Raw genomic sequence first — 72,089 nt, forward strand, 5'->3', positions numbered from 1 at the left:
TCTCTCAAAGTCTGTAAGAGAAGCCTGAATGAAGCCTGCTGAACAATGGGACTGACCACTGAATTTATAAGCGAGGCTCGAGACATCTGAGGCGCAATTTTCGGCTTTCAAAAAGTAACTTTTGACTTTTGAGGCATCTGTGACTGTTCATGAATAGTAAGTTACTGTTCTTGTCGTTTGTGCCGACGGTTACTGTAGATGAATAGTTCTTTGTAGGGAGCACTGTTGAAATTGTGATTCTTCCGACAATTACTGTAGAGATAGTGACCTTGAGCTATTACTGTAGCAATGTTGATTTTTTCTGAAAATCCCTAGTAAGGATCATCATAGGGATTTTTACTATCTTGGAATACTGAGTCATCATATAAATGAACTGGGTGACTAGACTCAGCTTTAGAAGATGCATCATCAGCTTCTTCCTCTTTTTGGGATAGCTCTTGAAGGCGATCAGTTAAGGAAGCAGCCATTTTCTTGAGCTCTTCAATCTCCGATTTGGGAGTTTTCTTGGATTTGGAGGTAGTTGTAGAAGAGGTCTGTTTGTGTTGAGTTACTTGTTGTGGTTGTGAAACCGTTGTGACTGGTGTTGGTAACTGCGGGGGAAATTCTCCCTCAATGTAACCAATGATTCTGTCAATTTGGAATGCGTCCCACCATTTAACATAGTGACGACGGATAACTAGTGTGCCTTGGATATCATATTGCCATTTGAAAATCCATGGGACTTTGTATTTGTAGGAGAACATCAGGAGAATAGGGAACTAAGAGTTGTGTTTCTTAACTTTGTAAACAGTGTGGAAATATTTGATTTGGTTGGCAAGAGTGAGAGGCAAGATTTCTAGAATGGAGCCATACTGAGACCACCATTTCATAAACCAGGTAGGAATTGGAGCTTTGTAATTGCATTGGTTATCAAAATTGAGAAACCAAGAATGTGTGAATGACTCATTTTGGTGAAGCAGGATGATAAACCAGGCATTCATGTAATCATGGTAATTAAACACATAATCATTATTAGGTAATGGTTTGCATAGAGCAGGATGACTACCCCATTCTTCTAAGGACATGATTTTTTGTATATAGAGAGAATGGTAAAGAACCTTTGTCATATCAGTTTTGTCAAAGATTTTGTTAATACGGATGGATTTGGTGGAATACAGAATACTTTTGTAATATTGAAGTGACTTGAAAGGGTGACTAGTGAAGATGAAATTAATATGGATGGATTTGGAAATATATATATATATAATTAAATAGTTGTTCTATCATAATAAATATTCTATCAAATGTTCACAACCGATATAAAGAAATTACATGTTGTCTCTCCAAAGATGCACTTACATCTTAAATTCTTTTAGTGTTAAATTTAAAATTATAATAACTGAATTCTTTTATGAAAGAATTTCAAATAAATAAAATTTCTATACTATAAGGACTAGCCTTCCACGAGCTGTCAACATTCTAGTGTTTGGAAGAGTCAGATATACACACTCTTATCTTTACATGCATCACATTCTTTTCCATTTTGAATCTGTGACCTTCAAATTACAATGGAATAACTTTACCAAGTGGAATCCGAACACAAAGTCCTGCAAAGCTTTTGTGTTCTAGCTAATTCTAGTCCATAGGTGTGCTTATCATTAATAGTTTAAGATGTCTCGGTGTTCCCGAACTAGCTTAACTAGATTTTGAAGAGTTGCGTTTGGCACAAATTCTCTTGTTGAATTTTCTGACCTTGTGTTCAAAGATATAAAACGAATAATCTCTCTTTATCCTTCCCCCGGTGAACCATCTAAGGCCTGTGTAATTCTTCTTTATTTGACAAAAAGGTGAAAAATAGAGGTAAAGTGAGCCGCAAATATATTTCTTTCAAAGAAACATCTAAAAAACAAAATTTTAGTAATATATATTTGTATTATTTTTCTTCCAAAGATTTCTCTATTTCTTTCAAAGAAACATCTAAAGAAAAACAAAATTTTAGTAACATATGCTGGTATTATTTTTCTTTCAAAGATTTCTATTTTTATTTTGATAATTACCTTTTACTGCTACAGTAGGTGGTAATGGTAAAATTAAAAAAAAAAAAAAAAAAAAGGTGTAAGAGTAGTTTTGTGTTAAAAGGAAATAAGTAGGTTTGAAAAATGACGTCCATGCAAAAAGTGTGGATTGATTTTTTAACCCTACGAAGAGCAAGATATTAGGACTATATATATATATTATATTTAGTAGTATTATAGTATACAATCGTATGACCCACAAATTAGAAGATTGAATGATACAGTGACTTGGTTGGACGGTTGTGACTGCGCGACTATTCTAAGACAGTGCAAGTGAGGGGCGTGAATCCCCTGAAGTTATCTCCCATGCGGTCCTTTGCTGTGTATAATTTACTTAGCCAATATTTTGACATGTAGTTATTTCTTTAAAAGGCCCCTAAGCTGCGTCGTTTTAGGCAGGAAAGTTCATTACTTAACCATAGTTAAACTCAACTGTATAATACAAATACCCAAGTTGAAGTATATACGCATTAAAATTCAAAACGTAGAATCTAAAAAAATCTCCCTCTTTCTGAAATCATCTATAATTCAAAATTATCAGACATAGGCTTTAACTTTTCTCTCACATGCGATTTGGGTTTTGAAGAGAACCAAATATTTGATTTAGGTTTTTCATATTCAACACTATTTTTCTCACTCACGATTTGGGTTTTGTACACAGGAGGAATTCGATAACCAAGATTTAATTTAGGGTTTTCATCTTTTACTATTGCACTCTCGCACACGATTCCACGCGAATCCCTTAATTATTAATTTATTATTAAAATATATAAAATTCATAAATATGAAATACCAATAATGCCCTCATATTTTTATTTTATTTTTTTATTCTTCAGTCTTCCTTCACCCTCTTCATTCTCTCTTTACCTCTTCTCCTTCACCCACGTCTCACTACCACCACCTCACCATAACCGCCAGCAACACCAATTATTGCACCGTTGTGATACCATGTCTTGAATCAAGTCATTGGGCGTGAGGGTAGTATCCAGAAGGTCTTTTTGGGTTTGAGGACATGTTAGCTTCCCCTCTGTTGCAAACCTTTCTTCAATGGATTTTCTATTATAAGTCTGCACAACCAAAACAAAGAGTTGACAAAAACAGAATAATCATAAAAATAACAAAGGTATTAAACAACCATCAACAACAAGCATGGCCAATAGCTCAAGTGCATTAACTCATTAAGATTCTACTGCTCTGCTCCTTTCTCACATTTTTGTTTGTCAGTGTTGTATGATGATAAAGGCCAAAATAATTGAGTCTAAGTGCTCATAATCTAATAAAATTCATGTGATTTGAGGTCTCATAACTAACTTAATTAACCATTTTTGGATCATTCAAAATAATGAGCGAACAAAAATAGAATAATCATAAAAACAACAAAGAATTGGGTTATACCAAACATATAAAATACTGTTTTTGTTTATATGGTGCAGTGGTGTTGCCGGCGGTTATGGTGGGGTGGTGGTGGTGAGACGTGGGTGAAGGACAAGAGGTAGAGAGAGAATGAAGAGGGCGAAGGAAGACTGAAGAACAAAAAAATAAAATAAAAATTTAAGGGCATTATTGGTATTTTACATTCATGAATTTTATATATTTTTTTATAATAAATTAAAAACTAAGGGAAAATTAGTATTTGTATCACTTTGCCGGTCGAAAAGTTGTCTCCGATGGCCTTAAAGGGGGCATTTTGCTTGCTTTTAATAATTGAGGGGGGCAACTTGCTCTGAAAAATAGTTCAGGGGGGCTTTATACAACAATTGTTTAGTTTAGGGGGGCTCTTTTGCCTATTAAGTATTACTGATAAATGTATTGGTAGATCTTGATAAATTTGATTATGTACGAATTACTAGTTATGTAATGTATTTAATTAATATATACATAATTCATGATTAAACCTTGCCCATTATGTAAAAAATAAAAAAAATAATTTTCAAATTTTATGTAGATGAAAAATATTTTGCAGGAAATTTTGAAATATTTAAACTTTATTCAAAAATCAAATTTTTTTTTTTTGTCTAGGGCATTAAATTATAGTAGTTAGTAACAAAATAATTTTGTTGGCAAATCTAACTGAATGAGATTTCTCACGAATCTATCCCATTTTTTCTAGGTTAACCAAAAAAGGTTAATTATATGAGTTTCAAGCTAAGTCTTTTTGCACTCGAGGGCCAATCTCCATTCGACTCGAGAAAATCTTTGCATGCCTCAATTACCTTTTGGGAGGCCTATGGCCTGTAAAAACTGTTTACCTTAGACTGTCCCTTGGTCCATAGGTCCTGCCACAAAGTTAAAATTCTCAATCTTGTAAGGTGGTATCTCAGTATATCTCTAAGCTGTGCAAAAAAGGGACTTATAGGGTAGGTCACCCACATCTTCCTTTTTCTGCTTCTTCAGGATAAACCCAAGGGGTTGTGGGTGTTTTTCTACCAATGGGCCCTCCTTTCACCATCCCACAGCATTTTGCAACAAACTAGTCTATTGTCACAAAAAAAAACTTAGACATTAGGCAACGAACTTACAAGTTTGTTGCAAACATTAGGCGACAAAAACTTAAAAATTTGCAACAAAGTATTTTGCCGCTAAAAATGAAATCATTTGCAACAAATATTTGTCCCTAAAGTATAACATTTTGCAACAAACCATATTTTTGTTGCTAAATACAATTTCACAGGGTCCCGGATTTTTCAAGAACATTTTGTAACAAATCATTTAGTGTCGCCTAAAATAATGCATTTTGCAACAAACTTTTATTTTGTTGCAGCAAATCACATAGTAGATTATTTGTTGTAGCAACACACTTTTTGTCCCTAATAGCACTATTTGTTGTAGCAACACACCTCATTTTACCTCAATTGATACTTTAATTTTTGACATTCTATTGGCATATAGCATACAACTTAGGCCAAGGACCCAATGAAAAAAGAAAATATTAATCATAGTAATTTAAAGGTTTACATAGTCAAATTTGTTTCAACATTTAAATACATGAAAATATGGGGCTTGTGAAAAACATGACAAATTTATTTGAAGTCTACTTGGAGCAAGTGTTTCCACTAAATTTATTTATTTTCATTCAGTATACATAAAATTTTGTAACTAGAAAGTTGTCAACAATTTTATTCTTTACTTTTCTTCAATTAAAAATTATTATTATTTTTTCACTCACTATGCATATAATTTTTTAAATTATAAAGTACTACACCATATTTATTGTCTTCATAATCATTAATATATCTTAGTTATGTTGTACATGTTGTATTTAACACACAATAAGACTAGATACATTCCTTGTATTGCACTCACCTATCTTCTTCCTTATATAAGCCTTACCTTTCACCTTCCTAACCTATAGAAAAGACCTTATATATTATTCAATTTAATATTCAATTCACATTGCTTCTAACACGATATTAGAGGCATAACCTATATAAAAGACCTTATATACTATTCAATTTAACATACAATTCCCATTACTTCTAACATGATATCAGAGCATGTCAATCATTGATAATAGTCTTCTCTGTCTATTGTCGTTGCCTTCACGTGCTTCTATGTGCCTCAACGTATCCAATCTAACAGATTTGCCGGCATGCTTCCATATGCCTTAGGGCCCGTTTACTAACGCTTTCACTTTCTTACTTTTACTTCCTTCAAAAATAAAATTATAATTTTACTTTTTTGAGATGAAATAGAAAGTAAAATGATATTTAATAAGAAAATTTTATTTTTACTATTTTGAAAGTGAAAAATACAAAGCAAATTTAATAATTTTGATTTTAATTTTACTTTCCTATTATATTTCTTTCTAAACAGCGGCTGAAATCTTAGCCGTGCCTTTGCAACCCTCGCGAAGAAGACGGCGCTGAACTAGCACGACGAGATGGATTGAAACGGCGATGACTTCTAACGAAATTGTGCTCGGCGACGGCGAGCACCACACATCCAACCACCACCATATCCAACCCCACCACCAAAAATTAACTTCAGCGAACCCATTTCACCCACAACCTTCACATCTTCACCCATTTTCTTTACTCTGGTTGATTCAGTGGGACTAGAGACCGTGAAACTGCTACCTCTGCATCAACTTTCGCACCCATTTCATCAAAGAGTTCCTTAAATCAAAACACTTTTGCCTAAACTTGAGTTTTTTCAGTTTATTGGGGTTTCAAGATCTGACCTCGCAAAACTTATTTGTGCAGCCCCAAACCTCTTGGCAATAAGCTTAGAGAATTAGATTGTACCCAAGTATAATTTCCTCAAGAGTGTGCTTCAATTAAGACTAAATCCAAGGAAATATGTGAACAAATGGAAGATAAAGAGAAATTGCTACTGGAGAGGAAAAACAAACAAAAGGAAAAAAAGAAAGGCCGCCTTAGCTTTTAAGATTGGCGCTTGCTCTTGTCCTGATTTGGATTGTTTTTAGCTTTTTTTCTTTGATTACCTCTTCTTCTTGGGTTATGACAAGTGGTTGAATACCAGTGAGCTTCACGAATTCGTTGGGAAAGGACGTGAAAAAACAGCTTGTCGCCGATGATGAAGAGTCAACTTCGCCTTCTTCGATTCATTTTTATGTGACTGGTTCAAGTTGATTTGGGTATATTATTGATGGGTATGAGAGAGGAGAGAGAAGGTTGTGGCAGTGGCTATGGAGGGGAGGAGGTGGGTGGAGGTGATGGTAGCGACGGTAGGCCGGTGGCCATGGTGGGGGAAGGCAGCGTGGAGGATTGGTGATAATAATTTTTGAGTTTTTATTATTTATTTATTTATTTATTTTTAATAAATAATGCTATAGTAGAGAAAGTATTTATTGTAAATAGTATAGAAAATAGAGAAAGTAACAAATCTTCACTTTCTCTTTCCTTCATTAAATTTGAAAGTACTTTCTAAAAGGTGAAAAGTAAAATTATATTACTAAACATAATTTTCACTTTTACTTCACAATTTTAGGAATTGACAGTAAAAATCAGAAAGTAAAAACGTAACTAAACAGGCCCTTAGTATGTTAGATCTTCATAGCTCCATCACCATAGGTCTCCAGTGGTAATCATGAGTTTTTGTACCTCAATGTGCTGGATCTTCATAGCTATACCATCGCGCTTCAATGTGCCTCAATCTACATCATGGGTGAAAATCCATCTATTGATTCGTTGGTGCGCTTCCACACACTCTCATCGTGCTTCAATGTGTCACATCAGCAATCCACGTTAGGCTGGCTTACCGTCACATCAACAATCTACGTCAACCAACAATTTGATATATTCACCAAATCTCTTCTACCAAACCATTTTTTATGATCTTGTCTCCAAATTTAAGTTGGTTTCATATAACCCACCTTGAGTTTGAGCTAGGTTGTCATTGTAGTTTGTATCATAGTCATATTATGCACATGTTACATGAAATTGAAGTCTTAAAATTAGAATTGGAGTTGGAGCCTTGAAATTAGACAAAATTTTGGTTTAATTTTATGAGTTGTTTTTTTTTTTTCCTTTCAATTTCACGGATTTCAATTCTAAACATACAGCCGAACACAGTCTAAGAGTTATAGAAAATAAAAATCTCCATTTTAATTCTCTTTCTCTCTGTCTCTCTCTCTCTCTCTCACACACACACACACACATATTTTCATGTTGTCCAAGTCTCTTTTGTTTACTCTCTTTGTAAAAAAGAATCAGGACCTGTAGGAATGTGCCAAAAAAATATAAAAAAAATTAATAATATAAATTTGTTTTGTTTTATATAATTTTATTATTATTATATGCACAATTTTTTTTTCCGGTAAATATTATAAGCACAATTTTTCTACTTTACTTAAAATTAAAACTTGTGGAAGACAACTGTAAGAATATATTAAAGAAAAATACTATTCCCTCCCTTCTAATTTAAGTGCCGTTTATGCAGAGTAGTAATTTTTAAGGAGACATGTGAGACATGCATTGTTAAGTTTGCATGTATTTTTAGGGAGAAAATTACTAGCTTGCCTTTCTAAGTTTTGAATATTCAAATTTGAAAATTTAAATTCAAATAATATATATAAAGATGTGAAATATATCGTTTGAAAAAGAAAAATAAATTATTATTTTAATATATAAATATACTAAAAGTTGGATAGAGAGAGACGGAGAAAAGTTGGATAGAGAGAGAGTCAAATTTGAACACGCCATGCACCAAATTCTATGTATCTTACGTCATGCACCAAATTCTATGTATCTTACGTCGCATTGTTGAATATATATAGTGATATATCTTTGGGGAAGAAAATGTCGAAGCTTACAAAGATTTTCTGACTTTCTTCAAACCACACAATTGACAAAAAAAAAAAACAAACAAAAAAGAAAGAGTCGTTTGTGGGCTCCACGTGGTATGACAATTAAACAGCCATTAATCATGTGAAACGTCACACAGGAAGGATTTCAATTTGGGAGGGCAAGGCAACTCGTTGCTGTAGTGTGATAAAATAATAATAAGTTTGAGAACTTAATAATTGATTAATGATACTCATTTCTCAAACTTATTATTATTTTATCACACTACAGCAACGAGTTAATCAATTAATCAATTATTAATCAATTATATATTGTGAGAAGAAATGAGTATCATTAATCAATTATTAAGTTCTCAAACTTATTATTATTTTATCACACTACAGCAACGAGTTGCCTTGCCCTCCCAAATTGAAATCCTTCCTGTGTGACGTTTCACATGATTAATGGCTGTTTAATTGTCATACCACGTGGAGCCCACAAACGACTCTTTCTTTTTTGTTTGTTTTTTTTTTTGTCAATTGTGTGGTTTGAAGAAAGTCAGAAAATCTTTGTAAGCTTCGACATTTTCTTCCCCAAAGATATACCACTATATATATTCAACAATGCGACGTAAGATACATAGAATTTGGTGCATGACGTAAGATACATAGAATTTGGTGCATGGCGTGTTCAAATTTGACTCTCTCTCTATCCAACTTTTCTCCGTCTCTCTCTACCCAAGCCGTTCTCCGTCTCTCTCTACCCAAGCCGTCCCTCACCTTTCTTTCTCTGCTTCCTCCCTACTCTTCTCCCATAGGAGTGGGGAGGTTCCAATCCCTGCTACATACTGATTAATAATATTAGCGTGTTATACATAGTCTGTTTAGTGGGTGATTTCATATTGTTTTTTTGTTGTTTTTCCTCGCTAACGTCAAGGTTTCACTGTAAGCAGTGTTTCTCACGGGTTCTTGTGAGTTTTTGTTCCCGATCTTCTGATCTGTGTCGTTTTCGACGGTAGATGATTGCTAGGTTGCAAGAGTTGAGTTTGTTTGTCTGCTCTTTTTTGGAGTTTTTTGGTGTTTTGCACTAGAAGTGGATCTGATGCATTTGCGTCATTTGCCGACGTTCGTCATTTTTGCTTACGCTGGTGTGTTTGGTTTTCTCACCGGTGGTTTTTGTTGGTAGGTTTTTTCTTTTATTGTGGTGATTTTCCTTATCTCGCTGGCACTTTTTCTTTGACTTGTCAAGACTTTTGATCTTGACTATAAGAGGTGTTAGTTAATTTATAATGGATTTTTTTTTTTATGTGTTTGATTTTGTTGTAGATGCCGTGTGGCGTATGACATGTTTTTTTGCCAGGATTAAAAAAAAAAAAAAAAAAATTTGGCGCATGACTATGTGGATCAACAGTTGCGATCCGTGGTTGTCTTTTGTTGACCTGGGCATGTAAGAGTCATACATTGGACTGGACTAACAGAGACTAATTTGTCTTGCAAACTTTTTGTGACTTTGTATTGTCATCCAACCGGAAAAAAGCACTACAATTTGTCTAAACTTTCACTATAAATACAGGACAAATTTCTCTATACATTCAGTGTTCCAATCTACACTGAAGAGGCAACTCATTACAATTATATCTCCAACACTGTAAGTCTCTCTCTCTCGCACGGAATTTTTATTTTATTTTATTATTATTATTTTTTAAAAAGTTAAGCAAAGAAAAAAAGGTAAAGATTATGTATATACTGTATATATTAACAGTAGAAAATTTACAGCCCCGAGAGAGGATTGCCCAAATAGAGGGCCAACCCATGATACAATAACCCAGCCCATTAAACCAAGGTTTACTACAAAAGAAATTCAGACCCAAACTAATAAGCCCAACCTAGGAACAATTCAAAAATCCATTGACCATATATATATATATATATATATATATATATATATTTGTATATTTTATTATTATCCGAAAAAAACACAGTACCATAAACTGGAGAAAGTTCCTCGGTCTGAGTTCCATTATTCTCTATATTTTCTTTCTTTTCATTTCTATTTCTAACCCGATATCTTGTAAGTTTGGACCAAGGTTGTTAAAATCGGGATTTTAAGCAGAATCGTTTTGGGCTCCGTAGAATCGGAATCGTAGAATCGGATCGTGAATCGTAAGATTCTACCAAATTGTGAAAAACAATTGAAACTAACTTCTTAAACAATAAGATCTGTAAAATATAACGAAAATGAGGTCAAAACACACAATATTACATATCCATGAGTTCACAAATCTCAAATCCTAACAATATTTCAAAGTCCGAATATAAATAAAAGAGAATTTAACTCAAAATAACATGAATTTACAAATCTCAAATCTTAACCCATCCATCTCCAAAGTTAGAAAATAAAATTACATATCAAAAGTAAACCTTTTTTTTTTTTTTTTAACTCTATGCAAATTTTTTTTTTTTCGAAAACTGAAGAAATAAAAAGACCTTTTTGTCTACCAATCCAAGTGTTACGGTGTATGTGACTTTATTAGTCACAAGTATGAAATTAATCAAGAGTTAGCACAACAAAATATGAACCACGCGTTAACTTGATCTCATTATATTATCAATTTAGACTACAAGATTATACATTGGCTGGCATATTCGGCAAATCTTTTAAGCTTTTAAATTACTTTTAATTTTTAATATATATGATAAGCCTTCAAAAAAAATTAGTCAAATGAAACCAAAATTTGCCTAAACCTGTTAGTCACGAGTATGCATCCTTGAGATATAATTGATCATTTTAATTTTTTATAATTAAACACAAAAATATATTATGAAACATCAACATGCATGGTAAAAATAATTGATATATATACATATATATATTTCTTTTTCTGCCACTAATGAAAAATAATTTATATTTTATAGAATAAATATTTAACTTTGTATACTACACTTAGGCCAGGCCTCTTTTATTTTGTAGCTCAGAAGAAACCAACCAAAAAATAAAAGAAAGCCCAAAAATAAAGGCCCAAACAACCAATTTCGTAGAATCGGTAGAATCGTGTAGAATCGTACGATTCTACCTCCGATTCTACGATTCTACCCCCGATTCTACCGATTCTACCCCGATTCTACTAATTGAACGATTCTGCTGCGATTTGACTCGATTTTGAGTTCTGAATCGTAGAATCGTGCGATTCTACGACTCAGAATCGCAATTCTAACAACCATGGTTTGGACTCAAATTTTAGTATGTATTTGATCCAGTAAATAATGGATTGTTTAGAGAAAAAAATTGAAGATCGAGAGAGAGAGAGAGAGAGAGAGAGTACTGGGGATTGACTCGCAAAGTGAGAGAAATTTGTTTTTGGACGGCTTCTTTGGTCATGACCAGCACTAGCAATGGTCATTTTCATTAAAAATTGTCCATTGCTTTCATTAAAGACATCCTATAATGTCAACTTCAATCTAACAATTATTTGAGGACCATACACCTCCAGCTAATTTTATCAATTATTGTTGGATGCATGTAAGATAGAAACCGCTTGCACGTGTTCGGTTACATTATATATAGTACACAAATAACAATAATTCATACATGCATACCTATATACCTATATATGTATATATACATATGTGTATATATATATATATATATATATATATGGGACAAGTGTAGAAAACATTCCTAAAGTATACTCCGCGTAATACTTTTATTCACTAGTTGAAAAAGTGTACAAAAAACATTTATGCTCTTTTCACAATATGCAAAAATACCCCATCTAATATAAATTAGTGCTGTAATATAAGTGTTTTGTCATTTTAATCTTTCAAAAATGCCCAAGTGAGTATATATACTATTAATCTCATATTATAGGGGTATTATGTGCACATTATCTTATATATATATTTTTTTTAAAAAAAACATTTTTCTCTATATATATCTAAACTTTTTTTAAAAAAAAAATTTTGAAAATTTGTAGAATAAGGATTTGAATTTTTTGAAATTTCAGTTTATTGTTTTATACTATTATTTTTTTCTTTATTTTTTATTTTTGTACCAACACTATTAATCAAAAAAAATAAAAATAAATCCCAATATCAATGTGCACTGGTTTTCGGAGTTTGGAATAGATTCGTTTTCTTTAATTTGCACTTTATTTTCGTTTTTTTATTTTCTATTGTTATCTTTACTTTTCTTTTATAGTTTTATTTTTATTTTTATTTTCTATTTTTATCTTTACTTGTCCATTGTCGAATTTGCCAACGGCCTCCAATAATGACATTTTCGATCATTTTACAAAATTATTTATTTTTATATATTTTATAAAATGGTTTAATAACGGTAATTTAGTCTAACTTAAAGTTTAAATTTGTCAGAGGGACCTATTTGCATCAAATTAAAACTTTAAGGGTGTTTTTTTGCATATGAGGGACGTACTCCAATAGTGTCATTTTCGGTCATTTTACAAAATTATTTATTTTTGTATATTTTATAAAATGGTTCAGTAAATGTAATTTAGTCAACTTAGGGTTTAAATTTGTGAGAGAGATCTATTTGTATCAAATTAAAACTTTAAGAGTGTTTTTTTGCATGTAAGGGGCGTCCTTCAATAATGTCAGTTTCGGTCATTTTATAAAATTATTTATTTTTATATATTTTATAAGACGGTTCAGTAAGGATAATTTAGTCAACGTAGGGTTTAAATTTGTCAGATGGATCTATTTGCACCAAATTAAAATTTTAGGGGTATTTTTTTACACGTGATGGGTGTGAAATGTACAGTAAACATACTTTAGGAGTGTTTTTTGCACTTGACGCTCCCCCCCTCTGTCTCTCTCTCTATATATATAGATACACACACACACACTGTATAATAACTTTGGTTGACAATTGAAATTTCAAATATTTCAAATTTTTATTCCAATTGAACAGTTTATGGAAACAAGAAACTTAGATTTTGGGATTTTGTTCGGAATGATATGCAAGCTTAATCCAGAGATAGAAAAATTAATTTCAAATAATTTAATTTCAAATCTATTAAGGCATCTAGTGCTATGTTATTGCAGTTGGTAGATTTTACATCTTAGATTTGATTTTGGTATCGGAGTGAATTGTTCAAAATCTTGATGAATAAGATGGACTTATACGTATTTTATTCATTTAATTTACAAAATCTATAGTAATTCAGGAATTTAGCAAGATCTTTCATGCAAAGGGCATTTGATTTTCCATGGAATCAAAATTAGTTCGTACTTCTTACATGTAATTAACAGACTATTCTCAAAATGCTCCACACATGTTTGATTTATTGTTTCTGAATATCTTCCTTGATTCATACCTAACATTTCACTTGTTTATATGTGCTAATTAGTGGCACCAACTCTAAGTAACTTTATTCATAAAGCAATGGATATAACAACAACCGCCTAACCCAAGTGGTTGGATCAAGTGTTAAGTCACCTTAGTCAGATATATGAAGTATCAAATGTAAGGTCCAACTTTTTTAAGTATAAATAATTTTTAGAAGTGACATCTACGGATGAAAACCTACTTCCCAAACAAAGGAACGTTGTATTCAAAATAATGTCTAAGAAAGTTTTTCTATTTCTTATATTGTAGAAGCAAGTGATACAGAGAGATGTAGGTGAAAAGCAATCATTCCACTGAGACAACTGAACTCTCAAATCTACAATTGATGATGGAGTTCCCATTCCTCTCCTTCCCATTTCTTTTCACATTCCTTCTCTTTCTGTTCATGGTATTCAAAACCAAGTTCAGTTCATCTCCAAAACTGCCTCCTGGACCATGGAAGCTACCTTTAATAGGGAACATTCACCAATTTGTTGGACCTCTACCCCATCACCGCCTAAGAGATTTGGCCACGAAACATGGACCTCTAATGCACCTGCAACTTGGACAACTTTCAATCGTTGTCATTTCTTCAGCGGAAATTGCAAAAGAGGTGATGAAAACACATGATATCATCTTTGCTAGCAGGCCTTTTAATCTTGCTGTAAGTATTATATCCGAGAAAGACATTGTCCTTGCACCTTATGGGGATTACTGGAGACAACTTCGAAAAATTTGCATACTGGAGCTTTTAAGTTTCAAACGTGTCCAATCATTCCGACCCATCAGGGAAGAAGAGACTTTGAATTTAATCAAATCTATTTCAACGCATACAGGATCTCTCATCAATCTCAGTGAAAAGATTTTCTCGTTGACATACAGTGTCATTGCAAAGGCAGCCATTGGTAAGAAATTCCATAGGCAAAAAGAATTCATATCTCTTATAAGGCAAGCCGCAGTTGTAGCAGGAGGTTTAAAGTTCACTGATCTCTTTCCTTCAATTAAAGTGCTTCCTTTGATAAATGGGATGAGGCATAGACTTGAGATGCTTCATCAAAACCTTGATAGGGCATTTACCAACATCATTGACGACCATAAAGTTAGCAAGGTGGCAACACAGACGGGTGATGGTGAAGCTGTTCATGAAGACCTGGTTGATGTTCTTTTAAAACTTCAGGAGAAGGGTAACCTTGAGATCCCATTAACTACGTCAATCATCAACTCAGTTCTCTTGGTTAGTACATTTACTTTCTCTTTCTACCAAAATCAATGAATTACTTTTTACCTCAACTGACACAAAGTCCAAAACACTTTTTACACAATAAAATTCATTTTCAAACATGTTCAATATATATATATATATGTGTGTGTGTGTGTGTGTGTGTGTGTGTGTGTGTGCATGCGTGTGTCATGCTACTAGTCCAAGTGGCTAATGCCAAAAATTGCATCTTTTCAAGCCAAGCTCTGAGATAGTATAATAGGACTCAATCAATATATAAGTCATGATATTTGTCTATATATATTCTCTATTCTTTCTACTCAATTTTAAAGCTTTTTTAGGACATGTTTGGTGGCGGGATTGAGACATCATCTACAACTTTAATCTGGGCAATGTCAGAAATGCTAAAGAACCCAAGAGTTATGGAAAAGGCACAAGATGAGGTGAGACATGTTTCATGTAAAAAAGGAAATATTCTTACCGAAGATGACATCAATGAATTGAGTTACTTAAAGTTAGTTATCAAAGAAACTCTTAGAGTACACCCTCCTATCCCTTTATTAATTCCAAGAGAGAGCAGAGAGAGATGTGAAATCAACGGATATGAAATACCTGTGAAAACTCAAGTCATTGTCAATGTTTGGGCAATTGGTAGGGATCCTGAAAAGTGGAGTGATCCAGAGAGATTTCATCCAGAGAGATTCCTTGACACTTCAATTGATTACAAAGGGACTCATTTCCAATTTACACCATTTGGTGCTGGAAGGAGAATATGTCCTGGCATATCGTTCGCGGTAACTAATATTGAGCTTGCACTTGCTAATTTATTGTATCATTTTGACTGGAAACTTCCTGACGGAGAGAAGCAAGAAGATATAGACATGACTGAGGCCTTTGGTGGTACAGTTAGCAAGAAAATAGATCTGTGTGTGACTCCTATTGCTTATCATCTTTCAGCTGGTGAATAAGATATTAAGAGACGAAAACATTATTGAATTTTCAATTTCAATGCAAGCTTGTAAGGTTAATTAAGTTTTACGTATACTAATAATGTAATGTATGTTAGAATATGTATAACCGTATTGTAAAAAGGTACAATAAGAACATATGCTATGTGGGCTTCCATAGAAAATTGAATAAAGAGTACACTTCACTTATTGGTGTTTTTACAGCAAAGTTTTAAAGTTTTTTGATCTCAATAGCTTAGCTCTTTGATTAAGTTTAATAGACGTCTAAAACAGTTTGAACACCACAATAGAGAGAGAGAGAGAAAAAAAAAAAAATGTATCCATCATACAAGATCCATAAGCTTTTCTTATTGATCATTGAATTTAAATGGATTTGCAGATTTGTTAATGTAGATTAATTGAAAATAATCTTATCCTATTCTTAATACAGAGAGTTATGACTTTTGTCAACTGATTGTTGAGTAGTTTATGGTCTTTCTATTTTAGTTTTAGTAAGAAAAATTATTATTATTTTATTGCAATTACAGTCTAAAAATATATATATAAAAAAATTGATTAGTAGTTCTATCATAATAAATATTCTATCAAATGTTCACAACTGATATCAAGAAATTACATGTTGTCTCACCAAAGATGCACTTACATCTTAAATTCTTTTAGTGTTAAATTTAAAATTATATTAACTGAATTCTTTTATGAAAGAATTTCAAATAAATAAAATTTCTATACTATAAGGACTAGCCTTCCGTGAAGCTGTCAACATTCTAGTGTTTGGAAGAGTCAGATATATACACTCTTATCTTTACATGCATCACATTATTTTCCATTTTGAATCTGTGACCTTCAAATTACAATGGAATAACTTTACCAAGTGGAATCTAAACACCAAATCCTGCAAAGCTTTTGTGTTCTAGCTCTGTTTCACTGGTTACATCTACTTTATTTTGAGAAAGAGAGATAGAGAGGGGAACAATCGTCATTTCTCCAACAAGTCGAGCTCTTCTCCTAAGTTTTGAGATAGCAAGGAAGCCAGATCGATCGCTGCAGCTTTGAGTCTTCCAAGTTCGGTCCATTGTGGCCTGTGCCTTCAGTTGGTTTTTCAAACCTTTGTTGGTGCTTTTGTCTTTGTTTGGGCTAGGATCTTTTGGTGGGCTTCTTGTGTGTCCTGTGTTTTGGGCTACGGGCCTAGGCCTTGCTCCTTGGGTTGCTACCCCTTATACAGTTTTTTCTTCTTTATCAATAAACCGACTTACCCCAAAATAAATAAATAAATAAATAAAATAAAATAAAAAAATACAGAAGTTGAGTTCATTAAATCTCTTGAGATTAAAAAGATTAATGCATTTTGTTAGATAAAAATTACATTAACACAATGATAGTAGTTTGTGTATTGGTGATCTTATCAGTTATGACAATATCTTTTTATGTATTCCACACTCTACCATATAGTGTATTTAAAATAAACTATCCCAACAATTGAGACATACCACCACTTCACCTCTAGAGATTAGTGTGTATGTTAAAGTTTTTTTTTGGATGGTAAAGCAAACACACACACACTTTTTTGCCCACGCCCGGGCTCAAACCCCTCTCATTTTCTTTGAAGATGAGGAGGTTATACCATTAGGCCAAAGGCCCTTTGGTGTGAATGTTAAAGTTTACATATAAAAATGTACAACTTTTTATCACCAGCTTAGACCAAGCCAAGTTATATAAAAATTGATTAATCTTCTGTAGATAAAAAAACTCATTTATACACGTAATTCATTTATAATGTAATTCAAATGACATATCTTTCCTTAAGAGAGAATCTGATGCTTTTCTATGCAACAACCGTATATCCCAACTTTGTACTAAAATGAGAAGAATTAGAGTGTGATGTTTCCAATTTCTGAAATTTTTTGATTTTTTTAAGGACATTTTCGTCTTTTCTCGTTTTACGTGCCGAACACTGTGGAGTGTGCCGAGTGTGTTCGAGAGTTGATTGGGGCATTTCATTGAGTTCGGGACTCTTTGAAATGCAAGGGTTGCCATTTTGGCTTTTCAGTTTTCCGGGCTGGACGGTTTCATGTGGCACTCGCTGCCGGAATTGTTGCATCCGGGGATCCTGGTTGAATTCATTTGCATTATAATTATTTTAGCTCATGTGTTTTAAGTGATTGTGGATTAAATATGTATATGTATGTGTGTGGTGTAAAAAAAATTAATAATAAAAAAATAATAATAATAATAATTAATTTTTGGTAGGACCCAGCACCAACTCTTTTAATGGTTGAGAGGCAATTTAGGCCTCTCATTTTCTCTCTTCTCCCGCATCATTCTCCCTCCCCTTCTTGTTCTTTTTTCTTTTTCTTTTCTTTTGGGTTTCAAATTTCAAATCTTGATCTCTCCCTCATTTCTTAGTATTTTTGAGTGCCGTTTGCGACAAATTGAAGCTCACGACGAGATCTACAAGTTGATTGGAACAATTTCTAGTTTGGTGCACTCTTTGATTTTTGAAATCTAGGGCAGAATTTGGGAATTTTGGCTTAGATTGAGGTAGGGGTCTCTAATCCATATAATCTTAAACCTTTGTGAGTTTATTTTACTTGATTGGTGTTTTAACATGCTAATTTGTATTGATTTTACACTAAAGTGATTTAATTGTGTATATGAAGTATATGGTTTTGTGTGTAGTTGATATTGTGCAAATTAACATGCTTAATTGGTAATATTCCTTGCCTATTGTATTTAGAATTTGTAAATTTTATATTGTGGAAGCATGATGTTCTCTTCGGATTCTTGTAAAATTATGCTATGTGAGATGAACTTGAACTTGGTGTATGATAATGGATAATGATATGACATGGAATCGCATGATGCATTCATGTATAACATTGGGTAAGGACAAATGAGAAAGTTGTTTTGAAATGGAAAGAAAGGGGTTTTTGGGAAAAAGATTTGACAAAAGGATTTTGTGAAAACCCGGACGCCAAGGGGTACCAAGGGTCCGTGGCATTAATGTAGCCTATAAGGAACTAGGGAGATCGCCTTAGCGTGGTTGAGCTATCTGAGCCCCAAATGACGCTGCGGGGGTACCAAGGGTCAGGGACAGTAGCGAATCCTTCTCCTGTCGCTAAGGGGTTACCGAAGGGGGTTACATTAACAATAGGAAAAGTGATGAATGGAAGTGAAAATGGGGAGCGACATAGCACGGCTTTGCATTTCATGGCACGACATTGTCTGTTTTGAGCCATGTAATTGTATTGTACTCTTCCTCTGTATGGTATGACCCCGTTTCCTTTATTTCTATTCATTATTTGGATTCACGGGGCTATAAGAGATGTGTCTTAGGCACCACCTACTGAGCAATATGCTCACCCCATTATATTTAACATTTTTTAGGGCACGACAATGTAATGGCGGACGATAATCCACCACCGGTGTAAACGGGTTGAAGGACTTGGACTCCTTAGTGCTTAATGCTTATTTTACTCCTTGTTGTTGTAAATGTATTAGGGACCATTTTGTATATATCACATGGTTAGAAATGGTCTTGAGATCATTCATTTGTATTTGGCAATCCCATTATGAATTTTAACATCCATGTAAGGCCTTAAGACCATATTTTTGATGTATGACGGATTTGTTTAATTTTAACAATGTATCGAACTCGTATATGGTCTTATTCGATTTCATTACCACTTAATTATATTAGTTTCATCATTATATGGGAGATTTGGGATAGGTTTGAGCTTTGAGTTAGGTCACAAAGGGACCAAGGTTGAGCCAAGGTGCAAAGGATTATAATTTTAGGCTGTTTGGGGCTATTTGGAGGTTCTGGACATCTTGAACCGGTTCAGCCCCATTGAACCGGTTCAAGAGGCGGTCTTTAGTTCGAGAATAGGCATATTATCCATCTTGAACCAGTTCAAGGTCCTTGAACCAGTTCAAGTCCCCCACTGCACTTTTCTGGCTTCTTCAATTGGCAGCTTGGAACATTTAATTTAGGACGGTCATAACTTCTTCGTTCGGAACCCAAATAGGGTCATTCTTGAGCCCATTTTCAAGGATTTTAAGTTAGCTTTCCAATGAGACCAACCGCATCCTCAAATTCCATTCATGCATAGAGTTGATAAATGCTTAAATGTTGTATATTTCAGCACCTAAGCTAGGGTATTTCAGTCTTTGCATCTATCTTAATTTCATGTTTTAGTCCTAATTTATGTTTGCGTGTATTTCAGGGCAATAAAGTTCAAAAGGGTTCAAATCGGTCCATTACCGTATTTTTAGAGACAAGCAGAAAGTTCCAAAACATTTCAGAAGAAATAAAAAAAAAAAAAAAATGCCAAGGATGCAGCAGAGCACCTTGCGTCCGGACGCGAACCTCCAGCACCTTACGTCCGGATTTCATTTCTTGCATCCGAATGCAAGGCTCCAGCATACTACGTTTGGACGCCAAAAGCTGCTTCTGGACGCTAAGCTCCTGGCAACAGACTAATTACAGGATTGACTTATTTAAAGGGTTACGAGATTAGCTCTTTTGGGCTTATTTTGTAACCTATTTGGCTTTAATGGGTTTATCACTTAAGGGCCCAGTCAACCATTAGTTTAGGGTTAGTTTTTCATTATTTTAATATTGAGTTTTTTTTTTTTTTTGAATTAAGTTTTATTTTGTAATCGATATATCGCTCTATGGAAAACACGCGAAAGAGGAGAAACAGAAGAACGAGCTAGGGTTTGAAAGAAGAAGCTCAGAGATGATGAAGCAGATGATGGAGATTGTTTCGTCTTCGAATCCGTCAATCATGAGTGGCTAATTCTTCTACTTAGTGTTGGATAAACCCTAAGCGTGTAACCTAATTTCTCTCTCTTTTTACTTTTTGGGGATTTATTTCTATAATTGATTTATAGTCTTGAATAATATAATTTAATTCTTTCATTTGATTATCTATGTTAATATCATGTTGTCTTATGTATGTTTGATTGGTAATCAAGTTCTACACTTGAATTCTTTGTTAATTGATTCTTGTGATGGCTATGCATGGTATTAATTAGTTGTAATTGTGTTTGATTTGATGGAATTTGCTTCTACAAGATGGATTGCACCACACAGTTAGTTTAATTAGGTTAAGTTCTTATTGAATTTAGTTAATTTAAGGCTTAATTAGTTTAATTGCACTTTCGTTCTTAGGTAAGTAGACAATCCATGCTTGTGTTTGATTTCCATGCTTGTCGCCACAATTTACATTATCTTCTAGATTAATGTGAGTTGAAATTGCAAATTGAATTGATGTACCATACTTTGAATTGGTGAATTGATTTACACTTAGTTAATTGTCATTAAGTAAACAATTCAAGCTTTAAATTGACGCTTCATACTTTTCATTGCAATTGTTAGCCATATTTAGATTACACATTTTATTTCCCCAATTAGTTGAAAGTGAGTAAGTTAGGGAATGTGCTTAGTGGTGAATCCTACACTCTAAGTCTCTTTCTAATCTTTTAAATTTCATTATTTTATTGCTATCATTTAGCTTAAAATTAGTTCTAATCACAAAACAAAACCCTTTTTAGCAATCATATAAGCGCTAAAGTAGAATTCAATTCCAAAAACCTATAATTGTTTAGATCTCTTGGTACGATCCCTTCTCACTTCATACTCTATAGTATAAGTGTTTAGTGGTTTTATAAATTGTAAAATGTGATGCCCACTTGACATTATTTCTAAACCTAACGTGTTGTGCATTATTTTGTGCACACGCTCGGTGGCATCATTGTTTTGGCGCTGTTGCCGGGGATCGAACGGTTTAAAGAATTGAATTAGACATTAGTTTTTTGTTTATTGTTTACTTTAAAGTCATTTTAATTTTTATTTTCTCACTTCATATTTGTCAATTAGGTACTTGAAGCAAAGTAGAGCAAACACTGGACCTTCAAGCAATTAATTTTTTTTTTTTAAGTTGCTTAAGGACTATTTGTAAGTTTTTCTTTGATTCTTATGCTTTAATTGTCTATTATCTTGTATGCTTTGGATAGCCCAAGTGGAGGCTTAAATTGAATTATTTTATTTTTATGTCCAAGAATACCTTCTTGTAGAAGGCATCGGCCCATGTGGAGGCAGTTATTTGTTTTAAGTGCATTAATATTATTGAGGAGTTTGGGAACATCGTATGTGGAGGTTGAAAAATTGAAGTGTTGGTGTGTTAACTTATTCTAGTGTTGTAGATCACTTGGTCATCCCCTTGCTCTTGTAAATCAAAATCTTAAAGTTTCGCTTCGGCGTTTAAGAGGTAATACTAGGGATAGTCATCCTAATTTTCCAAATTTTGTTTGTTCATCACCTTTAATGGAAGACCCAATAGATCTAATTGAAGATCTCATTGAAGATCTTGGTCATGTGGATCATAATGGTGTGCACCACCCACCACAAGTTCATATTGTGGATCCTCAATGACGACTAAAGCCGTTCTTACAAGCCAAAATTGATGTAGTGAATGTGCTGTTCAAGAAAAGCCTTTTGGGTCAAGTTTAAATTTATAAAAACCACTACCAACATTTATACTAAAGTAGCAAGAGTGAGTAGGGATCGTCCCAAGGGATTATGGGGATTGAGCAATGTCGTGGAATCACAATTAGGGCTAGTAGGTCGAGTGATCAAACAATTAGTTGGTTGGTTGATTAAAGAGTAACTAAATTGAACTAAGTAATAGCAAAAGAGTGCAATTAAGAGTAAGTAAGAGAGAGAGAGATCTTGGGGTTTAAAGATCACCACCAAGCAATGCATTTCTATATCATTGACAAGTGATTAATGAGGGCAAATAGTGGGTTGCAATATTGGTGTGTGTGTATTTAATTGATTCAACAAGTAAGGATGACTAGTTAAGCATGTATTGTCTAAACATCATGTGAAAGGCACAATATATCTAAGCAATAAAGCAAATATTGTCTAAACAATAAGTGAAAGGCACAATAAATCAAAACAAGTCATTAATCCTTTCATTAAGCTCACAATCCAAATACAACACAAGGATAGAGACATATGTTAATTGCATTCAAAAGTATGGAACATCAAACAACTAGCATGGATTGTCCTCCCATTTAACACTACACTACATCTACACTACTAGCATGAAAATAAACTAAGGGAGAGGCACAATCCATCAAGAGATAAGCATGAACCATCAAGAGAATCACAAAAGCATTCTTTTAATCATAATGTTTTAACAATCTCCAAATTTATAGCATCAATACACATAGACATGCATCAATAACACAAAATCTAGAGACAAGCACATGAACATCTATTGTAACATACATAGACATATGGATAGAATGAAATTACCAATTGGAAGCATTAAACCACATAAATCATTGAATAAACAAGATCTATATATATATCGAAGTGTCAAAACATCAATTACAACACTAATCCCTCAATAATACACAAGATTAGGATATAGAAAGCATGCTTGGGGCTAACTCTAGCCCCAAGAGGATGTCTAGCCACTCATAGTGATGATGCTCCAAACCCTCAAGGACTAATTCCATGGTTGAAATCTACTTTTTGTTGATGAAGAGTCTCCAATGGTGTCTCTAGCCTCCTCCTCCTCTAAGCTTCCTCTTCAAGAGATGATATGAAAATAATGTTGGCCCCCTTTTGTAAAAACAATCCTTATCCTTATATAGGTAGGTCAAAATGACACCCAAAATGAGCTCGGGTCATGCACATAATATTCCCTAATGATTGGATAAAGGACAACTTTCAATGAGATGGAATTTTAACTTTTTCGCACTGGAGGAAGTTCGATCGATCGAACCTTGAACTTGGATCGACCGAAAGTAAGTGAGATCGATCGAACTTAGGCTGGATCGATCCAACTAGCTGAGCTTTTTGGAAAAAAGATAAATCCAAGATATTTATGGGAGATATTTATGGGAAAAGGACAAAAGTGGTTAGTGGGTGGTACAACTATGGATAAGATCAATCATTTGAATAAGGATAAAAGTGTTCGATCGATCGAAGGATGGTGTTGGATCGATTGAACTTTTGGAACTTTATGCTTTTGGGTCAAGGCTTGGATCTATCTTGAAGTGCTGAGATCGATTATTGTTCGATCGATCGAACCTTGAAATTGAATCGATCGAACTTTGCTGCTTGCCACCTTTAGCTTCATTTGCTTCCTTCTTTCTCCACTTTGCTCCTTTCTTTGATTAATCCCAGAATTGCTTCAATTAAGCTCTTATTTGGCTGAGTTAGCTTATTTTCGGGATAAGTGCCTGAAAATGAAAATAATACGAAATTAATTTAAAACGGCAAAGTAAGATAGATAAAGGTACTAGAATGCCTAAGCTTAAGGGGTTTAAATACGCACTTTTCAGTACTCATCACACCCCCAAACTTAAATATTGCTAGTCCCTAGCAATGAACTAAAAAGTAAAGGAATGAAATGAACAACTATATAACTATAAACTAGAAAACAATAAATGGATAATGCCACTTTCGTAAGGATTTGCATTTAGCATATGCAACAAGCCTTTTAAACCCCTAGGTTACCCCTAGTGGACGAGTGAAGTCTCGTGGGGGCTTCCAGAAATGGTACCCACAAACATTAAGCTCATTCTTTCAAAAGAGGCACCAATATTGCAAACAAGCATTGAGAGAAAACTACCTCAACTATGCAATTTTTCAACCCTTTATAAGCAATCTCCTAAAATTTCAACATCAAGTAAGCAAGTATGGTCTTCCACACATCAAGAAAATGATCATGCAAATCAAAACAACTCTAGAATCCTTTTGAGTGGACCAGCATCAAATGTGTTGCTATTTAAGCCAACTAAAGAATTAATCACATCTTTACCCTCAAACTAGCACACAAATTAGTACGGATCATCAAGACAGAAAGTGGACCTTTTATTAAAGCTTTATTATTTTAGGTGCACTTATTCTTTTCACTCATTCATTTTCTTCTTTTTTTTTTTATTTTTTTTTTATTTTTAAAAGATTAAAGATGAAAGTATAGTACAATGTGTTGATTTATTAAGCTTTCTAGTGATTCATGAGGTCGAGCGTTAGGTCAATGACTCCCAAACCAGATGGCTTTAGGGCATTAGGTGTTCAAACACCCCTACGGACTTACAAGCTCAAATCAGTTAGGCTACAAATCAAGACAACAATCATCTAATCATTTCCCACTTCTCACTTTTTGAGAGAAGTCCTCACTTTTATTGCCTTTTTTTTTTTTTTTTTTTTGAATACAATTATTAACCTAGAGTTTGAGCCTTCCACCTTTCGGCGTGAGAAGTTCAGTGCTTGATGAGGCTAGAATCCCGGCTACTTAGTGAAAATGAGTTGTTATCCACCTTTATCAAGAATGAAAATTTTCAATGCACTACTAGCTCAATTGGGATATAACTAATTCAATAATTAACAAAGCATGTACCCCACAAATGAATTCTAGTGTGCGTCGGTGCTAGTGTAGAAGACTAGAGTGAATCTCAAAACAATCACAAAATGAAGATGATGTGGACCACAAGTGCAAACAAGATATCAATCTCTCGAAAAATTTACTCCTAAATGGCATTCATAAGGCATACAAGGAGTATTGGACTCTCAGGTCAAGCAATTTTTAAATTTTAAGCAATATAGTTCTCAAAAGATCAAAATCATAGCTAGATATGGACCAATCATAGAAATATCCCTCAAATACACAAGTCATGCTAAAAATTTGAATTTAAAACTAACACTGTAGAGCACCATTCCCCCCAAACTTAAATTGCACAATGTCCTCAATGTGCAAAGAGAACAAAGGAAAGAGTATACCAGTGCAACTAAGCAAGAATGATCGGGACTGAAGTATCCGAAGTGGGTGGTATGGCCCCCCAAACTTGGGATGAACTGTGGTCCTGAAAATTGGCACTTGGATAAACTTATCAGATAATAAAATGGGATAATCAGTAGACAGTGGTCATGTAAGTGTAAATAGGATAAACAGATAACAAAATGAGAGAGGTATAAGGGTGGTCTTGGAAATTGGGTAGCACTCTCTCACTGAAGTCACTGTGATGCAACTGATGGAGTCAAACATACAGATATGAGAATACAATCATATGACATCCATAGCAGAAATAGATATATAAAATAGAGAAAGTGCAGGTATAACAAAAATATCAAAGCCGACAGACCGGCTGTAAAAATAATACAGTGACAATAATAAAGTATCAAAAGAAGAGAAGGATCATAAGATAAAAAGGACTGGGAGCTCAAGAAGATGAGGTAGGACGGGCAGGTCTGGCTCCGCGGATATCTCTCGATAAATCTCTGAACATGGTCACGACATCCGTGCGGAAGGCAACAAACTCAGCTCTGTGGGCTATGAGGTCAGCTCGATGGTAACAACAGCATCCTTGAGCATCTGCAGACGTACTCCAAAACCGGGGGTCATATCTGGAGTCTCAGGTATAAATGAATCAGAAGAAAGCTCCTGAGTCTGCTCCTGCTCATGAATGGGTGACCTGGCTGGAGAGTCCTGCTCTGCATCGTCTTCAGGGCGCTCTAAGTCGATGTCTAAATGCTCGGCAGCTGGATCGACTGGTGTATCGTCCGCTGCAGGATGTGCTGCTGCTGCCTCTGCCTGGGCCTGTACCTGTACCTGTGACTCCTCTAGCTCCAACTCTGCTGCAGCCAGTACCGCGTGGTCCTATAACCTGGTAATAAGGGAGCGGTAGGTCTTGTTCCAGTCCTTCCTGAGGAAGTGACAGGAACCTCTCTCGGGGTGCTCCCGAGGATGGATGGGATAGCGTTGGTCAATGAGAATCTGGGTGATGAGGTAGCTGAAAGGAAGAGACTTAGCCTGTCAGGGCGTCTCCTTATTGATGTACTCATCATATAGCTTCCTCATCACGCTCCAGATGAGCGCGGGAATGGACACCCAGTGCTCGGTGTAGAAAGAGTAAAGGGTTGTCAGATAATCACCCCTCCTCTGAATTTTGTGCCCCGCCATGTAGATATTCAGGTAAAGGACGGAATCAGTGAACCATAGGTCGTCTAGAAGGTATGTCCGGGTGGCGAAAGTCTCACCACTGGCATGGTGACCTGTGAGGGAAACTACCATGTTGGCATATGAAGGCCTAAATAGCCTCGGATATGTGTCTTGAAGCTCTGGAAGATATCTGTGTGGACAGTGGCAAGCGCGAGATAAAGTGTCCACTGTAATGGTGATCGAATGGCCATCAATAGAAGTGACCATCTCGGCTGTGGTACGCGGCGATGGTCGGAGGTTCTGGTAGAACAACCGAACCAGCCGTGGGTAGACCGGCTCTGTAACGGCGGCAAAAATAGCGGCTAGGCCCCTCTGAATAATATCCTGGTAGGCGGATCGGGTCAACACCAATCAAGAGAAGAAGGCCGTGTCAAACTCTGACTCATGGTCGAGTGTCATGTGTGCATATCGAGGCGTGGGTTTGTCACGCCGCAGATGAGCTGGCTGAGCAGGCTGAGCTGGTATATGTGAATGCTCAGCTCCAGTCTGCGGTGGAGATGGTGATGGAGTGAAAGCAGGATGAGCCATAGAAGTGGATGGTATGTGATCATCCTCAGGCTTATGAGATGGTGACTGAGGCGTGGTAGCTTGTGCTGGCTCCCGCTGTGTATAAGAGGGCTCTGCAGGCTCCTCTGTCCGTGGCCTAGTATGGCGGGTGGGCCCGTGTTGCCTGTTGGTAACGGTCTTCCTCTTTACCATGGCCTGCAAAAAGAAAAAGAAAAACTTACAATGGGAGTTAGTGCCAGAATAAGAAATTTAAAAGCACGAAATAGAATCATGTATGTCAAGTAAAATAGACAAAACAAATATGACACGAATCTATGCAAGTGGTAGAATATGAAACAAGCTAAGCAATGTAAGTATGAAATGCATCCAATGTTGAATATCACAGGCATTGGGCATATATATGATAGCATGAATATAGGATATGACGAATGATGTGTGTGTGTGAGATCTATGAAGTTCGATTGATCACAAAAAGAAGTGAGATCGATCACAAAAGTTGGATCGATCGAAAGTAAGTGAGATCAATCTCACTACTTCGATCGATCGAATACATGAGTTCGATCGATCTCTAAAGATCGATTGGAGATACTAGTTCGATCGATCGAACTGTACAACGATGAAACCCAACTGTTATAGATCTGTGACTTTTGAAGCATGGGGCCCACATGAACGTGTTCGTGGGCCCTCCAACAACACAAATCAAGCCTAAATACACTCCAAACGTGGCCCAAACACCCAAATCTAACAAAATCTTCAAAATCTATGCACACATATACACACACACACACACATATATATATATATATATAGACATGGATGCTAAAGCGTTGAGAATGGAAGATTCAACATGAGAGCAACATGATTATGACATTTGAAACAAGTATTGATGAATGAGAGTTCAAATCTAGGGAAGGATGTCCCGAATCTTACCTCAAGAGAGCGAGAGAATGGAAACTGAACTGAGATGATCGGAGATGAAGAGGATGGAGATGAACTGAGATTCGAGATGCTTGGATCTCGCCGGAGGAGTTGCCGGAGCTCGGAGAGATGATTCACAGTGAAGAGGGACGAGAGGCTAGGGTTTGGTGAGTGAGATCGATCCAAATTATCGATCTTAAGACCCTTAGATCTGTTTTTTTTTTTTAAAAAATTCCCAACTAGTTCGATCGATCGAAGATGAGTTGTGATCGATCGAACTTTGATGAACTCCAAAGTATTTTTGGATTTTTGGTTTTTTTTTATTTAATTTAATTAATTAAAAATTAAATAAATTAAAATATTTTTGAATTTTTGAAAACTTGTTGAAAATTAAAACAAAATAAAATGAGAGTGAAAATAGAATAAAATAAAAATGAAAATATTTTTGGATTTTTGAAAAGTTGAAAAGTCAAATTAAAGTTAAAATAATGAAATGAAGATTGAGATCGATTGAAACAAGAGTTCGATTGATCAGACAGAGAGCAAAAATATTCAGGTTTTTGGTTCAAAAATTTGGCTAAGTATTGGAACATGAGATCGATCGAAGAACTTTCAGATCGATCGTGGAACGTTTCGAACGATCAGATAGAAAGCTGAAATATGCAGGTTGATGCAGACTCAAAATTTTTCTAAGTGTTGAGTCATGAGATTGATCGAACTTGGAAGTTGGATCGATCGAAGGTCTCTTAATCGATCTTGGAGTTGGTTCGAACGATGGGACAGAGAGGTGATTTGGATGCAGGTTTCTGCAGGTCGAAAATTTTTCTAAGTGTTGGATGCAGAGAAGAGTTCGATTGATCGAACTCAAGTTTGAGATCGATTGAACTTTGCAGAATGCTCAATAATGACATGAAAGCTTATGCAATCCTCACCAAAGTTCCTTGAAATGCATATGAACCAAAAACAAGTATCTAGACTTCGCAAAAAATGAAATGAAAGATAGAAATGGGGGAGGAATAGGGTTTTGACACCTTACGAATGCTTTTGTTAGTCTTTAACGTCTCTAGCAAGACATTGGTCTCTTTTAGCCCGGATCAATGATCTTATAATGCATCCCCTCCTTGTTGGGGTGATAGATGCTTTGAACTCCACCCAACAAATGGTTCTTTGAAGAACTTGTTGGATTAAGCTTAAATGAAGTCTTTGGTCCCTTGTCTATGCAATTACAACCTTTGGGCTTCCATACCCTTTCAAAATAAGAGTTTGAAACAAGACTTTTAGAATGCAAGGTTGAAGATGATCCTTTGGAAGTTTTGGTTTTACACAAAAGCTCATTTCCTTGGCATTGAAAATCATGACATTCATCTACAACATTAACTTCTTCTTCATATTTGTCAAATGAATTGGGTGTGGGATTAAAGATATTCAACTTCACCTTTATGTGGCCAAATGAAATCTTCATTATCCCCGTCCTACAATTGATGTTGGCATTAGCGGTTGCCAAGAAAGGACGGCCAAGGATAACGGGAATTTGGCTCTTAGGATTGGGAACCGGTTCCGTGTCTATGACAACGAAATCAACCGGGAAGAAGAATTTGTCAATCCTTATCAAAACATCCTCAATTATACCCCTAGGCTTCTTAATGGATCGGTCGGCAAGTTGCAAAACTACCGACGTCGGTTTCAATTCACCTAAGCCCAATTTGACATAAATCGAGTAAGGAAGAAGATTAACACTTGCTCCTAAGTCAAGAAGCGCCCAATTAATGATATGATCACCAATAATGCATGATGTAGTGGGTGAATCGGGGTCTTTAAACTTTGGAAGAGTGTTATGTTGCAAAATTGAGCTTACTTGCTCGGTTAAAACCACTTTTCTTGGTGCTTGGCTCTTGTTCTTCCGCTTTTGGGTGCACAAGTCTTTCAAGAATTTGATATAAGCCAGAATTTGCTTGATTGCATCCAATAGTGGAAGATTAACTTTCACTTGCCTAAACATTTCCATGATTTTATTGGTTTTTGCCTTTTGCTTGTCTTTTGAAATGGATCCTTTTAAGGCATCCGGAAATGGAACCTTTGGTTCAAATGCTTTTTCAAATTTTCTTTTGAACTCTCTTCAACACAAGAAGTTTTCAAATCATTTTTCAATAAAACCTTTTCAACATCATTTTTCAAAACTTCTTTTTTAAACACATCTTTTAAAACTTTCTCATTTACAAGATTATGTGTATGGAATGAAGGAGGAATGTGATGTGAAACGGGACGGGTGACAACTTGAGGTTGCATCTGTTCGCTCTCTTCATTAGACATTCCAACTTGATTGTTCACAATCCTACCACTCCGCAAGGTAGTCACTACATTAACATGTTCAATGGTGTGGCCTTCTGATGAGGAATGGGTTTCCACAACACATTGTTGCTTAGGTGGGGCATTTATAGGCATCTTTCCCTTATCTCTTGCATTAAGAGTGCTTGCTATTTGCCCTACTTGGGTTTCTAGCTTTGCAATAGATTGAGAGTGAGAATGAAGCAATTGAGTGTTAGCCTCTAAAGTGCCCAAAGCATTCAAAACTTTCTCTTCAAAGGCGGGACTTCTAGTATTACCTTGGGAATAGGATTGGTTGGGAAAATGAGAATTAGCAAATTGATTCCCCTATGATTGATAGGGTCTATAACCTTGGGATCCTTGGTTTTGAAGTGGAGGTGGAATGTACTTCCCTTGAAAACTGCCTTGGGAAGGGTTTGAGCCCTCTCCTTGGTTTTTCCAAGATAAATTCGGATGATTCCTCCAACTTGGATTGTAGTGAGTACCATAAGGATTGTTCCCTTGGTTCACAAAAGTCGCATTGACTTATTCATTAGGTTCATTTTGCACTTGTCCATGAGGACAATGAGAAGTAGAATGAAGAACACTAGAACAAGTCATACATGTTTCATTTGATGCACGATGAGAATGGTTAGGGAAGGAAGATACTTGGTTCACCGAGTTTTGGTTAATAAAAAATTGATCAAACCTTTGAGACAAAGACTTCATTTCAGCGGCTATTTCATTTGAATGTTTGACTTGATATAAGCCAACACTCTTCCTACCTTGTGAATTTCTACCATTCTTGGATGATAGTGTTCTATGCAAAGAATTTTCACTCATGCTTTCATAGAGATGCCACATGTCATCCTTATGCCTATCAATGTAAGAGCCACCCATGGAAGCATCAACCATACCCTTATAGTTGTCCGATAAGCTCTCAAAGAAATATTGAACTAATTGCCATTTGGGCATGTCATGATGTGGACACTTCCTAAGCAATTCATTGAAGCGTTCCCATGCCTCATGAAATGTTTCTCCATCCCCATGTGAAAATTCTCGAATTGAGGTCCTCATGGCATTGGTCTTAGAAACCGGATAGTACTTCTTCAAGAACTCTTGTTGCATTTCTGCCCAAGAAGTGATTGAAAAAGGCCTAATATTATTAAACCAATACTTTGCCTTGTCTTTTAAGGTGAATGGAAAAAGTTTGAGTCTTAAAACCTCTTCCGGCATGTCCGTATATTTTACGGTGGAACATACTTCAAGAAACTCATCCAAATGCTTGTAAGGTTCTTCACTTGGAAGTCCATGATAGTTAGGAAGCATTTGAATGGTTTGTGGCTAAATTTCATAATGATGTGCTCTAAATGGAGGCAATTGGATACATGTTGGTGCATTATACTCATTAGGCACATAATGGTCTCTTAAAGCAAGAGGTGGATTAGCTACTTGAGGTGCAACATGAACACTTTGTTTTTAATTCCTTGATTGTTGATGTGAGGTTGTGGAGCATACATTGGCCTTGGCATTCCATATGGAACTTGGCCTTGTTGTTGTGGTGGACGGTGAATGAATGGCCTAGGCATGCCTAATGGTACTTGTATGTTCTCATTGTGCGCATTGGGATGAAGGATACCTTGTTGGTCTATGTGACCAATGTCCTCAACATGATTATCATTATGGTCATCCACTGAAAGATTGGCTCTATTTGAACTTCCTCTTCCCCTAGGATTTCTAACGATAGATTTAAGATGAAATCAAGAGGGACAAGAGTTGGTCTCAATGAACGACGCCCATGCATACACAATACAAAACACAACAAACACAAAGAATGACAAACACTATACCTTCACAACAATGCAATTAGACTTCTTCCATAAACATTTAATTCATACCCCCATACTTTAACAACAATGATGCAAGATAATAAAAAAAAAGCCTCCACGCGGGCCGACGATTTAATGAAGGGATTGAGTAAAGAAAATCTCACAAAGGTCCTTTAGCACTTCAACTCCAAATTTTAAAGCTTGGCTTAGCAATTTTAGAATTTTTAGCTTTTTGCTTTCTTTTCTTGCTTGAATTGAATGATCAATGGCTCCTTTGCTTGCTTCCTCTCCAACAATGCACCTTGTTAAGTAAGAACAACACAATAAGAAACCAAAAAGAAAAATAACAATAGAGTAAAGACACGATCAAAAGAGTACTAATCCTAATCAATTCCACAAATCCGACGTTGCCAAATCTAATCAACAAATCCCCGGCAACGGCGCCAAAATTGATGTAGTGAATGTGTGGTTCAAGAAAAGCCTTTTGGATCAAGTTTAAATTTATAAAAACCACTACCAACACTACTACTAAAGTAGTAAGAGTGAGTAGGGATCGTCCCAAGGGATTATGGGGATTGAGCAATGTCGTGGAATCACAATTAGGGCTAGTAGGTCGAGTGATCAAACAATTGGTTGGTTGGTTGATTAAAGAGCAACTAAATTGAACTAAGTAATAGCAAAAGAGTGCAATTAAGAGTAAGTAAGAAAGAGAGAGAGAGAGAGAGATCTTGGGGTTTAGAGATCACCACTAAGCAATGCATTTCTATATCATTGACAAGTGATTAATGAGGGCAAATAGTGGGTTGCAGTATTGGTATGTGTGTATTTGGTTGATTCAACAAGCAAGGATGCCTAATTAAGCATGTACTGTCTAAACATCATGTGAAAGGCATAATATATCTAAGCAATGAAGCATATATTATCAAAACAACAAGTGAAAGGCACAATAAATCAAAACAAGTCATTAATTTTTTCATTAAGCTCACAATCCAAATACAACACAATGATAGAGACATATGCTAATTGCATTCAAAAGTATGGAACATCAAACAACTAGCATGGATTGTCCTCCCATTTAGCACTACACTACATCTACACTACTAGCATGAAAATAAACTAAGGGAGAGGCACAATCCATCAAGAGATAAGCATGAACCATCAAGAGAATCACAAAAGCATTCTTTTAATCATAATGTTTTGACAATCTCCAAATCTATAGCATCAATACACATAGACATGCATCAATAACACAAAATCTAGAGACAAACACATGAACATTTATTCTAGCGTACATAGACATATGGATAGAATGAAATGACCAATTGGAAGCATTAAATGACATAAATCATTGAATAAACAAGATCTATATATATCAAAGTGTCAAAACATCAATTACAACACTAATCCCTTAATAATACACAAGATTAAGATATAGAAAGCATGCTTGGGGCTAACTCTAGCCCCAAGAGGATGTCTAGCAACTCATGGTGATGATGCTCCAACCCTCAAGGGCTAATTCGATGGCTGAAATCTGCTCCTTGTTGATGAAGAGTCTCCAATGGTGTCTCTAGCCTCCTCCGCCTCTAAGCTTCCTCTCCAAGAGATGATATGAAAATAATGTTGGCCCCCTTTTGTAAAATCAATCCTTATCCTTATATAGGTAGGTCAAAATGACACCCAAAATGTGCTCAGGTCGTGCACACAATATTCCCTAATGATTGGATAAAGGACAATTTTCAATGAGATGGAATTTTAACTTTTTCGCACTGGAGGAAGTTCGATCAATCGAACCTTGAACTTGGATTGATCGAAAATACGTGAGATCGATCGAACTTAGGCTGGATAGATCCAACTAGCTGAGCTTTTTGGAAAAAAGACAAATCCGAGATATTTATGGGAGATATTTATGGGAAAAGGACAAAAGTGGTTAGTGGATGGTATAGTTGTGGATAGGATTTGAATAAGGACAAAAGTGTTCGATCGATTGAAGGATGGTGTTGGATTGATCAAACTTTTGGAACTTTATGCTTTTGGGTCAAGCCTTGGATCTATCTTGAAGTGTTGAGATCCATAATTGTTCGATCGATCAAACCTTGAACTTGGATCGATCGAACTTTTCTGCTTGCCACCTTTAGCTTCATTTGCTTCCTTCTTTCTCCACTTTGCTCATTTCTTTGATTAATCCCATAATTGCTTTTATTAAGCTCTTATTTGGCTGAGTTAGCTTATTTTCAGGATAAGTGCTTGAAAATGGAAATAATACGAAATCAATCTAAAACGGCAAAGTAAGATAGATAAAGGTATTAGAATGCCTAAGCTTAAGAAGTGTGCTCATCACTCAAGGTGTGCATCCACCCTTGGGAATGCCATGACCAATCAATCATATGGTGCAACAACCTATTCTAGGGATGCCAAGGCCAAATGTTGTTCCCCCAATTGGTGAGCAACAACAACAATATGTTCAAATAAAATACCCTCAACAAAGTCAAATGGCATACCTTCCTCTCAATCCTCCAATGGTCCTTAGGGATCGTTGCACTCCAAGTCAATATAATGCACCCACTTGCATTCAATTGCCAAATTTCCGTGCTCATCATTATGAGATTAAGGCTTCTACCATTAACATGTGCCCCCTTTTCTAAGGGTTGAGCCTTATAAACATTTAGATGAGTTCTTGGAAGTTTGTTCCATCATGAAAATCATGGATGTGTCGGAAGAAGTCCTAAAAATGAAGTTTTTCCCTTTCACTCTTTGGGATAAAGCAAAATATTTATTTAACAACTTGCGGCTAAATACAATCATTTTTTGGGCACAATTGCAACAAGAGTTCCTAAAGAAGTATTACCCCGCGAGTTGAACTGATGCCTTGAGAACTTCTATTCGTGAATTTAAACAAGAAGAAGGAGAACCCCTTCATGAAGCATGGGAAGGTTTGAATGACTTGCTACTGAAGTGTCCACATCATGACATACCTAAATTGGCAATTAGTTCAATGTTTCTTTTCAAGTTTATACGATGTTAATAAGGGCATTGTTGATGATTCATGTTGCAGAAGCAACATTGAAATAAATGAAGATGAAATTTGGCATCTCTTTGAAAAAATGAGTGAAAACTCAATGCGTAGGTCTTCATCTTCTAGGGGGGTCGCCTAGCAAATGTGGGAGGAAAGAAAGCTCTATGTCAAATAGACTTTTCCATGGAATTTGCCACTGAGGTCAAAAATCTTATTAAAAGGTTTGATAAATTCCTTTTGAATCAAGGTCCAGCAATTCAATCTTATCCTCACAATTCCAATAAAATGTGCATAACTTGTTCTAGTTACACTCACCATACTTCAAATTGCCCTCTTGGACAAATCATACCAAGTGAGTCGCAAGAACAAGTAAATGCAGCTTTCATTCATCAAGGGAACAACCCTCATTCTAATACTTACAATCCGGGGTGGAAGAATCATCCAAACTTTGCATGGAAAAATCAAGGAGATGGTGTGAACCCTCCTCAAACTCAAGGTTACCAAGCAAAGTATGTTCCCCCACATCTCCAAAATCAAAATTAGAATTCTCAAGGTTACTATCCTTCATGCTATCCTCACAATGTGAATCAATATTCTCATCCTCAAGCATCAAATTCTCTATCTTACTCTAATCCAAATCAAGCGCCTCCCAAACGTCCTACTTTTGAGGACAAGGTCTTGGAAGCCTTAGGTGATCTCTGAAAAGATAATCAATTGTTTCATTCTCACTCTCAATCAATTTCAAAGCTTGAAGTTCAAATTAGGCAATTACCTAATTCTTTAAATGTGCGAGAGAAAGGTTGTAGTGACCTAAGTTTTTCAACCCGGTGCGTCAGTGATGAACCAAAAGTTGACCCGAAAACGGATCCAAAATGCGGAAGCAAAAGATAAACCAAAGTCTTTAGAGATATAAACCATGTCTAAGACACCAATGTAACCTTCCATGAAGTCACCGAGCTCAAGGTAAACGAATGAGCAAACGAGAGTCAAAGCGGGCAAAATCCAATATCTAATATCCAAGGGGCAAAATGGTTAATTCATAAATAAAAAGAGAAAATTGACTATAAATAAGTCAAACAAGGTGAATAGAACCTAATCTAATCATTTCACAACATTCCAAGAGGTTCTAAGAATTTTGGACAAGAATCCCATAAAAATGCCCATTTCTGGTTTAAGCAAAAACTGACACTATCTCACTAAAATATGAATAACTACCACTGTGATTTGAATCTGAGAATGGAATTTGTACCATTTGAAATTTGACTCAAAATTCTTGACTTTAGGCTTAAGAATCACCCCATTTGGATTAGAAACGAAGAAGTTATGACCATTTGAAGTTAGAACTTCAGTGCTGAAACATAACAGATAGGCTGTGTGAATGCAAGCTATTTCGGTCGACCGAAATGGAGTTTTGGAAGACCAAACTGGGCAAAAACTTTGCTGAAAACATGTTTTTGAGGGAAGGTCACTTCAGTAGACGGAAATAAGCCATCGGTCGACCGAAATAGCCCTGAATGGTGTTTTTGGCTACTGGAATGTGCATTTTACTGTGCAACGAGGTTCCCAAAAGCCATCAGTCGACTGAAATGGAGTTTTGGACAACTGAAATGACTCTAAAAGGTGCCAAAGGACTTGCTAAACACCAAAATTGATGAGGCTTTACCCCAAGCCTCAACTCCCATTATGAAATGGTTCCAAAAATAAGATTTTAAGCTATACAAGCATGCTCGCAAATGTACTTTATATATTGAAACATGTTACGATGGCCCATGGCCTCATTACATAACATTTACTACAAATCACATACCAAACCTCAAAGTTGGGAAAAATTACATTTCAAATGTAAAACTTAAAATCTAAATACATACACTTGAATTTTAAGGTTGGTGGCCCTTGGCCACAAATTAATCATACATATCAAATAGGTCCCAAATAGTGTATCCAAGTACACTTTACATATAATTAGGCAAAAATGACATACTTAAACCTAGCTATGTACTACAACATCAAAAGTAAAACTTAATCATGCTAACACTTGCATGTGGACAAGAATGCTTTAAAAGAAGTTTCAAATCTCCAAATCACCTAAAACAAGTGCAAATCTCTGAATCTTGAATCCTGTACATGAACAATCCCCCAGTAACTTCGGGGTGAGTAACTTAAGCTACTCGTATGAGATGAGCATGCAAAGACTCGATGTTTTACAATTTTATCAGATAGTACCAATCATCAAGACAAAAAGTGGACCTTTTATTAAAGCTTTATTGTTCTAGGTGCGCTTATTTTTTTAATTTTTTTAATTTTTTGTAGGATTAAAGATGGAAGCATAGTGCAATGTGTTGATCTATTAAGCTTTCTAGCGATCCATGAGGTCGAGTGTTAGGTTAATGACTCCCAAACCAAACAGCTTTAGGGCGTTAGGTGTTAAAACACCCCTACGGACTTACAAGCTCAAATCAACAAGGCTACAAATCAAGATAACCTCCATCTAATCATTTCCCACTTCTCACCTTTTGGGAGAAGTCCTCACATTTTTATTGTTTTTGCAACTTTTTTTTTTTTTTTTTGAATAAACAATTATTAACCTAGAGTTTGGGCCCTCCACCTTTCGGCGCAAGAAGTTTAGTGCTTGATGAGGCTAGAATCCCGGCTAGTTAGTGAAAAGGGGTTATTATCCACCTTTATCAAGAATAAAAGCTTTCAATGCACTACTAGCTCAATTGGGACATATAACCAATTCAATAATATACAAAGCATGTACCCCACAAATGAATGCTAGTGTGTGCCTGTACTAGTGTAGAATCCTACAATGAATCTCAAAACAATCAAAATCAGGATGATGTGGACCAAAAGTGCATGCATGATATCAATCTTTCGAAAAATTTACTCTTAAATGGCATCCATAAGGCATACAAGGAGTATTGGACTCTCAAGTCAAGCAATTTTTACATTTTAAGCAATATAGTCCTTAAAAGATCAAAATCATAGCTAGTTATGGACCAATCATAGAAAATCCCTCAAATACACAAGTCATGCTTAAAATTTTGAATTTAAAAATAAACACTGCAAAGCACCATTACCTCCAAACTTAATTGGCACAGTTTCCTCAATGTGCAAAGGGAACAAAAGGGAAAGAGTATACCAATGTAACTAAGGCAAAGAATGGCCGGGACAGAAGTATCCAAAGTAGGCGGCATAGCCCCCCAAACTTAGGATTAACTGTGGTCCTGAAATTTTGGCACTTGGATAACACTCATTAGATAACAAAAGGAATAATAACAGTACACAGTGGACATGCAAGTGTAAATGGGATAGTCAAATAAAGTAGTGAAAGAGGGATAAGGGTGGTCCTGAAAATCGGGAAGTACCCTCTCTCACTAAAGTCACTAGGATGCACCTGATGGAGTCAAACATATAGATATAAGAATATGAAAATAGGACATACATACAGAAAGCATATATAAACCAAAAATAAAGTACAGTACATCCAGTATCAAAGCCGACAGACACGGCTGCAAAAATAGTATAAAAAATATATAGATAACACAGATATATAAGAGGAATAAGAAGAATGAAAAGATCAAGTAGAGGAGGTAGGACGGGTAGGTCGCGCTCCGTGGATGTCTCTGGATAGATTTCTGAATGCGGTCATGATATCCGTGTGGAGGGAAGTAATATCAGCTCTAATGGAGACAGTCTCTACGCGGATAGATACCACGGCGTCCCCCAGAGTCTGAAGTCACTCTCCAAAGTCAGGTATGTGAGCAGCGGCCTCAGGCGTGGCTGGATTGGGAGAATGATGATCCTGAGCCTGCTCCTCATCGTGAACGGGTGACCCAACTGGAGAGTGCTGCTCTGGGTCCTCTACAGGCTGCTCCAAATCAATGTCCATGTGTACGGCAGCTGAATCGACTGCAACGTCGTCTGCTGCAGGGTCTGCTACTGCTGCCATATCCTGCCTCTAAATCCTCAGTTGCCTCTGCAGCATCGTCCCGGAGACTTTTGATAAGAGCGTTGTAGCTCTTATCCCAATCTTTCTTCTTGAATGAACAGGCCCCAGACTCAGGCTTCTCCTGTGGCTGGAAGGGATAGTGCTGGTCATGTAGATTCTGTGTAATAAGATGGCCAAATAGGAGATACTTAGCCCTTTTGGGCTTGGCCTTGCTAATGTGGTCGACATACAGCTTCATCATGACACTCCAGATGAGCGCAGGAATGGACAACCAACACCCTATGTAGAATGTATATAGAGCTGTCAGGTAGTTGCCGTGCCTTTGTGTGTTATAGCTGGCCATGAAGATGTTACGGAATAAGATAAAGTTTAAAAACCATAGGTCATCTGGAAGATAAGTGCGGGTGGCAAAAGTCTAGCCATCGGCATAGTGACCTATGAGAAAAACTGCCATGTCCGCATATGATGGCCTGTAAAGAGTGGGATATGTGTCCTGTAGCTCTGGAGGGCAGACACGTGGACAGTGGCAAAATCTAGATAATGTATCCACTGTAATAGAGATTAAATGACCATTAATGGTGGTCCTCAGCTTCGCCTTGTTACACAGGGCAGGTTGCAGGTCCGTACTAGCCTCGGGTACACTAGGTATGTGACAGGGGCAAGAATGGCTACAAGGCCCCTCCGTAATATATCATCATATGCTGATCGGGTAAGTACCGATCGAGAAAAGAAGTTTGTATCGAAGACCGACTCGTGCACCACTGAAAGGCGTGAGTATCTATGTAATGGTCGGACAAGCTGCTGGGCTGGCTGAGCTGGCTATGGTGATGGAGATGGTATGTGCTCAGCCTTAGTGTAAGCCTGTAAAGTAGATGCCTCAGCTGCAGAGTGCAATCTGTTGTCAGATAAGGGAAACTGAGGTAGAGTGGGCTCGACTGGCTGGTCCTCCTGAATGGGGTCCTAGGCATGAGATGGATCTGCCTCATCGTCTAAACTCTACCTGCCCCTACGGTGATAGTGTCCGCGAGCTACAGTCTTGACCCTAGCCATGGCCTGCAAAATAAAAGAAAACTTGCAAGGGAAGTCAGTGTCGATATAAAGAATTAAAGCACAGTTCATAGAATCATGTATGTCAAATAAGATAGACAAAATAGATAAAGAACATGAATCTATGCAAGTGACAAGGAATAAGTGACATGATGTAAAACATGCTAGACAGGATAAGTATGAAATGCATCTAATGTGGAAAACACAGGCATTGGGCATGTATGAGATATCATGAAACACAATATATGATGGATGAAGTGTGTGTTGTAAATCTGCAAAGTTCGATCGATCACAAAAGTTGTGAGATCGATCTCACTTGGATCGATCTTAAAAAGAGAAATCGATAAAAGTTCGATCGATCTTAAAAATGAGTGGGATCGATCTCACTCAGATCGATCGAAGAAATATGTTCGATCGATCAAACTCTGTAACAGAAAATGAAAAGTCACAGATCTGTGACGTGGATGGCACGGGGCCTTCACAAACATGGTCGTGAGCCCATCAACACAACAAACATCAATCCTAGTCACTGGATTCGGCCCATAACTCTGAAAATCAAATAAAATAAAAAACAATACAAAACATATATACATATATACACATATATACACAAAGGTTGAAGCTTCATCAATGGAGATAGGCATCATATAAACAACCTAGATCTAACAGTTAAAGCATGTGTTCATGAAATCGAAGCTTGAATCAAAGAGGTGAAGTCTTGGATCTTACCGAAATTGAGAAAGAATGTGAGATGAAGATGAGGTCCTAGATCCGAGAAGAGGGAGAGAGATTCAACGTTTGGGATGCTCACCGGAGTTTCGCCGGAGATGGAGAAGAGTTGGGATGCAGCAGCGAAGTGGGAACGAGGGTCTGAGATCGATTCTTGTGGAATCGATCGAATGACCCTGAATTGATTTTTAAAAACATTTACTTGCCAATTCGACCGATCGAATTGAATCTTCAGACTGATCAAATTGACATCGATCTCTCCTCTTGAGTGACAAAGTATTTTTGAAATTTTTGAAAAATAAAAAGTAAAAGAAAATAAAATAAAAAGTAAAAATATTTTTAGGATTTTTTGAAAAATATTTATTTATTTATATATATGTATATATATATATATACATATATATATATATATATATATATATTTAAAAATTTTAAAACTTTTGAAAAATTTATAAATTAAAAATTAAAAATTGAACATATTTTTGGGTTTTTGAAAAATAAAATAAAAGAAAATGAAATAAAATAAAATAAAATCTTTTTGGATTTTAAAATTTGAAAGCCAAAACAAAGTCAAAGATAGTGAGATGAAGAACAGAGATTGATCTAAACAAAATGTTCGATCGATCTGATAGAGAGGTAAAAATATGCAGGTTTTTGGGTTCAAAAATTTTCTAAGTGCTGGGTACTACAGATCGATCCAATGGTGAAGTTGGATCGATTGAAGAAGTTTAGATCGATCTATGAATGTCTTCAATCAATGAGACAGAGAGCTAAAATATGCAAGTTTGTGCAGGCTCAAAATTTGTCTAAGTGTTGGAATTAAAGATCGATCGAACTTAAAGTTTGGATCGATCTAAGGACTTCTGATCGATCTGAGAACAAATTTGATCAATGGGATAAAGAGGTGATTTGGATGCAGGTTGAATACAGGTCAAAAATTTTTCTTAGTGTTGGATGCAGGTAGAAATTCGATCGATCGAATACTCCTTGGAGATGGATCGAACTTGTGCACAATGCTCAATTCCAACGTGAAAGTGCATGCAATCCTAATCACAGTTCCTAGTAATGCATATGAACTCAAAGGAAATATCTAGACTTCGCAAGAAATGAAAGGTAAGATAGGAATGAGGGAGAAATAGGGTTTTGACACCCTACGAAATGCTTTTGCTAGTCGTTAACGTCTCTAGCAAGACTTTGGGCTCTTTTAGCCCGGATCAAAAATCTTATAATGCATCCCCTCCTTGTTGGGGTGATAAGTGTGTTAAACTCCACCCAACAAATGGTTCTTTAAGGAACTTGTTGAATTAAGCTCAAAAGAAGTTTTTGGTCCTTGGTCAATGCAATCTTTGGGCTTCCACACCTTTTCACAACAAGAATTCGAAACAATTTTCTTAGAATGCAGGGTTGAATATAAATCTTTTGTTGGTTTCACTCAAAAACTCAATTCCTTCACATTTAAGGTCATGACATTTTTCTACAACATTAACCTCTTCATGCTTGTCAAATGAGTTGGGGGTTGGATTGAAAATATTCAACTTCACCTTCATGTGGCCAAATGAGATTTTCATTATCCCCGTCCTACAATTGATGTTGGCATTCGCGGTTGCCAAGAAAGGACGGCCAAGGATAACGGGAATTTGGCTCTTAGGATTTGGGACAGGTTCCGTGTCAATGACAAAGAAATCAACAGGAAAGAAGAATTTATCAATTTTAATTAAGACATCCTCAATGATACCCCTAGGCTTTTTGATTGATCGGTCGACAAGTTGTAAAACCACCGACGTTGGTTTCAAGTCTCCTAAGCCTAATTTGACATATACCGAGTATAGAAGAAGATTAACACTTGCTCTTAGGTCAAGGAAAGCCCGATTAATGATATGATCACTAATGATACATGAAGTGGTAGGTGAACTAGGGTCCTTAAACTTTGGAAGAGTGTTATGTTGCAAAATTGAGCTCACTTGCTCGGTTAAGACCACTTTTCTAGGTGCTTGGCTTTTGCTCTTCCTCTTTTGGGTGCACAAGTCTTTGAAGAATTTGGCATAAGCCGGAATTTGCTTGATTGCATCCAAAAGCGGAAGATTAACTTTCACTTGCCTAAACACATCCATAATTTCATTTGTTTTGGCCTTTTGCTTGTCACTTGAAATAGATCTTTTTAAGGCATCCAGAAATGGAGCTTTTGGTTCAAAAACCTTTTCAGAATTTTTCTTTGAAGTCTATTCAACACAAGAAGTTTTCAAATCATGTTGTAAATCTTTCTTTTCAAAATCACTTTTCAAATCACTTTTCAAGATATTCTCATTTGAAAAATCATGCATATGCAATAAAGGAGGAATATGATATAAAACGGGACGGGTGTCAACTTTTGGTTGCACCGGTTCACTCTCTTCATTGGACATACCCACTTGGTTATCCATAATCTTTCCGCTTCTCAAGGTAGTCACCGTATTGACATACTCTATTGTGTGACCTTCCGATGAGGAATGAGTCTCCACAACACATTGTTGCTTTTGTAGGGCATTCAAAGGCATTTTTCTTTTCTCTCTTGCATTTAAAGTACTAACTATTTGCCTTACTTGGGTTTCTAGCTTAGCAATGGATTGAGAGTGAGAATGAAGTAATTGTGTGTTTGCCTCTATAGTGCTCAAAGTGATCAAAACTTTCTCTTCAAAAGCGGGACTTCTAACATTTCTTTGGGAATATGATTGATTGGGAAAATGAGAATTTGAAAATTGGTTTCCTTGTGATTGGTATGATGATCTAAAACCTTGGGAACCTTGGCCTTGCATTGGAGGTGGAATGTACTTTCCTTGAAAACCACCTTAGGAAGGGTTTGAGCCCTCCCCTTGCACATGATTGCCATAAGGATTGTTCCCTTGATTCACAAATGTTGCATTTACTTGTTCATGATGCTCACTTTGCACATGTCCATGGGGACAATTAGAAGTAGAATGTAAAACACTTGAACAAGTTATATATGTCTCATTAGATGCATGATGAGAATGGTTAGGGAAGGAAGATACTTGATTTGCCGAGTTTTGGTTAATCAAGAATTGATCAAACCTTTGAGATAATGATTTCATCCGGCGGCAATTTCATTGAAGTGGTCGACTTGATGTAAGCCAACACTCTTCCTACCACTAGAATTTCTACCATTCCTCGAAGATAAAGTTCGATACAAAGAATTTTCACTCATGCTCTCATAAAGATGCCACACGTTATCCTCATGCCTATCAATGTAAGAGCCACTCATGGAAGCATCAACCATGCCCTTGTAATTATCCGATAAGCTCTCAAAGAAATATTGAACTAATTCCCATTTGGACATGTCATGATGTGGACACTTCCTAAGCAATTCATTATAGCGTTCCCATGCCTTATAAAATGTTTCCCCATCCCTATGTGAAAATTCTCGAATTGAGGTTCTCATGACATTGGTCTTAGAAACCGGATAGTACTTCTTCAAGAACTCTTGCTGTATTTCTGCCCAAGAAGTTATTGAAAAAGGCCTAAGATTGTTAAACTAATATTTTGCCTTGTCTTTGAGGGTGAATGGAAAAAGTTTAAGTCTTAAGATCTCTGCCGGCATGTCTGTATATCTTACGGTGGAACATACTTCAAGAAACTCATCCAAATGCTTGTAAGGTTCTTCACTTGGAAGTCCATGATAATTAGGAAGCATTTGTATGGTTTGTGGCTTGATTTCATAGTGATGTGCTCTAAATGGTGGCAATTGAATGCATGTGGGTGCATTATATTCATTAGGCACATAGTGATCTCTTAAAGCAAGGGGAAGATTAGCAATTGGAGGTGCAACATGGGCACCTCAATTGCCTTGAATAATGGGAGGTGGTGGAGCATAGATTGGCCTTAGTATTCCCAATGGAACTTAGCCTTGTTGTTGTGGTGGATGAACAAATGGCCTCGACATGCCTAATGGTACTTGCATGTTATTATGATGCACATTGGGGTGGAGGATACCTTGTTGGTCAATGTGACCAAGGTCCTCCACATGGTCCTCATTATGTCCTTCCATTAAAGAAAAGGATTAACTAGAACTTCCTCTTCCCCTAGGGTTTCGAACAACGGATTCAAGATGAAAATTTAAAGGGACAAGAGTGGGTCTCAATGATCTAGGACCATGCATGTACAATGCAACACAACAAGCAATAATGACAAACACTTCACAACATGTCAATCAACAAACTTCCTCTACATACAATGATCCTATACTCCCATGCTTTCAAAAATATGCAAAGAACAATAAAATGCCGCCACATGGGCTCATGATTTATCTAAGAATTGAAATACAAGCCTCCACGCAGGCCGACGATTTAACTAAGGATTGAATAAGGAAAAGTTCACAAAGGTCCTTTAGCACTTCAACTCCAATTTTCAGCTTTTAGCTTAGCAATTTTTTTTTTATGATTTTAGCTTTTTCTTTCTTTGCTTAGCTCCTTTGCTTGGATGCTTATTTACTTGCTTCCTAGTTCAATACTCCTAGTCAAACAAGAACAAACACAATGAGTAACAAAAAGAAAAATAAAAAGCGAAATAAAGACACGATCGAAAGAATACTAATTCCTAGTTGATTCCATAAATACGACGTTGCCTTCAATCAATCCTCGGCAACGGCGCCAAAAACTTGGTGTGGCTCAGGTCGTCAACCCCGAACCCCATGGTTTATGATACCACCTAAAGATAGTGGTGTAGAGCTATGAAGAATGTGGCCAAGTTTTACATTTAGAAATTGCCACTACTACCTTTCACTAAAAATATAGCTAGGGCAAGTAGGGATCGTCCCAAGGGATTGGTGGGTTGTATTAGGTTGAGGAATCAAGATTAGGGTTAGTAGGTCGAGTGATCAAAATAGTGGTTGGTTGGTTGGTTGAATTACACTAGATGCAAATTAAACTAAAGTAAACAATAATGCAATAAAGAGAATAAAAGAGAGAGAGAAATCTTGGGGTTTAGAGATCACCACTAAGCATACTTTTTTACACCTTTAATGAATGATTAATGAGGGGAAGATATGTGTTGCAATATTTGTGTGTGTGTGTTTGGTTGTTTCAATTAGCAAGGATGACCAATTAAGCATATATTGTTTAAGCAATATAGTGAAAAACACAATATATTAAACTAAGCCATTAATCCTTTCATTAAGCTCATAATCCAAACACATCACAAGGTTAGAGACATATGTTACTTGCATTCAAAAGCATGGAACATCAAACAACAAGCATGGATTGTCCTCCCATTTAACAACTATACTACAACTAAGCTAATGACATGAAATTAAACTAATTAAACTAAAGGAGAGGCACAATCCATCAAGAAATGAGTATGAACCATCAAGTAAATCACAAGAGCATTCCATTAAGCACTATGTTTTGACAATCTCTAGATCTATAGCATTAATACACATAGACATGCATCAATAACACAAGAAATAGAGACAAACACATGAACATCTATTCTAGCATACATAGACATATGGATAGAATGAAATGATCAATTGGAAGCATTAAACCACATAAATCATTGAATAAACAAGATCTATATATAATAAAGTGTCAAAACATGTATCACAATACAAATCCCCTCAAAAATACATAAATTAAGATGTAGAAAGCATGATTAGGGCTAACTCTAGCCCTAGTAGGATGTCTAGCCACTCATGGATGATGTCTTCCAACCCTCAAGGGCAAGCTCCATGGAAGAAATCTGCTCCTTGGTTGATGAAAAGCCTCCAATGGTGTCACTAGCCTCCTCCTTTCTTTTGCTTCCTCACTAAGAATTCTCTAAAAATCTCCCCCTATGGTTGTGTGTGAATCCCACCTCAAAATTTGCTCAAATCCTCCTTTTTGGTAGGTTAGGTGACACCCAAAAATGATCTGGTACGTACTCCAATATTCTCCCAATGATTGGATAGAGCACAACTTTTTATGAGCTGGCAATTTAACTTTTTCTCACTAGAGAAAGTTCGATCGATCGAACCTTGACCTTGGATAGATCGAATATGGCTGAGATCTATCAAATTGAAGTTGGATCGATCCTCTATGGCAGCGCCTTTTTAGATAAAAACAAATCTGAGATATTTTGAAGATATTTTTGGGAAAAGGAAAAAAGTGGTTGGTAGGGTGGTACAGCTGGATAAGATCAATCATTTGGATAAGGACAAGATAGTTCGATCGATCAGAGAATGAAGTTGGATCGATCGAACTTTGAGATCTTTGAATAGGGACAAATATGGCTCAGATCCATCTTGAAGTGCTGAGATCGATGAAAGTTGGATCGATCGAACTTTTCTTGAGATCGATCTAAGTTGCTGAAATTCCACCTTTTGCTTCCTTTTGCTCTACTTTGCTCATTTCTTTGATTGATCCCAGAATTGCTTCATTTCTGCTATTATTTGACTAAGTTAGCTTATTTTAGGGATAAGTATCTGAAAATGGAAATAATACGAAATCAATCTAAAGCAGGAAAATAAGATAGATAAAGGTTCTAGAATACCTAAGCTTAAGGGGTTTAAATGCGCACTTTTCAGCGCTCATCAGTGCCACTACTACCTCTAACTTATAATATAGCTAGGGTGAGTAGGGATCGTCCCAAGGGATTGGGGGCAATGTTAATATGGAGACACAGTCGGATTAGAAGGTAGAGTGATCAAAAGGTGGTTTAATTGGTTAATAAAACTGCAATGTAAATAAATTCAATGTAAAGCAATTAAAGTAAATAAAGGTAGAAAACAAGAGAGAGGGATCTTGCAATTTAGAGGTCACCACTAAACATCACCTTTCTAGATACTTAATGTGTAATGAATAAGGGGAAATATATGTTGCAACACCAATATGTGTGATTAATTGAATCAACAAGCATGAATGACTAATTAAGCGTACACTGTCTAGACAACCTAATGAATAGCACAATATATCAAACTAAGCCATTATTCCTTCCTTTAAGCTCACAATTAAACACTTTAACAAGCTAGAGAATTATACTACTTGCCTTCATAAGCATGGAACATCAAACAACAAGCATGGATTGTCCTTCTATCTAAGAAAATAGGGCAACTACACTACAACTAAACTAAGGACATACAAATTAAACTAATTAAACTAAGGTAAAGGCATAATCCATCAAGAAATAAGTATGAATCATCAAACAAACCATAAGAGTATTCCATTAAAGCACTTTGCCTTGACAATCTCTAGATTCATAGTATCAACACACATAGACATGCATCAATATCACAAAACCAAAAGATAAACATATGATCATCTACTTTAGCATACATAGACATATGAATAGAATGAAATGATCAATTGGAAGTATTAAACAACATAAATCATTGTAGAAACAAGATTCATTTCTAAATCAAATGTCAAGATAAGATTATAACACAAATCCCCTCAAAATACAAAACATCAAGATCTAGAAGGTATGCTTAGGGTTAACTCTAGCCCCAAAAAGATGTTTAGTCACTCATTGATGTAGTCATCCAACCCTCAAGGGCCATCTCCATAGTAGGATTGATCTTCTTCTCCTTGATAGAAACCTTAAATGAATGGAAGAACTCCCAAATGGTGTGTGTATCTCTCTAATCTCTAGCCTCCTCTCCAAGATTGTATAAATGTCTAAGATTGTATATGATATGGTGTAAAAATGGCTCAAAATCCTTATATAGGTAGCTCCAATGTCACACCCAATGGTCAGGTCTCGTACACTAGGGCCCTTTCAATGATTGCACCACGAGCCATCTTTTAATGAGCTGGACTTTGTTTTATTTTGGACTTGAGGAGGTTCGATCAATCGAATTCCGATGAGATTGATCGAACTCTGGCCAGATCAATCAAAGTATGACCAGATCGATCAATCATTAGCAGCACTTTTTTGGAACACAACAAATCTGAGATATTTTTGGGACATTTTGGAAAAAAAGACAAAAGTGGTAAGTGGGGATAAGATCAAAGAAGTTCGATCAATCAAAATGAAAGTTGGATCGATTGAAGATGAAAATTCTTGCGGATAAGGACAAGGGGTCTGATCCATCTTGGTGAGGCTAAATCGATCACCGTGAGATCAATCGAAACTTGCTGTTTTCCACCATTTTGCTCATTTCTTCCATTCAGCTTGAGATTGCTTCTTTTATGCTCTAATTTGGCTGAATTGACTTATTTTAGGAATAAGCGCCTGAAAAGGGCAATAACATGAAATTAGTTTAAAACGGGAAAATAAGATAGATAAAGGTTCTAGAATACTTAAGCTTAGGGTTAAAATTTGCACTTTTTAGTGCTCATCAAGTACTTGTTAGATGGTCAAGATCGATCATCAGAGGCCGCCAAGAGCTCTACAGCCAATACCTATACCAGAGTGGAAGTGAGAGAGCATTTCTATGGATTTTGTGGAGGGATTGCCTAATTCTTTCAAAGATTACAATTCCATTTGGGTCATCATTCATAGATTGACTAAATCAGCTCATTTCTTGCCTACTCGCACTGACTTCACATCGGAACAGTTGATGAAACTTTACATAACAGAGGTAGTGAAGTTATATGGCATTCCATTATCTATCATATCGGATAGGGGTTCGAGCTTTGTCTCAGGGTTTTGGAAGAGTTTTCAATATGCTTTGGGTACAGAGTTGCATCTTAGCACTACTTATCATCCTCAAACTGATGGCCAGGCTGAAAGGGTTAATTAGATCATAGAGGATATATTTTGTTCGTGTGTTCTTGATTTCAAGGGCCACTGGGAGAATTATTTGCCACTTGTGGAGTTTGCATATAACAATAGTTTCCAAAAAATTATTGGTATGGCACCATTTGAGGCATTGTACGACCGACCATGTCGATCTCCTATTTGTTGGATGGAGGTTGGTGAGAGCAGATTTTTGGGTCCTGAGTTCATTAAGGATACTTCAGAGAAGATCGCTCTTATTAGGGATCGCATACGCACTGCCCAAAGTAGGTAGAAGAGTTATGCAAATCGTCATACCCGTGCTTTGGAATTTCAAGTTGGGGATCAGGTTCTACTCAAAATGTCTCCTATGAAGGGTGTAATGCACTTTGGGAAGAAAGGGAAGTTGTCACCACAATTTGTCGGTCCATTCATGATTACGGATCGATTTGGAGCTGTAGCTTATCGGATGGCACTTTCGAATCATTTGGATCGTGTGCACAATGTGTTCCATGTATCCATGTTGCGGAAATTTATACGCGATGAGGATCAGTATCAGCATATTGATGTTAGAGAGATTCACTTGTAGCCAGATGCGACATACATGGAGCCACCATGTCGTATTGTTGACCGTCAAGATCAGATTCTTCGTAATAAAGTTATCCCTTTAGTGCGTGTTCATTGGAGTCACCATAATGAGGCTGAGTCTACTTGGGAACAGGAGGATGTCATTCGCTCACAATTTCCTGAAATATTAGAAGAAGGTAAGACTGAATTCTGAGGATGAAATATCTTTAGGGGGGAGAATGTAATATCCCTAATTTTAAAAGGATAGTCTCGATATTTTCTTTTACGGTTTTCTTGAAATTTTAAATTCATTATGTGTTTATTTGGCTATTTGATTAATTGGTTAATTGTGTAATTGATTTATCTGTTTAATTGAATTATATGATTATGTGGATTTGCTTTAATTGTTTAAATTGCATTATTTATTTAATTGATAACATAGGTTTAAATTGAATTAAATGTAGTTTTTAATTTTAAAGAGAGTTGGGCTTGGATAGGGGATTAAATGGGTCCAGTTTTACCCGTGGATGTATATACATGTATATATAGGTATATATGTATATAGGGTTAGGTTAATTATTAATACTTAAATGAATATTATTATTGTTTATTATATAATGTATAATACACTATAAGGGTTTTATGTTTTAAGGAATTCCGTGGTTGAGATAGTTGACTTATACATATATTTATTTTATATTTTATTATCTTCTTTTTCTTTTTATTTTTCATCTCCTCTATTAACTAGAATTAGGTTTGTATAAAAGGCTATAAATATAACATTATACGCCTGCATAGGGTTACAAACAAACCCTATTCACGAACAGAGAGTTTTGAGAGGAAAACAGAGAGAAAGAGTTGGGGGTTTTTGCCACGAACAAGGGCTGAACCGAGGAGGGGTGTTTAAAGCTTGCTTGTGGGTTAAACCAGGAGTAGTAGAGGGATTTAGAACAGTTTCGGATTGCCAAAAAACTTAAGAAGACGACGTTAAGGTTTCAAAACTGAAATCAGAGGCAAGTTCTATTTCTTGCTCTTTTCCTTTGACCTGTATTATGTGCATGCCTAAATATTCTCCAGGATTAAATTGGACTTTAAAACTGTTGTTGCATGCATGTAAATCAAACTTTACACTTTATATGATATATTGATACATTGAAATTTAATTGTTGATCAAAGTGTTTCGTATTCTGGTTAATTGTTGTTAATGTTACATACTATGTTTTAAAAAGTTTCTGGGATAGTTTTGGGACATGGATGGACCTCTGGGGACCTAAATGAAACATTACAAAGGGTTTTAAACATTGTCAGAGAAGAAGACGACGACAGAAAACAGGGACAAAGCCGGCTCCCTAAGATTTTTGACCATGGCTCTCTGTGAGAGAGAGAGAGCTGGCTCCATGGAACTAGGGACCTGGCTCCTAAGGAAGGGGAGCCGGATCCCTTGTGTGGGAGCTTGCTCTCTCATTTTTGAGAGCAAGTTCTCTTGCATAGTTACTTACTAGAACTTTTTTAAAAGCACAACTTTGATTTTTTTTTTTTTTTGAGATTTCAGGTCTGTCTTGGGTTGGTAAATGGGATTCTAAATTATTTTCAGGACATATTAGGATCCCGTGATGCATAATATTTATCTATATGCTATTGATTTGAACAGTATGGAAGTTTAAATAAGTTTGCATGCTGTTAGTGGACATGGAGGATTAAATTGCTTAATATTATTTTAGTGATTTAAATAACTGTGACATGACTTTTAAAACCTTGATTGGATGCATAATAGGGTCGTATACTTATCAGAATTTATTTATGCCTATATTTTGGATTTTAATTGCTGAACTATTAAACTCTGTTCTGTCAATTACATGGATTAATATTTTGGATTTTAATTGCTGAACTATTAAACTATGTTCTATCAATTACATGGATTAATATTCTGGATTTTAATTGATGGACTATTAAATTCTATTCTGTCAATTACATGGATGCTGTGGATTGTATGCACCGGTAGGGGACAGTGGCATACTAGGGACAGATTAGTACAAAATACGAAGTCCAACCTACTCTGGAATAAGGAAATGGATTAACATTTAAATCCTACTTATATATCGTGTCAAGGCAACAAACAGTTGAGCGGCACTACTTTGGATGTGGATGGATTTTAAATATATAGTTATGGTACTAGATAGTTATTGTTGAGATATCTAGGATGTATCTGCATATCGGATCTCTGTTTAGATTGTAGTTAGAATAGAACTTGTTCGTGGGTCTGACCCACTCTTATTTTTCAGGTTTTAACAGTTCTAACCTTAGAGCTTGATCGTGCTGAGTATAGACAGTCACTCATTTCTCTGATTACGTAGGATTTCCCTTTATGTTTTAGTTATGGATTTTATTTTCAGTTACTTAATTCCAGTTGGGATTCTTATTTAGGGGTCCAGTAGATAGATTCTCGAGTTGTTATCTTAGAGGTTTTAGATTGTCAGTTTAATATAATTATTTAATTTTGAGGATTTATTATTTAGAATTCTTTCAGCCTTTATTTCTTATTTCTTAATTCTTTTGGTAATCTGTGTTCATTTAAATATTAATTGTCTGATATCCCTCGGATCTGTGCTCGGACTTGATCACTCGTGGCTCTAGAATCAAGGGGTATCATAACTTAACACTGCTATCATGCTTACTCTTAGAGACTGTAGGCATCTTAATTTTGAAACCTCTTTGTTAGGAGTATGCCAAACTAGCCTTTTTGATGGCCCATAATACTTCAACTGTTTTCCAAATTACTCCATAGCTCTTGATGACCCAACAATCCTTCATACTTTAACTCTCAATGTCTCAAGTAGTGCTTATGAAATGATAGAAGGAGCCATACCTTTCAATGTTGTTTATAGAGTCTATTACAAAGTCATGACTACTCAGGTCAGCCTCCAAGCTCTTCGTGAATCTCCCAAAGGTGAAACCCTCCTTCTTCATGCTAGTGATGAAAATTCACACACTTATGTTCGAAGGACCATCACTTAGAATGAAGTCACCTTCCCAGAAGAATGGACTCTCGAGCATGCAGTTCCTCCTTCAAAGATTGCGAATAAAAGGCTGGAAAAAATATCTTAATTTTCAAATGGAATAGTAAAAGTTAGATTTAATTCTAGCAGGCTCAATAGGCTTTCCATCCGTGAAATAGAACCACTTAGATCGTACTTTTCTCAAGCCTCTTTCCCTCAAACAACCTAATCAAAAGTCCCATCCAGAAAATCATTTTCTGGAACACTTACAAGACATCTAAACCTCATTGGAGTTAAAAACAAAGAAGTTGCTAAGCCAGTTTACCAGGATGAGACGGATAAAGACTTCTTACGCAAAGACTTTTATTCTAACATCAATGACTCCATGAGACAATGGTATTTGGAACCTTTTGTGCTCAAAAAACCGTTGAGATTAGAGACAAGTGGTATGTTTTTTGTCTACACCACAAATTTTCAGCCCCTTTCTTTACATGGTTTGAAAAATACTGTCTTGAAAATAACAAGGATTTTCCTTTCTCAATAACCAAATCCTTGAACGTCACATCCAAATCCCCAACCACATGGCAAACATCCCGAGGTGAAGCAATTGAAGCCATCCACCCCCCAGCTGAAGCAATCAAATTCAAGACGAAGGCAGCAGGAACTATCACACTTACTGTTTCTCCTTTTAAGATAAAGGCAGTAGTTGCTAACAATACTCCATCCACCATCCGCGATGTTCGAAGCATCATGGAACAAAATAATTACATAAACCAGCACCTCCAGACACTTGGCGCTTAGCTTTTTCATGTTGAAACTTTGCTTCAAAAAGACAAAATCATCCCAATCCAGTCAGATAATGCTCCCCCTTTCATACCCCATGAAATTCCCCTACATTTGTCCAAACAATTATCCAAGCGCAGTGCTATTGAAGAAGCACAGGACAGAATTAAGCGAATCGAATCCCTTATGGTTTCCACGGCTACGATTCCTGAAACGCCAAAGCGACTTGCCAGAAACATCAATACTCTAGACCAAGAAATTGGTACTAACACTGAAATTGATGAAATTACAGAAATATTCCAAAACCAGCACATCAATGCTTTAGAACCAACTTCTTCTAGAAATTATTATCCTAGGCCTACTTTCCCATTCCTCCAGATCATAGAAAGAGGACAATTCTCCCAAGCTACTTATCATGGTGGCACCATTTATGAATGGAATATAGATGGCAAAAACAAGTATCACATTCTCAATACCCTCCAAGAAATGACGATGGTCAGTACTGCTTACAAAACCAAGAATGACTCTTCTGATCATGCTATAGCACAACTCTTAGTAGGAGGTTTTACAAGACAGCTCAAAGCTCAAAGGATGGTGGGACAACATCCTTACTCCTGATAAATGCCATGCCATTCTTCATTCCATTAAAATAACTCCCGAAGGGACAACGATTAAGACAGAAGAAGGTGAAGATATAGAAGACGCAGTTGCTACACTCATTTTCTCTATCGCTAAAAAATTCCTTCGTAACCTCTCAATTGTTAGAAACAAAACTTCAAAGATCTTAGGCAACTTTACGTGCCACAAACTCCAGGATTTCAAATGGTATAAAGACGTTTTCCTTTCAAAAGTTCTCACCAGGACTGATTGTAACCAAGCCTTTTGGAAAGAAAAGTTCATTGTTGGACTTCCTAATCTCTTTGTTGAAAGCATTCGTTAGCATTCCAGATCAAACACAATAGTCATATTCCTTATGATTCCCTTACTTACGGTGACATTATCAGTACCATCACAGCTGAAGGAATAGCTCTCTGTACATATTTCAAACTTCAACAGCAAATCAAGCATGAGAATGCCACAAGCAGAAAAGAATTAGGATCTTTCTGCCAATAATTTGGCTTTAAAAACCTAACCCCTCATTCCAAATGAAAGAGTCATAATCGCTACAAGAAACCTTTCTCCAAGAGGTACGATAACAGATCACGCTACAACAAGAACAAGCCCTCCTTTGCGGATAAATACCTCTCTTCAGAGAAAAATAGACAGAGAAATGTCCCTTGTAATATTTTCATTTTTCGTCATTTTCTATTTTTCTAGAATTTTTGTCGTTGGAAGGGAATTTTTGTTTTTTCTCATTTTGTGTGGTGGACACCGTGGGGTATGTTGGGTGTGTTCGAGAGTCAGCTGGGGTATTTCAATGAGTTCAAGACTCTTTGAAATACAAAGGTGGTCAATTTTGCATTTTTTGTTTTTCAGACTGGAAAGTCCTATGTGGAACCCTCTATAGGAATTGTTATGTACGGGAGTTTTGTTTGGGTCCAGTTGCACCTCATTTATTTTATTTATTGTGTATTATGTGGTTGTGAATTAAAATGTGGGTATATATATGTAATTGTGGTAGAAATTAAAAAGAAAAGAAAAGATTTTTTTTGAAAGTGGGACCCACCATTACCTTATTTGTGGCCATGAGACCACTTTGGTCTCCTACTCTCTCACTCTCCCAGCCATGTCTCTCTCTTTCTCTCTCTTTTCTTGCCTTTTTTCTTTTTCTTTTCTTCTAAACTTCAAGCCTTGATTACTCTCTAACCATAGAGAGTTTGATTGTGTCGTTTGTAGCAAATTAAAGAGCTCTGCAAGATCTACAATTTGATCGGAGCAAAAGTATTTTTGGTGCACATTGGAATTTTAAAATTAGGGCACAAAATTGGGGGGATTTTGCAATTCTTGAGGTAGGGGTTCTTAATCCACAACTTCTTGTTCCTTTGTGAAATTTTCTATGTGTTTTGTTATATAGCATACACAATTGTGTTGAATCTTCCTTTAAATGACTTAATTGTGTATATAAAGCATGTAATTATGTGAATTAATTGATGTTTTATGAGAAAGCATGTTTAAGGGGTGAATTTCTATGCATATTATGTTTGATTTGCTAAATTTTCAATATTAAGACATGTTGGTTTTTTTATTAGAAATTTCCTACAAAGCGTGCTATATTGTGAACATATGACTTGTATGGTATGTGATTCCTCTTTAAGATATTGTTGAAAAGTATAATGCATTCATGCATAGCATTGGGCAAGGAAAATGGGGAAGAATTATTTTGAAATGAAAAGGGGATTTTGGGAAAGATTTTGTTAAAAAAATGGTTTTGTGAAAAACCCGGTCGCCGCGGAGTTACCAAAGGGCCGTGGTGTTAATATAACCTAGAGGGAACTAAGGAAATCACCTTAGCGTAGTTGAGCTATTTGGGCCCCAAATGACGCCGCGGAGGTACCAAGTGTCAGGGATAGTAGCCAATCCTTCTCTCATGTCGTGCGGAGTCACCAAAAGACGGGTTATGTTAATGTTTTGAAAAGTGATGGATGGTTTTGAAATGGGGACCGACATAGCACGGCATTGCATTTCATGGCACTACATTATTTGTTTTTAGCCTTAAAATTATATTGTATTCTTCCTCGATATAGCATGATCCCGTTCCCTTTATTTCTATTCATTGTGTGGATTCACGGGGTCTCAAGAGGTGTGTCTCAGGCACTACCTTCTAAGCAATTTTGCTCACCCCTTATTATTAACATTTTTCAGGTCTCGGTAAGGAGGTGGTGGAGGACATCCCTCCACAAGCATGAGAAAGGAAATTGAAGTGTGTTTTAGCAACCTTTTGTAGACTTAGGCCATCATTTTTGTAAAGTAACATTTTGATGTATATTAAAAGTGTTTAGCAAGGCGATATAAGTCTAACTATGACCCTTGGGCTTTATTTTGATGTAAATTTGGACAAAAGATAAAGACTATGTAATGTATCTTACTTAAATGGGAGAAATGATGTTGCAAGCTATTAAATTGCTGTAGTAAGTGATCATAACATGTAAAACATTATTTTGCATTGTGTTGGGATAGATTTTGAACTTGGATTAAGGTCACCAATGGACCATAGGAGTGCCTAAGTGCACAAGTTCACGATTTCAGGCTTTCAGGGAATTTTTTTTAGTTTCTGGACTTGGGGAACGGGTACCACATTTAGAAACCGGTTCAAGGGGTACTTGTTTCACGTTCTATGCTCTCTGCCCATGTGGAACTGGTAGCAAGATTTGGGAACCAGTTCCAGCCTTCTAGTGGGCACTTTTCTTTTAATTTTTTTTTAGCTTTAATCACTGAACTTCGGATGGTCATAACTTCTTCGTTCGAAACCCAAATAGGGTAATTCTTGAGCCCATATTCAAGGATTTTAAGTAAGATTTCCAATAGAAATAAAATAATCCTCAAATTCCATTCATGTAGAGAGTTATGGTTATTTAAGTGGAGCAGTGTTGGATTTCCCTTGAACCGGGTAAGGGTACTTTTGGGAAATCACATCCGGTGACCGTAGAACCTCACCGAACATTATAGAATGTCTAGAATAATTGTTTTAAACTTAATTTGACTAGATTAAGGTCTTATTACCCCTTCATATTATAAAATAACTATTTTACCCCCAGAGTATCCTCTAGTTTGGTTAAGGACCCGGCTAGCGATCTGGACCCCCGGTTTGGGTCGTTATAAACTTGGTATCAGAGTAATGGTTCAAAAACCATTAAGACGATGGGTAGAGGCCAACCTAAGGTTATGTGGTTTGCATGGTTTATGTGCTTATTTGCCAAGGTGTTATTGTTTGATAGGCATACTTAACTGTTTACTAGCCTATGTGTTTATATGCTCAAGATGATATATTTCTTGCATAGTTTTGTATGCTAAGAGTTAGTGTAGTATTATTTGTGTTGAGTCATCCTCGGTTGGACCTTAGTGTCATTAGTATTGAACCATTTTCTCGTTTTATAGCACAATATGCACAAGGAACCAAGGGGAGTTGACCCTAGGCCGACAAGGGGTGATGTTGGTGAAAGCTCTAGCTCTAATCCGGCGGAGCAAGATGAAGAGGATACACTTCTTAGGGATTTGATTCCCCCGAAAGGTGTTTCCACTAGGGGGGATGATGTTGAGACACTCAATGAATAAGGCGAAGGTTCGGCTGATCTGGCACTGAACCGTTTGTTATAGAGAGCTTTGAGGGCTACAATTGCTACTTTTCTACAACCGATACCACAACTGGTAGTTCAAGTTGAAGAGACGCCAACACAAAAATGTCTCAAGTTGATTGTAGGGTTTTCTAACTTGATGCCGATGATGTTTGAGGGTGGTGCGGACCCGATAGAAGCGGACGAATGCATGGACCAAGTGAAAACCCACTTGACTTCTATGGATGTGGCGGATAATCATGTGAAAATCATCATAGCCACTTACAAGTTTTCTAAGGATGCCAAGCTTTGGTGGAAGTCAGTCACCAATCAGCATTAGGTAGAGGATATAAGTTGGGAGATGTTTAAAGAGCTGTTCTACGAGAAATATTTTTCAGTTACCAAGATATGGGAGCTAAGGGAACAGTTTAATAACCTTATCCAAGGTGGTATATCAGTAACAGAATATGAAAACAAGTTCACATCTCTTTCTTACTTCTCTCCTGAGTTAGTGAGCAATGAGGTTAACAAGACAAGGAAGTTTGTTTCTGGCCTTCCTTACCAAATAAGGCCATTAATGACGGCCCAGTATTTCAAGTTCTACTCAGAGGAAGTGAAAAGGGCTTTAATGCTTGAGGCAGAGGCTAAGGATAGAAATGCAAGAAATGAACAGTGGAAACAAAAGAGAAATGCCGGATCATCTTCAGAGGGGCCTTCATGGAAAAAGAATAAGGGTAGTTCATCACAGTTTCGAGGGCAACAGTCTGCACGATCTGCTCATACTAATCCTATGCCAGTAGGGTCTAATAAGAGTGGAGTTATATGTTATCAGTGTCAGCAGCCTGGACATTACGAGTCTAATTGCCCTATGAAATCGTTTACAGTTTCTTCAGCACCGAGAGCTTGTTATGGGTGTGGCCAGCAAGGCCATATGATTCAGGATTGTCCTAATCGGGGAGTAGGCATTGGTAGTGGTAAAGGGTCACAGCAGAGGTCTTCACAATCGGCCATAGCTCAGTCAGGTTTCAGACCACCGCTACCACCACAGCCTACCATGTCTTCTCAGGGGCGTGTCTTTGCACTTGCCTAGACCGATGCATCTTCAGGTCCATCAGTCCTTTGAGGTATATTTCTAGTGTTTGGTTCTTTGACCCATGTTTTATTTGACTCCGGTCATCTCATTCTTTCATATCATCATCATTTGCACTTACATTAGGGTTAGAGATCAGTTGTATGGACCGGGCGTTATTGGTTGAGACGCCAGTTGGAGTTTCAGTGTCTTTAAGCAGAGTTATAAGGGATTGCTCCATTGTGATAGCCAGATGGACTTTTGTGTTTAACCTCATCCTCTTTGAGATGACTGTTTTTGATGTCATTCTTGGGATAGATTGGTTAGCTTCATTTCATGCTACAATTGATTGTTTCAGAGGAAAAGTCATTGTTTGTACTCCTGAGGGAGATTGCTTCTTTTCGTGGGAGATCGGAGTGATTCCCACGCTTCATCATTTTATGAAATTCGTGAAAAAGGTCATGGTGATTTCTTCTTAGCTAGTTTTTAGCCAAAGAAGATGGTGTTGCATAGGGGGTTTATCGACAGTTGTTCATGACTTCTTAGATGTTTTTCCAGAAGGCTTGACAGAGTTGCCTCCATATCGAGAGGTGGAGTTCACTACTAATTTGATGCCCGGTACCCCGCCGATTTCTATGGCACCGTATCCTATAGTACCATGGAGTTAGAAGAATTGAAGAAGCAGCTTAATGACTTGAGGATGAAAGGTTTCATCCAACTTAGTGTGTCACCGTGGGGTGCACTAGTCTTATTTGCTAAGAAAAAGGATGGTTCTTTGAGGTTGTGCATCAATTACCGGAAGTTGAATCATGCCACTATTAAGAACAAGTATCCTTTACCAAGGATAGATGATTTGTTTGACCAGTTGAAGGGAGCTAGCTGTTTCTCAAAGATTGACTTGAGTCAGGCTACTATCAGTTGCGGGTTAGGGATGAGGATATCCCAAAAATAATGTTCCGTACACGGTATGGACATTATGAGTTCCTTGTTTTGCCCTTTGGCTTGTCTAATGCACCAAGGGCATTCATGGACCTAATGAACCATGTCTTTCATGATTACTTAGACCAGTTTATGGTAGTTTTTGTGGATGACATTCTTGTGTATTTACGGACTCGGGAGGAGCACGAGATCTATTTGAGCATTGTATTGCAGATTTTGACCAATTGTATGCCAAATATGAGAAATGTGAGTTTTGGCTATAAGAGGTGAAGTTTTTGGGGCATATTGTCTCGGAAGGTGAAGTGTCAGTGGATCCATTGAAGTTAGAACCAGTTTTGAATTGGGAGCAACCCAAGAATGTTTTTGAGATCCGGAGTTTTCTTGGTCTAGCGGGTTATTACCATATATTTGTGAAGGATTTTTCTTGTTTGGCAGCACCTATGACTCGCTTGACCTGGAAGGGGATCAAGTTTACATGGAATGAAGCCTACGAGTCTTTTTTTCGGGAGTTGAAGACAAGGTTGACTACGGCTCTAGTGTTGGTGACACCTGAGCATGGCTTAGGTTATATGATCTATTATGACACTTCACGTGATGGTTTGGGTTGTGTGTTGATGTAGGATGGTAGAGTAGTGGCTTATAGGTCTCGACAGTTGAAGACTCATGAGCTTAACTACCCTACTCATGATTTAAAATTAGTGGCAGTTGTGTTTGCTTTGAAGTGTTAGAGACACTACTTGTATGGTGAGTGATTCGAGGTCTTCTCGGATCACAAAAGTCTCAAGTACCTTTTCTCCCAAAAGGACTTGAACAACAGACAGAGGCGATAGGTTGTGTTCTTGGAGGATTACAACTTTGATTTGCAGTATCATCCGGGCAAGGCAAATGTGGTAGCTGACGCCTTAAGCCGAAAATCTCGTAGGATTTTGGTTGGATTAGCCATCTGAAAATGGAAGATGCTTGAAGATCTGGCAGAGATAGGATTGTAGTGTTTTGATGATAATGTTTGCAGTGAGTCGCCATTCTTACTTAGTCTTGTGGCTCAGCCTACTCATGTTAGATGAGTGATTGAGTCACAAAGACAGGATTTCAATTTGGATGCCATTCATACTTTGATCTCGAATGGTGAGATAGTGAAAGATTAGACCTTGTACACAGATAGAGGTCTACGGTTCAGAGGTTTATTGGTTGTTCCCACAGTTTTTTGGGAAGACGTTCTACAGGAGTTTCACACTTCCCGCTTTGCAGTTCATCAAGGTGGTACCAAGATGTATCACAATTTGAGACCTCAATATTGGTGGAATGGAATGAAAAAAGATGTTGCACAATTTGTAGCTAGATGCCTTACCTGTTAACAGGTGAAAGCCGAACATCAGAGACCAGCCAGTTTATTGCAGCCATTATCTGTAGTGCAGTGGAAATGGGAGCAAATTGCTAGGGATTTTGTAACAGGTCTTCCAAAGTCACGAAGGGAAAATGAAGCCGTATGGGTCATCATTGATAGGTTGACCAAGACGTCTCACTTTTTGCCTATTAAGGCAACAGATGACGCAGAGGCACTTGGTGTTCTTTATGTGAAGGAGATTGTGAGGTTACATGGAGTTCCAGTAGCTATTGTTTCAGATAGGGATGTCAAGTTCACTTCGAAGTTCTGGGAAGAACTTTAAGCAGCGTTTGGTTCATCGTTGAACCTTAGTACGGCATTCCATCCACAGATGGATAGCCAGTCAGAGCGTACCATTCAGATTTTGGAGGATATGCTCCGGGCATGTGTACTTGATTTGGGTGGTAGTTGGAAAGATCATCTACCATTTATTAAATTTGCCCACAACAACAGTTATCAGGTGAACATTGAGATGGCTCCATTTAAAGCGTTGTATGACAGACCTTGTAGGTCTCCTGTCTGTTGAACCGAGGTTGGCGAGACAGCTGTTTTAAGACCCGACATTGTACTCGAGACTACCAAGAAGATTAAGCTGATCAAACAGAGGTTGCTCACAGCTCAAAGTCGATAAAAGAGCTATGCAGATAAATTGAGACAACCGCTATCTTTTTAGGTGGGAGACCATGTTTTTCTACCAGTTTCTCCACGGAAAGGATTGATGAGGTTCAGGAAGAGTGGCAAGTTGTTGCTACGATTCATTAGACCGTTTAAAATTTTGGACCGTGTAAGAGAGGTTGCCTACAAACTTTTTTTGCCACCACAGATAGACAGGGTTCATAATGTTTTTCATATGTCGATGGTATGGAAGTATGAACCAGATCTATCTCACGTTTTGGATTAGGTTGATATAGATATTAATGAGGATGTCTCCTATGAAGAGGGACTAGTTCAGATCCTTAACACATGACAGAAGGTGTTAATGGACAAGACGATACCGTTAGTGAAGGTTCTTTGGAAGCATCACGAAGTTGAAGAGGCTACTTGGGAGCTCGAATAGGAGGTTTCCTCCAAGTACCCAGAGTTGTTTTCTTCCCCAGGTATGGCTTGATTTCGGGGATGAAATCCTTTTAAGTTGGGGAGATTGTAATGTTTCCATTTTTCATCATTTTCTATTTTTTTGAAATTTTTGTCGTTGCAAGGGCATTTTCTTCTTTTTTCGTTATACGTATCGGACACCGTGGGGTGTGCTAGGTGTGTCCGAGAGTTGGTTGGGGTAATTCATTGAGTTGAGGACTCTTTAAAATGCAAGGGTTGTCATTCTTGCAATTTTCGTTTTTCAGACCGGAAAGTCCTATGTGGGACCTGCTACCGGAATTGTTGCGTACGAGAGTTTTGTTTGGGTCTAGTTGCACCTCATTTATTTTATTTATTATTTATTATGCGGTTGTGAATTAATATGTCGATATATATATATATATATGTAATTGTGGTAGAAATTAAAAAGAAAAGAAAAGATTTTTTTTGAAAGTGGGACCCACCATTACCTTATTTGTGGCCATGAGACGACATTGGTCCCATTCTCTCTCACTCTCCTGGCCATGTCTCTCTCTCTCTCTTTTCTTGCCTTTTTTTCTTTTTTCTTTTCTTCTAAACTTCAAGTCTTGATTACTCTCTATCCATAGGGAGTTTGATTGTGTCGTTTACGGCAAAGTAAAGAGCTCTTCAAGATCTACAATTTGATCGAAGCAAAAGTGTTTTTGGTGCACATTGGAATTTTAAAATTAGGGCACAAAATTGGGGGGGTTTTGCAATTTTTGAGGTAGGGGTTCTTAATTCACAATTTCTTCCTCCTTTGTGAAATTTTCTATGTGTTTTGTTATATAGCATGCTCAATTGTGTTGAATCTTCCTTTAAATGACTTAATTATATATATAAAGTATGTAATTATGGGAATTAATTGATGTTGCATGAGAAAGCATGTTTAAGTGGTGAATTTCTATGCCTATTGTGTTTGATTTGGTAAATTTTTAATATTCAGACATGTTGGTTTTTTTATTAGAAATTTCCTACAAAACGTGCTATATTGTGAACACATGACTTGTATGGTATGTGATTCTTTTTTATGATATTGTTGAAAAGTATGATGCATTCATGCATAGCATTGGGCAAGGAAAATGGAAAAGAATTATTTTGAAATGAAAAAGGGGATTTTGGGAGAAGTTTTGATTAAAAAATGGTTTTGTGAAAAACCCGATCGCCGTAAAGTTACCAAAGGGCCGTGGTGTTAATATAACCTAGAGGGAAATAGGGAAATCACCCTAGCATGGTTAAGCTATTTGGGCCCCAAATGACACCGCGGAGGTACCAAGGGTCAGGGACATTAGCCAATCCTTCTCTCGTGTCACTACGGAGTCACCAAAGGACGGGTTATGTTAATGTTTTGAAAAGTGATGGATGGTTTTGAAATGGGGAGCGACATAGCACGGCATTGCATTTCATGGCACTATATTATTTTTATTTAACCTTGAAATTGTATTGTATTCTTCCTCGGTATAGCATGATCCCGTTCCCTTTATTTCTATTCATTGTGTGGATTCACGGGGTCTCAAGAGGTGTGTCTTAGGTATTACCTACTAAGCAATTTTGCTCACCCCTTATTATTAATATTTTTCAGGTCTCGGGAAGGAGGTGGTAGAGGACATCCCTCCACAAGCATGAGAAAGGAAATTAAAGTGTGTTTTAACAACCTTTTGTAGACTTGGGCCATCATTTTTGTAAAGCAACATTTTTATATATAGTAAAAGTGTTTAGCATGGCCATGTAAATCTAACTATGACCCTTGGGCTCTATTTTGATGTAAATTTGGACAAAACATAAAGACTATGTAATATATCTTACTTGAATGGGGGAAATGATATTGCAAGCTATTAAATTGTTGAAGTAAAAGATCATGACATGTAGAACATTATTTTGAATTGTGTTGGGAAAGGTTTGAACTTGGATTAAGGTCACCAATGGACCATAGGAGTGCCTAAGTGCACAAGTTCATGATTTCAAGCTTTCAAGGCATTTTTTTTAGTTTCTGGACTTAGGGAACCGGTACCACTTCCGGGAATCAATTCAAGGGGTACTTGGTTCATGTTTTGGGCTCTCTGTCCATGTGGAACCGGTAGCAAGATTTGGGAACCGGTTCTAGCCCTCCAGTGGGCATTTTGCCTTTCATTTTTTTTCCAGCTTTGATCACTGAACTTCGGATGGTCATAAATTCTTTGTTTGGAACCCAAATAAAGTCATTCTTAGGCCCATTTCCAAGGATTTTAAGTAAGCTTTCCAATGGGACCAACCTTACCCTCAAATTCCATTCATGTAGAGAGTTATGGTCATTTTAGTGGAATAGTGTTGGATTTCCCTTGAACCTGGTGAGGGTACTTTTAGGAAATCACATCCGGTGACCGTAGAACCTCAACGAACATTATGGAATGTCTAGAATAATTGTTTTAAACTTCATTTGACTAGTTTAAGGTCTTCTTAGCCCCTCACATTGTAAAATGACTATTTTACCCCCAATGTATCCTCGGGTTTGGTTAAGGACCTGAGTAGCGATCCGGACCCCCGGTTTGGGTTGTTATATCACTCCTCCAAAACATTTTCAAAAGAAGCCTACCACATCAAAGCAGTAATCAAATGCTTCAAGTGTGGCAAGTTGGGTCATTACAAAACCAAACAGAAAATTAATAAGCTTGATCTCCCTGAAACTGTCAGAAGCCAATTAATGCAAATTCTTTTAAACTCTTTCGATGACGAATCTAAATATGATATCAATGGTATTCAAGAAGATGATTATCATGCTGATGCAGACTATGATTCTGATTCTTCAAACCCATCTTTTGATGACCAACCTATCAAAACCAAATGCAATTGTATGATTACCAAAGATCAAGAATTTGTGTTAGAACTCATTGATAAAATAAAGGATCTCGATTAGTGCAAAGAATGCCTGATCAAATTCACCAACAACATCGGCCAAAGAAAAGACAAGACTCCAGTTGTTATACCAAACACTTATAATCTCACTGATATCTTTAAAAGGTTTGGTACTCAGCCCCAGATGTCAATTACGATCCAAGACCTCCTTAAAAAAATCAAACAAACCAAGCAAGAGATTTACATCCTGAAACAAGAGAGTAAAGCTGTAATACCCCTAATTTTAAAAGGATAGCCTCGTTATTTAATTAATTATTTAATCACATTTTTATTTGATTATGTGATTATTTGGCTAAGTGGTTTGTTGTGAAATTGATATAATTGTCTGTTTGTTTATTTGTTATTTTATTTGAATAATTTGTTTAATTAAATAATGTGATTAGATGAGTTGTGCTAAGTGTTTAGTTGTAATTAATGGTTTAAATTAAATGTTTATTCTGTTTATTTTTATTTTAAAAGAGTTGGGCTTGGACAGTAGTAATGGACCAACCGTCTGGGTTTCATGGACAACTTGGATAGGAGATTTAAATGGGTACAGTTATTACCCATAGATGGTTATACATATATATATGGGTATATATGTATATAAGGTTAGTTTAATTATTACTTATTATTAATGGTTAAATTAGTAATAATATTTAATATATATGTATTATGTAGTTTTAAGGTTTGATATATATATATATGATATCATGTTGTGGGATAGCAGACTTACATATTTATTTATTTTGTATTATATTTTCTTTTCTTTTTCTTCTCCTTCTCCTCATTTATTTAGAATTAGGTTATTGTATAAGCCAATATATATATATGTTATATGTCTACCAAGGGTTAAAAACCCTATTCACGTACACATAGAGGTGGAGAGATGTACAGAGAGGTTTGAGAGAAAACTGAGAGAATAAGTTAGGGTATTGGCCATAGATTGAAGGTCGGACCAAGGAAGAAGGAAGAAGGTCTGCTTGTGGGTTGAACCAGGAGCAGCAGAAGAGTTTAACGGTAGTCAAGTAGTTGTCAAAATAATTAGAGAAGATGGTTTAAGGTTTCAAATTGAAACCTAAGGCAAGTTATTTCCTTACTCCTTCCCCTAGACTTATGTTCTGTGCATGCCTAGGTAATCTCTAAGATTTAATCAGACATTAAAATTGGTCTTGTATGAATGTTAATTCAGAGTTTAAACTTTATTTTGTGTTTTTAAATTGAAGTTGATTTATCATATCAATTGTTTCATCATAAGTGTTTTAATTGTTGTTAATGATTCCTATTGGGTTTATGTGAATTTTTGGGTTAATTTGGGACATAGATTAAACGCCTAGGTACCTTAACAAAACATTACAGAGGGTTTTTCACCTCGTCAGAGGCGATATAGATGATAGGAAGCAGGGACAGAGCAGGCTCCCTTTCTTTTTCAGCACACGGCTCTTTGGGAGAGAGAGAGCTGGTTCTCTTAAGGGGAGAGCCTACTCTCCATGAAGGGAGGGCCAGCTCCCTTTTAAGGAGAGCCGGATCCATGCTGTAACTACATCGGTAGGTGTAGTTTTGACGTGTTTTTGGGTTTTCAGGGGCTCTAGTGTAAATCTGAACTTTTGTGGAGGTTTTAAATGATTTATATAAACATGTTAAAATCCCAAAATTGTTAATCTATGCTGTTAAGCTAAGATATTGGATGTAATGAAATTTTAATACTGAATTACATGCTGTCAATGGTTACAGAAGATTTAATTACTTGCTATTACTCTAGCAAGTTAAATGGATTAATGTGAAAATACTTTTGAATATTTCAATATAATGTGCTCAATTTTTTTTTGATTTTCATTATATCATTCTCTAGATTTTAATTGATGAACTACTTTATTTTGTTTTATCAATTATTGGATTTTGTGGGTTATATGCACTGGTATGGGATGGTGGCATATTAAGGATGGACTAATTCAAAACGCTAAGTCCTACCTATTCATGAATAACGGGATTGATTAACTAAAATGTTAAATCCTACATATATTCATGTCAGGTCAATGGAAACAGTTGAATGATATATTGGATGTTTATTTTATGTTCTGGGTTAGGACGGATTATGGTTAGGGTGCGTATATTGCCTAGGATGGATAACTGAATATAGTAGACATCTGGATGCCCGGTAGGTCTAAGTATTCATGCCCACTTTATGTGCGATTTGCATGTTACTTTTTATTCAGATTGAGACAGACCTGTAGTCTAGTGAGTATCATATAGTGTGTGTATATATATATATGGACTAGTTAGCTATTGTTGAGTTGTCTAGGATGTATCTGTGTTTCGGGTCTCTGTTTGGATTATAGTAAAGTAGAATTTGTTCATGGGCCTGAACCACTATGATTTTTCAGAGGTTTAGTCTTAGAGCATGTTCGTGCTGAGCAGAGATAGTCACTCACTCTTCTAACTATGTAGGACTATTCTTTATGTTTTAGTTTTGGATTTTCTTTCAATTCTGTTATTTTATTTCCAGTTGGGATCTTATTAGGGGTCCACTAGATAGATTCCCGAGTTGTAATAACACTGGAGGTTTTGGAAATATTGGATTATTTAATTTTAAGGATTTTTATTTAGATTTTTTTCAGCTTATTTATTCTTTAATTCTTTTTGTATTCTATGCTTGTTTATATACTTAATTGTTTGATGTCCTTCAGATCTGTGCTCGAACTTGATCACCCGTGGCTCTAGAATCGAGGGGTATCATAGTTGATATCAGAGCACTCCAGGTTCAAGTGTCTCTAGGATTCTTTCGTTATAAGACTTTAGCGTAGCGTATTCTTTTATATAGAGCCTAAGTTGAGGATTCGTTGTATTCTTTTACGATTCATTTAAAATCGTACTGATGTCTATCTTTCAATGTTAACAGAATGGTTAACACTAGAACCAATCGAATTAATCAGAGAAATAGGCAGCGAAGGGAAGCGATACATAGGCAACAGGATTTCTTACGGCGTCGGCAAATTGAGGAAGAACAACAACTGCCTAGGTTTTAGGAGGAGAAATAGGAGGAAGGTGGTCAGTTACACATTAAGCAGGAGGACGTCTAGTAGACACAAGAGTCTCAGGATCGAGGTTACAATCAGGGTAGGAATCCAGAGTATTCTCTTCAGTTAGTTTACATCATTGCTCAGGCTGTAGCAGCAGGCGTATCAACTGCATTCCAGAATCAGCCACATGTTCAGCAGACACTAAAAGCAGTACTAGTGGTGCAGAATATGTTTAAAGGTCATTGTTTTGCCTACAGAGATAATGGGCATACGGCCAAACAATGTCCTGGGTTAGCATAGAGACAGCAGAATGGGGGACTACAGGTAGGACAGGGTCAGCCACAGGCTAACTAGCAGAGGAGAAAATTTGGTACTTTCCAGGGTAGTTGCTATACTTGTGGAAAATTTGGTCATACTTCCAGGCAGTGTCCTAAACGAGGAGATACCGGGCCGTCCAAGCAGGAGGGTACCGAATCACAAAGGGGAAGGCTCTTTTAAGAGTGATTTTTTTATTACTAGTAGTAGTGGAGGTATTATTAGAAGTGTAATCCTGTTTAAATCACGCGAAATGAAGATCATTGTCAATATATCGATGTTGGTTAGATTTAGTTACGGCCAGATACAACATATTTGGAGCCGCCGTGTTGTATGGTCGACCGTCGGGATCAAATTCTTCGTAATAAGGTTATCCCATTAGTGCGTGTCCAATGGAGTCACCATAATGAGGCTTAGTCTACTTGGGAATGGGAGGATGTCATTCGCTCGTAGTTTCCTGAACTCATGGAAAAAGGTAAGAGTGAATTCCGAGGACGGAATTCCTTTTGTTATGGGGGAATAATGTAATACCCCTAATTTTAAAAGGATAGTCTCGGCATTTTAATTAATGGTTTTGTTACATTTTTATTTGATTAATTGAATTATTTGCATATTGGTTTTATTTGTTTAATTATTTAATTGATTTAGGTATTTATTTGTGTAATTATTTTGTTTAATTATTTAATTACTTTATTTGTTGTCATTAATGTGTGCTTAGGTGAAAATTCAATTAATTGTTTTATGGGATTAAATTGTTTTATTTGTTTAACATAGGTGTTGAAAATAATGTTTTATTTAGGGTTTCGTAAATATGAAGGAACTGACTTATAATTAGTTTGGTATTAGAATTAGGTTTTCATAAATGCCTATATATATATATATAAGTTATGTGTCTGCAAGGGTTTTAGAACCCTATTCACGAACAGCGGAGGCACAGAGAAAGAACATAGAGGTTCGAGAGAGAACAGAGAAAAGAAAGTTAGGGTTTGGTTAGGGACAATGGCTGAACCAAGGAGGGGTAATGGAAGCTTGCTCGTGGGTTAAATCAGGAGCAACAGAGGTCAGTGAAAGCAATTAAGGTCGTGGAATTACTAGAGAAGACGGTTTAAGGTTTCAAAACTGAAACTAAAGGCAAGTTCCTATTCTAACTCCTTCCCTTAGACCTGTGTTCTGTGCATGCCTAGGTAGTCTCCAGGGTTTAAATTGATGTTAAAATATATCTTTTAAACATGTTTAAATTGAATTTAACTGCGTGAAATTAAACTGTTTTATGGTTGTTTGATGTTGATAATTAAATCTTGTGTTCATTGATTATAAACTTGTTTTAATTCATGTTAGTAATGCATGACACCTTCTTATAATTAATTCGGGACATAGATTGAACCCTAAGAATCTTAATAAAAACAATACAGAGGCTATGAACTTCGTCGGAGGCGAAGAAGATGAACAGAGTTGAAGTTACGGCTCTCAGGGAGAGAAAGCTTGCTCCCTCTTTTAGAGAGCCAGCTCCCTCATGGAAGGAGCTGGTTCCCAGCACCACAGAGCCAGCTCCCACAAGTAGGGAGCCAGATCCCAAGAGAGAAAAGCTAGCTCTCAAAGTCCGGGAGCTTGCTCTCGTGCTGGAACGTGCAGAAATTGTATTTTTAAGTTATGTTTGGCCGTTTGGAGTTTTCTGAAGCTGTTTAAATTACGATTAATGGTCTAAATAATTTTTCCAGACATATAAAAATACCTAGAAGCATTATTACAATAATATGTTAAGGAATTGAACAACATGAAGTTAAATAGAAAACCTGCATGTTAAGTATCTAATAGTGATTTAATTGCTTTATGAAATTTTAACAATTATTTCTTGACATGATTTAATATTGTTTAATCATGTTTCAGCGAGGTTATAAGCATAGTTGGTTATCTGAATATTATTATGCTTAGTTTGGATTTGTTAATGTTTTACTTTATTAATTACCGCATCAATTATTTGGTCTGTTTGATTATTTATATGCACCGGTATAGGACGGTGGCATATTAGGGATGGATTAGTTTAAAACACTAAGTCCCACCTATTCTGGGGATGGATTAGTTCAAAACACTAAATCCTACCCATTTTGAAATAAGTTGGATTAACTATAAAAGTAAAGTCTTACTTATATATATGTATATGCACCGGTATGGGACGGTGGCATATTAGGGATGGATTAGTTCAAAATACTAAGTCCTACCTATTCTAAGAACGGATTAGTTCAAAATACTAAGTCCTACCTATTCTGAAATAAGTAATGGATTAACTATAAAAGTTAAGTCCTACTTATATTATGTCAGGTCAATAAACAGTTGAATGACATACCTTGCTTTTGATAAATTATTTATATATATACTTATGGAACCGTGATATGAGCTTGAGTCTCAGGATCATGGTTAGGGTGAGTATATCACTTAGGATGGATAACTAGATATAGTTGTTGTTCCGCGGTAGGTCTAGGTATACATGCCCACGTGATGTGCGACTTGTATGTTACCTTCTATTCAGGCTGAGATAGAACTATAGGCTAGTGAGCGTCCTATAGTGTGTATTTATACATATATGGACTATGTTAGTTATTGCTGAGATATCTAGGAAGTATCTGCGTATAGGGTCTCTATATAGATTATAGTAAAGTAGAACTTGCTAGTGGGCCTGACCCACTCTTATTTTTTTCAGGTGTTCATCAGTTCCAGGCGTAGAGTTTGATCGTGCTGAGCAGAGACAGTCACCCACTCCTCCGACTACGTAGGATTTCCTTTCATGTTTTAGTTTTGGATTTTATTTCCAAACTTTACTTTATTTTGGGATTTTATTAGGGGCCCACTAGATGGATTCCCGAGTTGTATGTATTGAAGGTTTCGGAAAGTTTGGATTATATTATAACTTTTGAGGATTTAATAATTAGAATTCTTTTTCAGCTTTTAATTTATTTCTTAATTCTTTTTGTATTCCTGCTTGTTTACATATTAATTATCTCGTATCCCTCGGA

General features: G+C 36.4%; 1 protein-coding gene, 1 non-coding gene and 2 pseudogenes across 2 annotated transcripts; 3 read left to right on the forward strand and 1 right to left on the reverse strand.

Annotated features, from left to right (window-relative positions):
• Nucleotides 1-9,866: 9,866 nt before the first annotated feature.
• On the forward strand, nucleotides 9,867-16,018 carry LOC132285319 (desmethyl-deoxy-podophyllotoxin synthase-like). Its single transcript, XM_059787488.1, has 3 exons — nucleotides 9,867-9,946; nucleotides 13,913-14,876; nucleotides 15,203-16,018. Exons 2-3 carry the CDS (start codon nucleotides 13,989-13,991, stop codon nucleotides 15,827-15,829), a joined length of 1,515 nt encoding a protein of 504 aa, XP_059643471.1. The 5' UTR covers nucleotides 9,867-9,946; nucleotides 13,913-13,988; the 3' UTR covers nucleotides 15,830-16,018.
• Nucleotides 16,019-31,552: 15,534 nt separating this feature from the next.
• Nucleotides 31,553-31,651, forward strand: LOC132287462 (small nucleolar RNA R71; annotated as a pseudogene).
• A 3,620-nt stretch (nucleotides 31,652-35,271) lies between these two features.
• LOC132287296 (small nucleolar RNA R71) lies at nucleotides 35,272-35,378 on the reverse strand. The gene has a single exon (XR_009472985.1). It is a non-coding gene; the product is annotated as a small nucleolar RNA R71 (small nucleolar RNA).
• Nucleotides 35,379-44,478: 9,100 nt separating this feature from the next.
• On the forward strand, nucleotides 44,479-44,577 carry LOC132287512 (small nucleolar RNA R71; annotated as a pseudogene).
• Nucleotides 44,578-72,089: the final 27,512 nt, after the last annotated feature.

The sequence above is a fragment of the Cornus florida genome, unplaced genomic scaffold, assembly GCF_030987335.1.
Source record: "Cornus florida cultivar Cherokee Brave unplaced genomic scaffold, ASM3098733v1 CherokeeBrave_3.0.0_Hap2_Chr11, whole genome shotgun sequence".
Taxonomy (NCBI): domain Eukaryota; kingdom Viridiplantae; phylum Streptophyta; class Magnoliopsida; order Cornales; family Cornaceae; genus Cornus; species Cornus florida.

Excerpts from the sequence above, each read along its gene's own strand:
- LOC132285319 (XM_059787488.1), top strand. The coding sequence starts at position 13,989 with ATGATGGAGTTCCCATTCCTCTCCTTCCCATTTCTTTTCACATTCCTT. Across the intron at positions 14,877-15,202 it reads TCATCAACTCAGTTCTCTTG|GACATGTTTGGTGGCGGGAT; the intron begins GTTAGTACATTT and ends AAGCTTTTTTAG.